General features: G+C 34.5%; 2 protein-coding genes across 5 annotated transcripts; both read right to left on the bottom strand.

The window, feature by feature from the left end:
* Positions 1-5,798: 5,798 nt before the first annotated feature.
* On the bottom strand, positions 5,799-28,827 carry LOC104898460 (ABC transporter G family member 39). Of its 3 annotated transcripts, XM_010685546.4 has the most exons (19): positions 28,341-28,827; positions 26,018-26,138; positions 23,385-23,473; positions 20,802-20,886; positions 19,065-19,355; positions 18,863-18,953; positions 16,302-17,199; positions 14,694-14,854; positions 14,473-14,576; positions 13,817-13,982; positions 13,485-13,708; positions 11,898-12,230; positions 10,246-10,536; positions 10,071-10,154; positions 9,059-9,192; positions 8,711-8,938; positions 8,448-8,619; positions 7,223-7,477; positions 5,799-6,303 (listed from the first exon to the last, which is right to left on the bottom strand). In XM_010685546.4, the coding sequence occupies exons 1-19, from the start codon at positions 28,535-28,537 to the stop codon at positions 6,034-6,036; spliced, it is 4,194 nt and encodes a 1,397-aa protein (XP_010683848.2). In that variant the 5' UTR covers positions 28,538-28,827; the 3' UTR covers positions 5,799-6,033. The 3 variants fall into 3 exon arrangements, with proteins under 3 accessions (XP_010683848.2, XP_048504533.1, XP_010683849.2); XM_048648576.2 differs by lacking the exon at positions 26,018-26,138 and having other exon boundaries at positions 28,341-28,426; XM_010685547.4 differs by lacking the exons at positions 13,485-13,708; positions 13,817-13,982.
* Positions 28,828-40,529: 11,702 nt separating this feature from the next.
* Positions 40,530-56,921, bottom strand: LOC104898459 (ABC transporter G family member 39). Of its 2 annotated transcripts, XM_010685545.4 has the most exons (19): positions 56,371-56,921; positions 55,404-55,524; positions 54,145-54,233; positions 53,107-53,191; positions 52,178-52,468; positions 51,999-52,089; positions 50,534-51,434; positions 50,237-50,397; positions 50,007-50,110; positions 49,714-49,879; positions 49,405-49,625; positions 48,918-49,250; positions 48,466-48,756; positions 48,281-48,364; positions 47,519-47,652; positions 47,204-47,431; positions 46,248-46,419; positions 45,873-46,127; positions 40,530-41,296 (listed from the first exon to the last, which is right to left on the bottom strand). In XM_010685545.4, exons 1-19 carry the CDS (start codon positions 56,745-56,747, stop codon positions 41,027-41,029), a joined length of 4,374 nt encoding a protein of 1,457 aa, XP_010683847.2. In that variant the 5' UTR covers positions 56,748-56,921; the 3' UTR covers positions 40,530-41,026. The 2 variants fall into 2 exon arrangements, with proteins under 2 accessions (XP_010683847.2, XP_048504308.1); XM_048648351.2 differs by lacking the exon at positions 56,371-56,921 and having other exon boundaries at positions 53,107-53,165; positions 55,404-55,507.
* Between the last annotated feature and the right edge of the window lie 6,727 nt (positions 56,922-63,648).

Here is a 63,648-nt window from a genome sequence, read left to right as displayed (position 1 = left end):
CTAATGAAGTCTAATCAATGTATGCCGGAAAGAGTCTGGTTGGGAGCCTCGTGTCAGGAACTCGTCTTCTCGGAATATCCATAGGTGTGTACGGTTTGTAAAAAAATTGGTCATGGCACGAAGGTTTGTAAGCCAGTCCAGGCGGAGTTGAAAGAAAGGCAAGCCGGTGTGGAGATCGGAGAAGAACCAAGGTAGTGAAGCAACATGAAACATGGAGGTACGTTGGAGGGAGGAAAAAGGTCAAAAAAGTTGATTCGGTTGACTTTCGTATGACTCATGGTGGTGGGGACCTCCAAAAAACCAGATGGACTCCCAGAAAAAGGGGATAATCTATCTGAGGAGAGAGAAAATTGTGGCTTGGATTTGACTTCTGACCACACGCAAAGTCCCAAGAAAATCCAAGATCTCCAAAATCTACATGGAAATACTTTTGCGGCACTGCAAATGTTGCAGAAGGATGTGCAGTTCCCTTCCCCTAAAAGCTCGACACGTTGAGGGAAGGCAGGAGCTCAGGAACTGTTGCCTCAAATTTCTGTCACTCCCATCATTTCGAAGGTATGCTCCCCAAATTCAAACAGCTATATTCAAACCCCCCTTATAGTATTTAAAACCACCCCCCTTGCTCCTTCTTCCACGAAAAAACCAGAAAGCTCGAAAATCACCTAAGTCCCAATTTCCCCAAATCCTACACCCTTTCTATCCCCCACCCTGAAAGATGTGGAGGCCTTACGACCCGGTTGTTCTAGACCTGTCTGAATCATTCTCCCCTCCACCTCCTTTGTCTCCTCCTAACTCTCCTCCAGAGCCGCGGGTAATGTATGTCTCCCCTCTCAGCACAGTCCTGTTCGGTCGGCCAGTCCGCCCTCTCAAGGCCGAACTCAATTTGGAGGAGGTCGAATATTACTTACCAGATTGCTTAGAAGATCCGAACGATTTCTATACCGAACTAACGTTCAAAGAGGTAAACGCGCTCATTCTCAACCCCGCTTTAAACCCTGAACAAGCAGATCACTTGATGATGTATTCCAACTCGGCTTTCTGCCCGGCTCATGTCCCTCAGTTCCGAGATGCCGCTCATCTTCCCCAACTTATGGGGATTTTCGTGAAATGGTTCCTAGAGAAAGAGGTAGAAGTAGAGAGTGAAGAAAGAGCCATGTTAGCAAGTTTGGGTCCATGGATAGACCCCACTCCACTCCTGCCGATGGTACGACTGCTAAGAGTCAAGCAGAGAGATGTACGCATGATAGCAAAGAGCAACTCCAATGCACCGCTCCTTGCACGCCTTCATCTCCCAATGAAGCAGTTGGGGATCACAACTACTTGGGCCGAGGGAAAAGAGCTAAGAAGCCTGCGAGAAGCCGAAGTGATTCTCTGGCCACACAGGAGGGCATGGACTTGCCCACAAACCTGAGCCGAAGTAGACCCGTGGGTGGCAGGAAACGAGGGGCAATTAAAGATGCTCCTAGAGAAAAGGCCATTATCTAAGGGAATGACGGTGCTTTTTTGGAATGTTTGAGGGCTGGCTCGCCCTTCATTTAAGTCGAATTTCAGGCGTCTCATGCAGCAGCATTATCCTTCTCTTGTTGTGCTGGCGGAGAGCTGGGTTGGCTGCGAGAAAACGGACGCAATTATCTCTGATCTAGGCTTCGATTCGTGGCATTTGCTGGAACCTAATGGGTTTGTAGGTGGCGTCCTCCTGATGTGGAAATCGCATATCCTGGATTTTCATGTCATTGGAGAAGGTGCTCAGGGAGTCTATGGCGGCATCTTCCAAGAATCACATCTGATCATTGTCCTGTCCTTCTTAAACTTCAAAATGACCCCTTTGTCCAAGGCGAAAAACCTTTTCGGTTTGAGCCTATCTGGCTCCTTGACTCGCGGTTAGAGAGAGCGCCCTTCCCAAATGGCTTTCCCCTTGTAGCTCGATCCAGGAGAACTTAAGCAACTTTAGGGAGACTCTTATTGAGTGGAACCAATCCACGTTTGGAAATGTTTGCCGTAGGAAGCGTCGTCTGTTATCTAGGCTGAAAGGAACTCAAGCATATCTCCAGGACTACCCTAATTCTCACTTCCACCAGATTCTTAAGTCTAACCTCCAAGACGAGCTTATGGATACCCTAGATCAGGAGGAAACCCTTTGGAAAACCAAAAGCCATATGGAAAGGATTGGGGAGGGGGAGCGAAACACGAGATTCTTTCATCGTTCTGTCCTCATCAAGCGTAATGCTTCTAGATACAATAGCCTGAGAGATAATGTCGGGAACGAGGTTACTGATCAAGGTGGGATCCATGACCTAAACTTGGCCTTCTATAAGGACCTGTACTCCATGAAAAAAACCCTTTGCCCTTGGAGGCCAAGCCCTGATTTGATGCTAGGTCATAATGTAGGTTTTGAACCTTCTCCCCAGGGGATTAGACGGGCCATGTTCAGCATGAGGCCTCTCAAGGCTCCAGGGCCGGACGACTTTCATCCAATATTCTTCCAAAAAACGTGGGATGTTATAGGTGAGGATGTGTGTAGGGATGTTTAGAGGTGGTTTAGTCAAAGATCAGTCCCGGAGGACCTGTGTCAATCCCTGATTTGCCTTATTCCTAAGCAAAACTCCCTGGAAACAGTTAAGCAATTTAGACATATAAGTCTTTGTAATGCGCTCTATAAGCTTGTCACAAATATTCTAGTTACCCGCCTCAAACCTCTGATCCCTGATTGGATTTCTCATAAACAAAATAGCTTCATCAAAGGGAGGGGGCGGACATTAACCTTGTAGTTGCCTCTGAAGTTCTGCACTCCATGCAGAAAAAGAGGGGAAAATGGGGGTGGTTTGCTCTTAAGATTGACTTAGAAAAGGCTTATGATCGCCTCGTGTGGGCGTTTGTGAGATAGTGTCTCCAAAACCTTCATCTTGACCTCCCAGCCATCGACCTAATTATGAGCTGCATCTCGGGGGCTTCGTTTCGAGTATTAATTAATGATCGTAAGTCAGGGGAGTTCAAGCACTCTAGGGGTCTTAGGCAGGGAGACCCCATGTCCCCCTATCTATTTAACATATGTCTAGAAGCTCTGACCGGTAGGATTAATGAAGCTTGTCACAGGGAGGAGTGGACTCCCTTCGGGGTTGGGAGGGATCGCGTGCCTATATCTCATCTACTCTTTGCAGATGACCTCCTCCTTTTTGGCCGAGTTGATGAGAATACGGCTTTCGCGGTTTGAAATGTCCTCGAAAGGTTCTGTATGGACTCCGGGGAAAAAACAAACGAGGCCAAAAGCAAACTCATATTCTCTCCTAACACATCGCAGGAACACAAAGCGCTCTTTACCGAAACACTCAATATAGAAGAAAACCAAAACCTAGGAGTATACATGGGGCTCCCAATTTCTCATAAAAGACCCACGTGTAGTCAGGTCCAGTTCATTGTAGACAAGGTTAGAGCCCGTCTAGCTACCTGGAAGACAAAATTCCTCTCTCGTGCAGGGAGGTTATGTCTCATATCATCCATCCTATCAACTATTCCGGCCTACTACATGCAAGCTTTTGCTCTTCCTGTAAGCACCCTAAAGGACCTTGATTCCATCTGTAACAACTTCTTATAGGGGGAGGAAGGGGGAAAGAAAAAGTTGCATCTTGTCAATAAACAAACGACTCTTTTGCCTAAGAGTAGGGGGGCCTGGGTATTAGAAGTCAAAGACTTATGAATAGAGCGTACATGGCTAAGCTTGGATGGAAGTTAGCGCAAGACCAACCTAATCTAGCCCAACAATGTATCCGTTCTAAGTATATGCACAATAATCGGGTCACCAAATTTCAGAACGGGTCAGTCATTTGGAAAAAACATAGGCCAGGGTTGGGATCTACTTCAGGAAAATAGCTCTTGGAACCTTGGGGATGGGAAAAGTATTAGATTCTGGCACGATGACTGGCTTGCCATAGGTCCGCTTCGAGGATGGGTTCAGGGGCCCCTGAGTGTTGATGAGAGTGCTAGAAAGGTCCATAGCCTGGTCCAGCATGGGAGGTGGGATCTATCTTCATTAACTCTTTCTATTCCAAAGGACCTTGAGAATCATATCTTTAGTACTGTCGCTCCTACTCCTGCCTCGCAGGCTGACCTCCTAATTCCAAACTTTGTCGACCACAAAGGATTCGTGTTGCAAAGAGCCTACTTGGCCCAACTCCCTCAATCCCCAAACCAGGAGGATATCTCGTGGATTTGGAAGGGTAAGTGTGAACCCAAAATAAAATTCTTTATCTGGCTCATTTGGCATGATAGACTTCCTCATAGACACCTGCTTGCGAGTAGAGGTATGACCATTTATGCATCCTGCCCTAGGTGTCATGACCACACGGAACATAGTGCCCACGTTGTCCGAGACTGTCACATAAGTAGAGATGTATGGGAGTATGTTGGGCTGTCTCCAGGCCCGCATGATGACTTTTCAGACTTTGGATTAGGGAGAACCTGCACTCCAGGGGACACTTTAGGGATGTACCTTGGTCTTGTGTCTTCCCTTATATTTGCCATGAGATTTGGAAGGATAGAAATCAGTGTGTTTTTAAAAACCAGAAAGCCTCCACTCCTCGGGTTATCTGTCTTTGGGCTCTTGGAAGAGTAAGGGAGCTTACCCTTGCCATGGGTGAGATTACCGGGAACTCTATCCCTCCAGTATTTGTCCACTCTCACGAGTTTTTAATGTCGTTTCATGTTGATGCTTCCTTTATAGATATTCTCCAGGGTGCTGGGATTGGGGGTGTGATTCGTAATGCTTCTGGGCATTGGATCGGGGGGTTTGGGAAGAAGATTTATACTAACAATTCCCTTGTAGCTGAGCTTATAGCAATCTCGGAAGCCCTTCGACTTGCAGTGATGTATAGCCTCCCTAAGGCTATTATTTACTCTGACTGTAAAGATGCAACGAACCTCCTCACAGGAGGTCACTCTGACCTTTATTCAAATCTGATTAACATGTGCAGGTAGTGGCTCACCCAGAGACCGGATCTTCAGATTAAACATTGTAGCAGGCAGTTCAACCTAGTGGCTGATCGGATGGCAAAATCGTGTAGAATCATGGATGGAGATAGCGTTATTGTAACTAGGTTTTTCCCCACTCCCCCTGGTTATTGTTCGGAACAACTTCTCTCGGATTGTAATATGTTTAACATTATTAGTTAATGAATGAATGGCCTTGTTTACCAAAAAAAAAAGAAGTATGCAAATAAGAAAAAGAAACTAAGGAGAAAATAAAGGACCAAGAAATTAAAGCTAACCTATTATGCAAAAGCTGCTAAAATATATACGTGAGTGAGACCAAATTCTCACTCATCAAGGTGAAACCTTACATCACTTAAATTATTGTTAGCTTGTTTGTGATTAGTTGCTTGAATCTTCTCAATTTGATCCTTCTCCCGTCTTAAATTCCAAGTTGGTCTTTGCTTGTTTGTTTAGAGTTGGATCCGTCTCCCTAGCATTTTAGGATACTTGTTAGTCTTTTATTTGTCTTGCTTTGGCTATAAGTTAGTTTTTAAGTAAATTTCACCATTAAAACTTGATATTTGCCAGACTTATTGTTTGATTAATCCCAATTAATGTTACCTTCCTTTTTGTGGATTTCAACCCTTACTAATCATTCTACTTAATTTAGTGATACATAGTTCGGTTTTTTATTATTTAGGTATTTCTTTAATGGCCAAAACATCATTTGTTAAAGAGCTTCAATGAAATCTCATATCACAAAATGAAGACATGACACAATTAACTGTATGCATTTTGAAAATGAGAAGGCGACACATCACGATTTATGTATATATTGCAAATAGAAATTATAATGTTTTATTATTATTTAAAACACTAATACATGTATATACCAATAGGAACAATGGAGTATTATTGTCAACAATCTTGTAATTTCACTATAATGTTGTACACTAATTCGTATCATGCTAACAAAAGAATAATATGTGCTTGTTTCTTTCATTATCTTACTTACATTCTCTGTTAAATAAAATCTACATAATTTACTTGTTTTGGAAACTGGCTAGATCATCTTTTTTGGAAGTTGAGAAACTTGATGCTGTAGGCAAAAACGATGAAGAAGAGGACCACCCAGGCAAGATGGGCTACAGCAACAAAAGGCAGGAAATCATAGTCATAACCCAAGAGTTCTTTGAGGTAAATCTTCAAGGGCACACTACCAGCTCCAGGCACCTCAACTAGAGAGTCTTTGTCACCTACTTGTGAAGTCACTAAACCGTACATTGTCCAGGCAACTGGAGAAGCCCAGTAGTACCACCTCCACCATATAGGAATTTGCTGTAAAGTAAAACAAAATTGTAAGATTTACAAAACTCAAAGAAATTCTCGCTCATTTGTATTTAATATGCCTTACTTTATCCTTTCTTTTAGTTGCAACAGTTTGGCTTTTGTACTTGTCAAACACAACATTTTAACCATTATTATCTTTAATTATCTATAATTAAAAATTATCAAATTCCATATATGAAAATATATATGGAGACAAATTTAAACATGCCTTTATTTTTTTGTATATATAACAAAGTGGATTATGTGAAAACTGGAAAAAGTCAAACTATTGCAATTAAATAAGAGCAAGTATATACTTCCTCCGTTTCTAAATAAGTGCAACATTTGCATAGTGTTTACTATTCACGGTTTAAACTTTAATTAGCTTTGATGATTTACATTTTAGGAAAAACATAGTCATGTGGGATCTTGTTAGATTCGTCTGAATGTGAATTTTTTTAATATCAACTTTTTATAATTTTTACTTAGTGATAATTGAAGATATTAATGGTTAAAATAATACATTGGCAAACGTGCAAACAAGAAATGTTGCACTTATTTAGAAACGGAGGAAGTATATGTTATAGTACCACTTCAAATTTTGTAAGGTAAACTTAAAATCTTTTCCCTTTACATATTGAATGGTAGAGATCTAAAAAACTTGAACAGTTAATTAAAACGAGGTATGGAATTTTACTAGATTTCTCAAAAATCAATGGATAATTATATGTGACCATTATCTATATACGAAGTGAGCGGGTTGAAAATTTTATGAATAAAATTGTCATATACTAACCTCCGTTTTTTTAATAAGTGACACATTTCTCCTTTTTATGTGAGAGCTTTTTGGAAGAAATTTGTCACTTATTAAAAAACGGAGGAAGTATTTACTCAACTTTATGTAAAAACAAACAAGAAGGTTACATACCGGTCTAGGAAGAAGGAAACCAGCAAACAGATTCCACAAGGTAACGAAGAATGTCATCAAAATGGCAGAAATTTCATGGCGCGGTGTTAATGAAACAAGCATCATCCCATAGACGGTGTAATAGGCAAAGCACATAAATATGAAGTAGTAAAAATAGAAGAACTTCACGACCGTCCACTCGAAGCCGATCATAGAGTATAGAAGAAGGGCATATGCAGAATTTATAGTTGCGGTGTATATTGCCTCTATCGATAGCTGTAAAATATCCATGCATGTACATATCAGTTACAAAGAGAAGTATAAGATTAAGATTAGATGGTTATCTAGCTAATTAGTCAAGGTAATATATATAGGACATAACATAATAAGGATTAAGGAAAACTATGTAGTAGAAGTGGATTACTCATCTTGAAGTGACAACGCTATGTTTTTAGGAGATAAAAATGCTCGTATATTCTCCCTCCACTCCAAGAAAAATGCAACACTTGTATTTTTGGAGTCAAATTTTATAATTTTTAATTTGAGCACGAATTTCCAGCATTATATAAATAATAGAGATTGCTATATCTACCCACTGGACGGACTATCCATTATAAATAAACAATTAAAAAATAAATAATTAGGTTGAGTTGGACTCCACTTATTATTAATGTCTATCTCTAGTGGGTAGATTACCCAATGGGTAGATATAGTTTTTCCTATAAATAATAGCATAGTCATGTGAGATCTTGTAAAATTTCTGTAAATGTGTAGTTTCAAAATATGGTCAAAGTAGTGCATTGAAGATTATATGAAAAGTGTTGCATTATTCAATTATTGTCGGAAAATCTAATTACCAATAAAACTCTAAATTATAATATAATATTATATTGGTTCAAAAAGTTACTCTAAAATTAATACGAAAATTGAGTGGTTTGGTTGATATGAGAAAACATGGAAAATAGATATTTCTAGGAATTAAATGAGTTGTTTGGTAGACAACAAAATAGCAAAAGAAATTCCTAGGAATTAATAAGATTTGAACCTTTGACATCTTATTATTATACAAGTACAATTACCATTTCAACCAACTTTTAATCATGCTTTAAATGTCCACATTATTATATTTCTACATTTTAAATATTGAGTTTTCTTTGTGAATGGAATAAAAAAATGCATACCAGGTTCGGAAAAAAATACCACTTGAAACAATGCCGAGGCCGAAATACTAGTTTAAATTTATTACCTGAGCCAACGCAAAAGGTAGAGCTGAATACATCCCTGCTGCTCTTTCACGATAATAAACTGTTCTCTCACTCGCCACAACTACTTGGACATTTAAAGCATTACTCCCTCCAAGAAAAAGTATCGCAGAAAACAAGATTCCTAACAAGTTCATCAGGTCTTGTTGTTTACCTCTGTTGATAACAATATCAAATGAATAAATGAGCACATATATAATTCAAAAAACCACGCAAGTCTAGAAAAAGAATAGAAAGAAATACTTACAGTTTACCTCCCTTGTCCCAAAACATAACGCCAAGCAAGACACCCATGATTATCGTCATGAAGAATCGAACAACATTATACGATGAATTCTGCCAATATGATCTATATTGTTTCCAAAAACAAGCTTTAAATTGAATGATGAATGGTTGAGAGTATTTAGTTGGGAAGTAAAGATCCTCTGAATCATGTGATGGCGTACTAAGCTCTCTAATGATTTCTTGATTCGTCCTGAAAATGTGTTAAAAAAAACATCTCTTAGCTTGGTGAAGCTATTGTGCCGCTTTTGGATCCCATATCTAAGACTACAAAATGATCATAGATTTTACAAGTTTGAGTAGTTTGACATACTGGTAAAGTTTGGAATTAGCATAAATTTGTGCAAAATCCACATTTACTTCAGATTCTACTTGAGGAGTAGTAATATCAAGCATCCATGTTGCAGGATTATAACCATCTTTGATTTTTGGTACTCCCGGAATTCCCTGCAATAGACCAAAATCCCAAAGCACGATTAATCCTCACTCATCACTCTAGCTTAAATTTTTATTACAGAAGTGTAAATTTGGGGAAGTCCCAAACAAAATACGGATAGCTACAGCTACGCATTAGGCACTGGATAGCTTAACCACATCTAATAGCGCAAAGGCTACACATAGACGAGGTGTATGTGGGCCACACTGTATGTGTTACTATTAAAATGTATATTGATACTACAAAAATTACAAACTTAGAATGTTTCGACAGATAATTTTATTTTTAATATTGTGTTCTTTATCTTTGTTTAAAAAATATGTTTTATGAAAATTCCTTTGTTTAGATTTGTATGAATTCTATGTTTAAATTAAAACTAAAAACAAAGAATTGTAATTTTTTCTTCAGATTATTCATATATTAGCTTCATCTTATTCATCTTCACCATTTTTCTACTATTGATTTCTACTAAATTTTCATGTCGTTTTCAATTATTTAAATTGTTTGTAGAAAAATAATGTTATATTTTCATCCCTACCACGTAAAAAAATTCAATTCGAAATATAATATTTCAATCGTCAATGTATTATGTAAATTCAAATATCGTTGAATAAAACAAAACAGGTTCAAATGATTGAACAGTATAAATTTTGGTAGTAACATATATAAAAGGTATATATTTTAGTAGTAACGACACATACATTCAGTATATGTGAAGCCCACATACACCGAGCGTATGTGTATCATCTCTCATCTAATAGATCATTAAAACTGTTTATTGTTAATTGTTATCGTCTTATCGATAGGGATGATAATAACAAGTCGAACTTTTTGGAACTAAAAATTTCGAGTTCTAATATGAGTTCAAATCTCGAGTTAGGTCACTTACTTCAAAGTATTCAATGAGCTTTTGGGAATGGTCTCCAAGTGGTCCGGCATACATGATTTGCCCTCCTCTCTTCATTAATAGCAACTGCAATGAACAAAAAGGTTAACCACATTTTTTCCTGAGACGCACATGTAACATATTGACGGTAAAACATGACTCCGAGACATTCATATACCTCATCAAAAGCCTCGAATATATCTATACTCGGTTGATGAATTGTGCATACAACAGTTCTTCCAGTGTTTACAGTATTTCGTACGGTACGCATAACAATGGCAGCAGCTCTAGCATCAAGCCCTGATGTAGGTTCATCCATGAATATAATTGCAGGATTAGCAACTAATTCTACGGCTATGGTTAATCTCTTCCTCTGTTCAGTTGAAAGGCCATTTATCCCAGGTAACCCAACGAGAGCATCCTTTAATTGCTCAAGCTCGATCAATCTCATTACTTCTTCAACAAACATCTACGTATCCATCAAAGTAAGATTAATAATTCGTGGACATGAAACTATGTAAGTAACTTATGTTAGGATGCAAGTGCTATACTTTTTCAATTATATATGCAAAATCGTAAAAAAATTGACTCTCAAGCTTGCTAGCTTCTTTGTTTTTTTTTTACTATTCTGTGAAAAGTGGCATATATTAACTTAAACTTAAGTAGAGTTTTGGCCTAAAAGCCTACGACAATCCGACAATAATAGGTTCATACAATCATTAGTGGTTTGGGGATCAAGCTCGCTAGCTTTCACTATCTTAATATGGCTCTGTGTTTTGGGAAGCATTTTAGCTACCTTAAATGATAAGGTTTTAACATATTTAAGGTGCTAAAATGATTAGTAGTGTTTGGGGAGTACCTAAAATAAGATTTTAGGTAGTTAAACTGAGTCAAACGATAAGTTAAAATTTTTGACCTTTTTAAGATCACGTGACTGAAATTTTGAAAATTCTTTTTAAATTTTTTATAACAATTAATTTTCCCAAAATAACTTATTAGCTTATGCAATTAATTTTGCCAGACATTTAAGCTAATCGGATACTTTATCAGTTCCAACACCTTAGGGCTTGTTCGTTATCATTTTTTGTTTTCAATTTTCAATTTTTTTTTTTTTGAAAACTAATAACCAAAAACAGCAAATCAGAAAAAGTGGTTTTCACTTTTTAGTTGTCATTTTCAAAATCATCATGTTCCCAATAAATTTGACTAATTTTTTATTCATTAAATCAAAAAACCAAAAAACAGAAAACCACGGTAATATCAAACAGACCCTTAAGTTTCAGCTTTATGTTATGAGTTCCAGCTAACATATCAATTTTTGTTTATTTTCCGCTAGTATGGCCAAGTAGAGCCAATTTACGACGATTTAAAATAATAATAAAAAAAAGTTTATTATTTTGGAAATATTTGTTCAGAAAGATTGTATAATAGTAATATAACATTGTAAAAATATTACGTAGAAATATGATTAAAGTGACATATATAGATGGTGTAATTGTGAAAGTATTGCAGATTTTCGAGAATGGAAGAAGTATATACTTCCTCCGTTTCTTTTTAATTGCAACTGTTTGACTTTTATACTATTCACCAAATCTACTTAGTTTATATTTGGTGATTTATAAGCAAGGAAAAACATATTTATGTGGGATCTTGTTAGATTCGTCTGAATGTATATTTTTTGAATATATACTTTTTATAATTTTTATTTATCAGTAATTAAACTTTATTTATGGTTGAAATTATGCATTGGCAAGCGTGAAAGTCAAACTGTTGCAAGTAAAAAGAAACAGATGAAGTATATGTTTGTAATAATAAAGGAACAAACAGCACCTTTCGGGTTTCTGAATTGATGCCTGAAGAAAGACGAAGCCAAGCCGAATATACAAGGGATTCATAGACAGTAACGTACGGTGAATGAATGTCAATCTGTTCACAATAGCCACTAATTCGTGCAAATGTTGCTTGGTTCTTTGGATAACCAGATACACTGATGCTACCTTCAATATAACCACTAGTCTTCCTTCCTGCTAAAACATCCATCAATGTGGTCTTTCCAGCACCGGTTACACCCACTAGTGCTGTCAATATCCCAGGCCTAAAAGCACCGCTCACATCTTGTAACAGTTGTAAGCGATCCTCTTCATAACCTAGACTTTTCATTTCCTGTGCCAAGTTGTACAAGTTTATTTACCACTATGTTGTTTGTAACTAAAATGCATCACATAGTAGAGCAATGCTACATGTAGCTAGGTTGTTCAGTATTCTCCCCATGTAAGGATTAGATGTTTAAAAGTTACCTTATATGTTTGTTCCGTATTGACCTTAACGATTATTGATTTCGACTACATCAGTTTCAGAATACATGCACCATTTTCCTCTTTTAGATGTTTCACAATACATGCACCATTTCTTTTTTAGACTTTTTACAATATATTCCCTCCTTTAAAACATAGTCTCATTGGTATAATATGTAATCAATCACAACACTCTCTCCGCAACCTTGGTTTGTGTTTCATCATATATAAATGATGCATGCATGTATTGTAAAACGAATGTTGTATAATTTAACCATTTCGGAAAGCTACAACAATTTTAAAGCCACTTAACATTAAATGTCGTCGCTCAATGTCAATTGGACATTATACACGCGGTTTATAATATCACTACAATATAATTGGTCTCTTAACATGATTAATACTCCTTCCGTTTCACAATATAAGGCACGCACGATGTTCGAGGTCGAACTTTGACCGTTAATTACTCTGAATTTATGTTGATATAAAATTTTAAAAAATAATATTATTATAGTATTTTTCAAGATGAATCCACGGTATAATTTTTATAATTTTTACTTATCGTATTTGAGAGATATTTGTGGTCAAAGCAAATTTTCGTAAAGCGTAAATGACTTATATTTTGAAACAGAGGGAGTACATTATTACACTATGTGCTCGTTTGGTTGAATGCAGTGAGTGCAAATTTTTTGGAAATTTATATCTCTATGTAATTATATTTTCTAAGAATTGCTTAATGTTGTTTGGTGATTCATGAGAAATGAAAGTTTCCATGAGAATTTCTGCTTTCCTGGGTTCCCCTAGGTAAGTAATTAATTTCCTCCATTTTGTGGGAAGTGGAACTTCGTAGGAAATTATACTTCCCATAAATTTGTCGACCAAACAACACCAAGAAATTCCAATTCCTAGGAATTTCAGCTTCCTATGCTAAACAATGTCAACCAAACAACACCTATGGGTGAATAATTTTTCTAAAATTCTTTACAATTTAAAGAGAGCGCAAGGAAATCTTTGTAAGGTAATTAGTAACAAAAAAATAGGAAAGCAAGCATATAGTTGAAAAACATTTCTATCATTACTTTTTGTGATGAACTAGATAATTGTGGTAAAAAGGGGGACTTACAGATGGTGTATCCACATAGTAATTTATGTGATTGAATGCTAATGAAAGAGGTTGGAAAGGCAGAACCATTCCTTCTTTAAGTGTAACATTAGCTGAATTAGTACTCTTTGAAGTACTTAGTGCATCCATCTCAATGCCATTTTTAAGTTTCTCCCCAGAGAATTTCTTTTTCTGTTTTTTGGTGTTATCAAGATCTTGAACCACAGCTTTTGAATCATTCGCAGCTGGAAAATTTATAATAAACACGAAGCATTATATAGATGTCATTCAATAAATTAATTGTGAAAATTTTAGTTTAGAAGGATATATGAAATATGATTAGAATGGCTTACGACTTAAGTATGTTAAGGCTATGAGATATAAGAGATTGAAAAGAAGAGAAAACCCCAAGAGAGCTCCTATGCTTATCCAAAACCAATATTTATGTTTAAAGAAGCCTCTTGATGCAAGGATCACTCTACCAATAGTTGGTTCTTGTATTCTACGATCTGTATTAGGCTGCACCAGATTTAAAAAGAGAGCTCGTATAGGTTAATAATCAACATTATTATTGGAGATTACAAGTATTTCATATACTATGATCTTTTTCATCCTACATGTTAATTGAGGGTTCCACATTTTCCACATAATATTACAAGTATTTCATATACTATTACATATAGGTGTTATTTTGTCTTTCTATGAACTGTTACTATTAACTATTAGTCATTATTAGCAACGTTGATGTACTCTTAGGCCCTGTTCATTCCAACTTAGAAAAGATAATATTCGCACAAAAACAGTTGCAATTAACAACATTACAATCAATGAATAACATACATCCGTTTTAGTCAAATTTGGCAAATTGTGAGATTTTACTTAAAAGCTTTTGCCTGTATAATATAGTATATATATATATATATCGTCAAAGTGAGAAATATACACAAAGTCGATATTAAACAATAATTGAAAAAGGAGCAAAATCATGAAGAGGGTTACGAGGGTTCACCTCGGTCCATCTTTTGTCAAGAAATTCATTAATGACCAGAGCATGTTGTCCATACATCATAGGAGAAAGGTAGTAGCCCCATATCATCCAAGGACCAATATCATCTATAAGGAACACAATAGTTTGTAAGAACAAAGAAAACTTCTTACAAAGCTAAGGACTTGATCTATAAAGAATTTTGCTCTTATAAAAAGCAATAATTAGCATAGTTAGAAGCATACCTTTTGCAATGATGAAACCACCAAGGACAAAAACAACCAGCATTATAACCATGTTAGTAGCATTAGCAATGACAATTGTTCTCCCTACGGCACCAACAAGTCGGAAGAATGACAAAGCCATCTGATGTATACAAAAGTAAGCTAGCCACTGGCAAAAGAACCTGAGATAAAGACATATGCAAGTTTGTAGGTTAGATTATTTACAGAACAATCTTCTAGTTTGATGAAAATTAATCTATAATGTTGTTTGTTTGACAAATTAAAAAACATTGGAGATTAATGTTTTTGTCTGGCATTTACTGAAAGAAAGTTGAATACTTAATCCCTTAGATAGGTGGAAGTCCCTAGTAGAACCTATTGCTAGTTCAAGTGATGATACACTAAGTATATTATGCAAGTTTAATAACAAAGAAATGATGCAACTTATGCAAGTATATATACATATAGTGAGTTAATATGGGGATGCATACTTACTAGAGATGGCCAACAGTGCGGGTCAATTCAGCCCACCTTGTGGGTCGTGTGGGTCGGGCTCGCAAAAAGCTCGGTCCAGCCAACTCGAACCGTGAAATTGGTGGGTGGGCAGTGGGCCAAATTTCTTAAGCCCAGCCCACTAAAGCCCGCTACTAAAACCGCCCAGCCCGGACCACGAAACCGGTCCAGCCCAACCCATGAACCAGCCCAGCCCAGTCCAAGTTATTATTGAACCAAATTGTGTATATTTTAATCAAATTGTATATATTTTAATCAAATTGCATATATTATAATTCAATCAAATTTTAAAATAATGAAATTATTCATTAATTTTAACAATTGTATATATTTTTATTCATTTTAAAGATTTTATATAACAATAATGAATAATTTCAAAGATTAAATAATTTTGAAAAAAAAATCTCATGCCAGCGCGCCAGCCCTGTGCAGCCCACTAGACCCACGAACCGTCAAAACCGCTTCTCGAACCGTCAGAACCGCTTCTCGAACCGTGAAAACCGGTAACAGACCGGTGTGGGCCAATACTTTTCAGCCCGCGGACCAGCCCACCCTACCCATGAATTTCACGGTCTAGTCCTGGGCCGTGAAATCTCAGCCCAACCCGCTACGGCCCACGGTCCGGCCCGCCCATCCCGCACAAGTGGCCATCACTAATACTTACATGAGAAATGAGAATGAATTTTACGTGCTATAACTCTTATGAATAAGTGATGTAACTCTAAAAAATTAATATTAGAAGGAAAAAAAAATTGGGCTCAAAATTTTTTAGGGGGGTATAACTCTAATTAACAAGTGTTGTAACTCTAATCCAATCGTGTGGTTGAGATTCATTCTCATTTCTCATGTAATGAGCATTCTCATGTGATCTTACACCTATATATATATATATAATATATATATATTAATAATATATATATATATATATATATATATATTAAAAAAAATGATGAAATATTCATTACTTAAATAAATCAAACAACCTAAGATCGTACATGATGATAATTTTCCTTATATATAGTTTTTAAAAAATCCTGTTTACGAACTTTTGACCATAAACAAGCAAAAGTTGCGATTAATTTGAAACAGAGGGAATAAAAATTAAAATGGTCTTACCTACTAGGAGCCGGAGCGAAGCCAATGGTATAATAAGTAAGAATAGTCCATAACGCTGATTCCATAAATGAGATAGGAACTCGAAGTATCCAAACTGGTAATCCATAAGCCCAAGCAGGGTAAAACAAGAAATCCCTTTGTTTATAGAATATTGGGAGCCCCATAACTGTTAAGGTAGTTTCAGCCATTCCATTAAACACAAAATTTGTAAGTCCAAAAAATATAGCACCCAAGTACTTCTCACCATCTGATACAGTCTTATTATGCATTGTTGTCCTAAAAAATGCTGTCATAGTAGCAATTGACATCACTGTTATTTGTACACTCTTGAAAATGTAAAGGAAAGCATTTCGCTTCATTAACAACCATTCCCTTGAAAAACATGCCTTAAGTAGTTCCCAATTAGATAGACCATATTTTTTCTTCACTAAGGCAAGAGGATGAATTTTAGCTTTATCACACGACAACTTAAGATCGAATACTAGTTTTTGTGCATCTTGAAAAGACCAGAATGTCTCAACGAACTCAGAAACTGAAACATATTTGTAAGGTTCGTTTTTGGACCAGTATTGTTGTTGATCTTTTTTAGAAGTTACTTCTTGTAGAAAATCGGCTACACCTTTCCTTTCGGGGCACTCGAATCCAACGTATTTGAAGAAGTTAAGGACTTGGTCACGCGGACCTTGGTACACAATTTGGCCTTCTGAAAGGAGGATGATATCGTCGAAGAGTTCATATGTTTCAGGAGTTGGTTGTAATAGAGAGATGATTGTTGTCATATCCATTACGTGAACCATTTCTCTTATGTACTTGCATACTTGAAAAGCTGTTGCACTATCTAATCCCGTTGATATCTCATCCATTAGTAGAACATTTGCAGGTCCGACCAACATTTCACCTGTAAGATAAAAAGTTCAATTGTCTACCAAAACCAACAAGCGAGTTATCTAAAAAGATCTTGTTCTTTCCAACTAAACTGAACTGAAAAACTTGATTTAACGTGCATGGCCCACAACCTAATCTCCTTAAAATAGGGGGGCTCAACTTTTTTTTATCAATCACGCCGTGTCTCATTTTTGTGGTACCAATTATCGATATTACCTCAAGTTCAACATATATATTATAGAGTGTTGAGACGGACACACATCCTCAAAATTAGTGATGGCCACTGGTAGAGATGGCAGTGGGTAATGGACCCTACCCGGATCCGTGGATCCAGATCCATTTTTGATGGATCTGGATCCTCAAATTTTGGACCCTATTGATCCGGGTAGGATCTGGATCTTCCTTGAAATAAAACGGATCTGGACCGGGTCCTAAATTATTACCCACATCCAGATCCGTTTACCCATTTTTATAATATTATTATAATTTAATAATATGTTTTTGATAATATTATAATATTAGTTATTACATTGAAAACGGATTTTCTCTTGAATTTCATATTATTATTCTAATTATAGTGTGATTTTTGTGCCAATTTACAGGATAAGTAAATTCAAAAATTGGGTTGATAACTAATCTACAGTTTGATAATTGAATAGTTGTAAGTAGTTGCAATAGTTATTTTTCAAAATTTAAATGTATTTTTTGGTTGATATTAGATGACTTTATTATTTAAAATCTTTAAATATTGTGAAAATTAGGTTAGTTTGAAGACAATAGGCAAGGATCCGTTTTGGATCCGTTTAGGACCCGGATCCATAGGATCCATACGGATCTGGATCTGGATCCTCATTCTTATTACCCAGTGGATCCGGGTAGGATATGGATCCTTGCCTAAAAAACGGATCTGGATCTGGATCCTAAAGGACCCTGTCCAGATCCTATCCATTGCCATCTCTAGCCACTGGTGCGGGCTGGACGGGTCGGACCGTGGGTCGTAGCGGGCTGCGCTAAGATTTCACGGCCCAGGACCGGACCGTGAAATTCATGTGTTGAGTGGGCTGGTCCGCGGGCTGAAAAATCTTGGCCCAGATCGATCTGTTACCGGTTTTCACGGTTCGGGAAGCGGTTTTGGCGGTTCGTGGGTCTAGTGGGCTAGACCGGGCTAGCGGGCCGACATTAGATTTTTTTTCATAATTAATTAATAATTGAAATTATTCATTATTGTTATATAAAATCTTTAAAATGAATAAATATATATACAATTATTAAAATTAATGAATAATTTCATTATTTTAAAATTTGATTGAATTATAATATATGCAATTTGATTAAAATATATATACAATTTGATTAAAATATACACAATTTGGTTCAATAATAACTTGGAGTGGGCTGGTCCAGTTCTTGGGTTGGGCTGGACCGTTTTCGTGGTCCGAGTTGGAAGGGTATAGTAGCGGGCTTTAGTGGGCTGGGTTCGAGAAATTTGACCCACGACCCACCCACCAATTTCACGGTTCGAGCTAGGCTGGACCGGGCTTTTTGCGAGCCCGGCCCACAAGGCCCACGAGGTGGGCTGGGTTGGATGGGCTGGATTGGCCTGCACTGTTGGCCATCTCTACTCAAAATCAATGATTGAATGGCAAAAACGAAAGCATAACTAAGAAAATAATTACCAATAGTAAGACGCTTCTTTTCACCACCAGAGATACCCCTTCTCATATCATCACCCACAATGGTATCACCACATATACCCAAGGCAAGTATCTGTCAAAGCTAACAATGCAATATCAGCTATCCTTATTTATTAATCTCATTTAAAGAGTTACTTTTTATTTATGATTAACCATGTTTAAGATCATTATATAGAGTACAAACCTTGAGCACATATTCAGTGATTATGTTTGATTCTAGACCTTCAATTGCTGCTGCTTTCATGAATGCATCAAGTTCAAACTCCGACTTAATTCCTGCTTGCTTTTCTTGTTGCAAGAGTTCATTCAGCAACACAGCCCTACTCCCAACCCCTAAACATCTCCCTGCAAAGTCTAGTGTCTCTCTTACTGTTATCTCTCCTAGGTGAATGTCATTTTGACGAATATATGCACACGTTCTTCTAGGAATAAATTCATTTAGCTCATGTCCGCTATATGTTATCTTCCCAGTTGCCTATATTTAAGGACAATGAACAAATTTGTTAATCAAGAAAAATAGGAAAGACAAAACGGACATTTTGACGCTATTATATACTACCTTTGTTTTTTTTAGTTGCAACGATTAGACATTTTCCCTCTCTATTTTATGTCAAATTGTTGCACCTAAAAAAAAGAGATAGTAAATTCCATGATTTAGCGAATAAATAGAGAGTATGTTTTGATGTCAGTTCTGATTTATCATCATCATAGTTACAAGAAAGAATAATTTAATTTGATCTTATTCATAGTTCTTTGATACATATCGTACGACTTTCAATCTATATATAAGTTATTTCCACTAAAAAAGCATAGACTAAAATAAGTAAACATAAAATTCATCCGAAAGAAAAAAAAAGTAAAGGAATAAGTGTTATGCATATGGGTACGTTTGGCCTATTTCAACTACTTTAAATGATAACGAATGAAAATATTTAAAGTGATGAAATAATTTAAGTTGTTTGGCATGTAGTTGTAATAAAAATAGGTGTGCAATAACATATAGCCTATAGGTGCTCAAAAGAACTTGAATTGAGACCTTACTTCTTTATTCCTTTATACCTAAAAAATATCTAAATAATTTCAACTACCTAATCTATTTGTTATATCAATCAGTTTATGCAATTAGAATAAATTTTTTGAGTCATAATATAACCTTTATGTTAGTTATCAAATTATATTTTATTTAAACGTGTTACCAAACATAACATTTGGTAAAATAAAATCACTTGTTTCAAATATCAATTTGATATTGCCTATTGAATATATGAAGTCATTATTGAGATCCTATTGACGATGATGAAAAACTTGTGGAAAAAAAAGCAAATTCTTTTAAACAGAAATCTATCATCATAAATATAAACATGAATTACTTTCTTTACAAAATTACTTTATTTTGAGGTACTTTACAAAATTTCCTATAAATCCGTCATTATTACCATCTATATTACCATCATTTGTTATCACATAATTCAATAAGGCTATGTTTAGTTCACCTGAAATTTTCTGATCTGAACTTATCTGATCTGATTTGAACTTATTTTTTCTGATCTGATCTGATCTAATTACAAGATCTTATCTTTTAGATATTTCTCAATATATAAGAAAAAATATCATGTGGGGTCTTGTTTGATTCGTCTCAATGAGTACTTTATTAATATTCAATTATTATAATTTTTACTAATATATAATTAAAGATATAATGATTTTTAAATATAAGCATGATCTGATCTGAACTTATTTTTTCTGATCTGATCTGATTAGATCTGAAATAAGCAAAATTAAGGTGAACTGAACATAGCTTAAGTCATGAAGATCGCACCAACACAAAAGAAAAAAAAAAGTCTTCAAGACCAATAGCAATTGACTGCCACAAGACCATAACTCGCCACAAGGTCTAGAAATAAGAGAAAGAAAACCGCACCTTTAGATCATTATCAAGCTTCCCCGCAAGAGCAAGTAGCAGTGTTGTTTTCCCAGAACTTGGAGGTCCCAGAAGTAATGTCATTCTGACAATCAGCACTTTATATGGTTACATAATATTAAAACCTTCACATAATATCAAAACCTTCACAGCCCTCTTCAGAGATCCACGTGGTTAGCTAATGAAAGAGCATTTCTTAATTTTTATTTTTTTTAGGGAAAATGAGGCAGCATTTCAAATAAGTCGCACTTCCTTTCTTTCAAAATTTAAGGAATATTCGCTTTGTTTTATATTCGGTTGTATTAGAATTAAGATGTATTTTCAATTTTAATTAATGTAAATTTTCTTGTTGTCAAAATTTTAGGAATATTTATAACTTCTACACAAATTAAAAGACTTTCAGTTTTAATATTTGATGGATACTATGGGTTGAAAATAAAAGGAAAAGATAAGAAGAGGAGAAAGTAAAGTACTGCTGTGAAAGAAATATAAAGTACCAATATCCACTTTTCTCTCTAAAAGCGCCAAAACCCTAAATCTAAAACTCAACCCCACCGCCCACTGTTCTAGGCTCGTCGGTGGCTAGATTCCAGCCTCGTCGCCGACGAGCTTAGCTCTGTCGTTGCTTCGTATGTTTAAAGTCAGTTTCAGGGTCGTTTTCCCCTTCTCCCGTTGTTTTCCCCCACCCATTCCTAAGTCGCCCCTTCCCCAGTCCCCCACCGCGCCCCTACTTCTGTTGTTCCCACACTCCCCTTCTCTGTGGTTCAGCTTCCCCTTCCAATCTTCCTTTTCTTCGTCCCTTGTCATTCCCCTCCCCATCGTCCCTTTTGAGTCAATTCTATTCAACTCGCGCTCTTCCCCGTCATCTCCTTCCCCCTCCCTTGTCTAGTGTTCGTACTCGCGTTCAAGTGTTTAGGATAGTTTTCCCTTCCCCTGTTCAAGTGTTTAGGATAGTCTCCCCTTCCCCGTCCCCTATTCTTGTTGTCGAGGTGGTTAGGTTCGGTTCCCCTTCCCCCTTTGATTTCTATTGTGGCTCCGGTGTGGTCGGTTCATCGGAGAAGCGTCGGCGTGGTGGGTCGTTTTGGAGTACAAACAAGGTAGCAAGTATTTCTCGCCTAAATATCATTGGAGTTTTTCAGATCTGGAGGGTATTAAAGTTATACTTCACTTCCATGTTTACAGTTTCTTAGTAGGCGTTACGTTGTTTTCGTTATGAGTGGGTTGTTTTCCTTCTTAATATGTGTGGTAATTCTGCAAATCTAGAGGAAGTTATTCATTTCGCGTTGTTCAAGATGTCATTTGTGGTTAATTATGGCAACTGAAGGTTGTTTGTCCCTTAGGTGAGAGATGATGTGGTTCAATTATGAAAGATAAGTTCTATCCAAAGACAAACTTTTTCTACTGAGTATAGTAGATTTCCCGCCTCAAACTCTAGGAATAGATCTTTTAAAGATTCTACTGTAGGCTACCTTGATTTTGAGTTTCATAAATTCTCAAAATTGATCGAGGGTAAATCGGAGAAAGGGTTCTAATATGAGAGATAAAAAAAGATCCTAATCTAGGACTCGGGAAAAGGGAAGTAGTAAGTGAAGATCCAAAGGTTAGAGATCCGCCGGTCGCTTTATCCAAAGAATCTGAGTGTGTCCGCGGAAGGAAAAGGTTTTCATGGTTTGGACGTTTATTCTCTGATTTCTTAAATCGGAGGTGTGTTTGAGAACCAGTACTACTTAGTTCTCTTGTTAGATTGGCATTGATACGGAAGACCTCTGTCTTTGAAAAATCAAATATGGAGACGGTTGATCCTAGTGGTTTTCAACACGTCCACTCAAATGTGGTTCTCATATCAGCATGAGAACCCTGAAATACTCTCTGTGGAAAGTAGAGTCATCAAGAAACGTGACTCTTCGAAGATTCATGAGTCATGAATTCCAAGTGACAGAAGGTCGTTGGGATTGCTCATGTGGCGAGATTCAAATCTCACCCTTGGTTGGTTGATATCCAAATCGTAATCAAAATTCGCTCCTACCACTACGTCCAGCAGGTAAGATATACCCCTTTATTACAGATTGCCTTTAGTTTATACATGAAGCTACAATGACTCATCAGTTCTCGTTGTTCGGGTTCAGCTATTATCAACCACTTCCATTAGAGTTATAATTCAAGTACCAAACAACGCAAGCCTCTATATCAAGCACAACCTCCATAGTTTGGTTTGTAAGAGCAAGTAACGCTCGGTTTAGTGTTCTTATGTTTTTATTGTTTAGCGTAGTTTGTATGTCGTGTTTTTGATTAATGCAAATTTTTTTGATGTCAAAAAAAATATTTAAAGAAAACAAGTCAATCCTATTACTTCAAATCATTTAAATAATCAAAGCTAATAACAAAAAGGAAGTAGCTTTTGGCCCCTAATTTCTTAGCACTAACTTATTTTTGTTTAGCTCTCTAATTAACTACAGTAGATAATAACTAGATTGTACCAGTGCTAATACACTAAATATATATACGATATTAGAAAATTGATCCACTAACTCCATTGGAAGAGTAGAAGTATGAAAAGAGTTGACAAACTAAAAAGAGTAATACCTGGATGGTCTAATAATACCGCTGACTTCATGCAATATGTTGATGGTTCTCTTCTTTGATGGTGCCAATCGTGCCACCCCCAAAATTGCCTGTCACCGTCAGATGGCACATTAATTTCAGAAAACAGATGCAGTTAATTTGACAACCGATTTATTTCATTTTATTACTCCTCGCAAGATTTAACGCTCAAACTAAATTTAACGATAAATTGAAATACAACTAGAAGATTTAACGTTAGGTAGGAGCATGCATATCATATCGTAGCGTACTCTTGCACCAAAAAAATTACATCATAATCACACAATAATATTTCCTCCGTATTAAAATAAATAAAACACTTTATTTCGTGATAATTTTTTGAGAGAAATTTTTTATTTATTTCGAGTCGGAGAAGTCAAATATTTTTTATTATGAAATACTCTTTCTGTTTTTTTTTTATCATTCTCACGAATCTGTATGGATCTCCAAATGCACATCTTTGAACTTAAATATCTTTCCTTATATATCAATAAAAAATATAATGATTGAATATTAATAATATATTAATTGAGTCAAATCAAACAAAACCCCACATGACTATATTTTTTTCTTATAAATTGAAAAAAAAAATTGAGAAGATTCTCTCTAAATATGAATAGTGCCAAAATTTCAAGTAAGAAAGATTAAAAAAACAGAGGAATTGAAGTAAGTAGGAAGAAAAAGTTAATAATGAAGATATATGTTGATCGTTGAGTCATATCTAACAAAATCTCATTGACGCACACATTAAAAATTCACATGTTAAATATTTAGTTATTTGCTTTAGTACTGTTTTTTTGTCTGGAAATATATTGTCCACTTGCATTGCCTTTCAAACTCATTTTCATGAATTTTGATTATATCATTTGTTGCGAGTTTACCCAAAAAAATATCATGTGAGATGTTTTAGATTCATTTCAATGCATATGTATCTTCAAATTATCGATTTTATAATTCTTATTCATATGTAATTAAATATATTAATGGTCAAATTAGATATGTGTCTTATGGACAAGAAAAGTCATAATATTTTAAGAATGAAGAAGAATATTTTGATAATATTCGAGTAAAAATTATCCATATATGCAATTGGATATACCCCCTCTGTATTTTTGAAGATCTACCCGCTTTCCTTTCCCATTGGTTTTTTGAAGATCTACTCACTATATTTTATTCTTCATTTGGCAAAAGACATACAATAATTTGATCATCCTTATGACCTACACTCTCCCTTCCATGCTCTCAAACTCCCTCAAAATGTAAGAAACTCACATGAAAGAGAGACTGTGGGCATGGATGACTAACAAAGATAATAGATTAGTATATTGGGAAGATATAATGTTCCAAAACTTCACAATCTTTTGATTAATTACTTAATAATTATGAGATTTGTTTACATGTCTGGAAAATAAATAAATAAATGGTCACACTTAATGGTCTGACAGTATCCACTTAAGAAATATTTTGAATATAACAATATTTTGTGATTGAATGCATGTGCATGATTCTCAATGCATGAAAATACAACAATCCTAGCAGCATAACTATTACTTCATATTATTTAACTGTTACGAATAAATTAATAACTAATACTCCCTCCGTTTTTTGTAACATTGGACTTTTCACATTTGCCGAGGCACAACTTTGACCGATAATATCTCCAATTGTATAAAAGTAAAAATTATAAAAAATATATATTTGGAAAGTATATACCGTGACGAATCAAACAAGATCCCACATGACTATATTTTTTCTTATGTATAAATAACAATTAGTGGTCAAAGTGTATTGGATGAATAGTGCATGCCCAAAGTCAATATGTTACATCTAAAAAAACGGAGAGAGTAACATTTAGGTATTAGTTATGTTTTTCAAATAAAAAGTTAAACTTTCAAATGTAAAAGTTAAGTTTTCAGTACCAAAAGTGATCTGATTTGTTTCTTTAAAATTTTTGCAAGTGCAAGTTATCATCTAACAATGGGCAGTATATATTACCCTTTGTGATGAATATGTGTCAAACTCTTCTTTCACTTCAAACATGATAGAAGTCTTATCTGGTGAAAAAACAAAGTAAGTATTTGTGGACATGTCATTACAAACTCGTGCTCAAATATTTTTACTTACATCCAAATTAAACTTCCAATGCAATTTGTATGCAGAGAATGGAGGAGGAAAACAATACAGGTTTTAGGACGTCTCGATAGATTAGAGAAGAAAGAGAGAATGTTTATGTGTGATACTGAAGTTAGCGTTAATAAAAAGCATTATAATATGGAATATATGATATAACTAATGTACTCCAACACTTAACTAATAATATACTTCAGCGCTTAACTAATTCATCCAGAAACAATAAGGCTAACATAACAAATAGGTGCAAACGCTTAAAATTCTACTGTTGGTTTTATGCACGTGCTGATGTCAGTATAACATCATCGGTCTCACGTTAACCCTAACATGAGACCATTTCTCAAAAAAAATTCCTCATAAAATACGTGGTAAATAAATTGCTTTGTTGAACTCAACGTATATATCACATTTTTTTCGAAATTTTACTGATGTCAAATGTAATTTTTATCTGCTTTGAAAGAAAATTTCCAAGTGACAAGGTTTACCTCTACAAAGTTTATGGTAGTGTTAAATAGGGTGGGCAGAGCTCTGCTCCCAACATGGACATAACCTTTGACTGATAAATTCTCATATCTCACTTCAACTTTTGGTATCTCCACTCCAACCCTACATGGACAGGTTTCCAATCAGTGTAAACAACTTCCTTTGTTCCTAGTTGTGTTAGGATTGTGCAGTGTTTTATAATTGATAAAATAAAAAGTGGTCTAGCTAGCTGTAACCAATTATTAAACCTTCTTGATATGAAGTATATAGGGGAAGGAATAAGTTTGCATTACATTAACATGAAGATGTACAGCCTATATATAATACAAGTTGTTGTAAGTTGTAACTACTTTAAGAGAATAAAGGAATGAAGATATAGCTAGTCAAGCTAGATACAACAGAAGATAATGTAATACAAAAGATAATAATCTTCTAAGATAATAGAGTTGAAACTAACTAATTAATTCTTATCATATAGTAGTAGCGCCAAATATCTTAAGGTAGAATAATACAAACTCCATAGCAATTGAATACTCCATATTTATATGAAGGTTAACTATTAGTTTCTACATTAATGACATAACATCCAAAAAATTAATCATGGTATATTAAGTACTTCATTTATTCTTCTAATTACATTCTTGGGCGGTACTTTTCCAAGTTGTCCATACACTTTATGAACATTAATTATTTATTGGGTCCCAACTATTTCCATTTTGATTTGATATGACAAAGATGATGTACGGTTTGGGGTCAACATTTTATCTTAAGCATAAGTCATAACTTGTGATTGGATATTCACTTATAAAGTGATAGGCCAAGGATTTACTTGAGACTTTTTACAAATATTTTTCTTCATTTTATGAGAAACAAAAGACAATTAAAGTATAAGATGTGAGTAGTAAAAAATTATTACTCCATAAAAAATTTTGAGGGGTAGTATTTACGTTAGTGGTAATATTTATGTTATTCATGGTCAATGTTTTTGTCAAATAAGGTCAAATAAGTTTCAATCAGGTCCAATAAGGTCTAATAAGTTTCAATCAGGTCCAATAAGGTCTAATAAGTTTCAATCAGGGCCAATAAGGTCTAATAAGTTTCAATAAGGTCAATACGTTCCAATAAAGTCCAATAAGTTCCAATCAGGTTCAATCAGGTTCAATAAGTTGAATCAGGTCCAATCATGTCTAATAAGTTCCAATAAGTTCAGTTCAGGTTCAATAAGTTCAGTTCAGATAAGGTCCAATAAGTTCTGGGTCAATAAGTTGAATAGAACGCACCTTAAAGCTAATATGTATAGCTCATAGACTCGTATAGTTTTTTTTTTTTTTAGGTGGGAGATACATTATATATTTCCTTAATATAAAATTCTTGTAAAGTTATGTATCCAAATAATTATAGATGAATAATGTGCTTACGTTGAGTATACTAAGTTTATTAACATATACCATTTTTCAATGGGTTGTTAGCATTGGTTTAAGAAAACGTCACGCATATACTATATATGAAGCTAGTTTAGTTGGTTTAATTTGTATAGCTAGACAGCCAGTAACATTAAGATATTCATGTGCGAGGAAGAGGTACCAAGTATCTCTTGATCTGGTCGTAATTCGTAAATATTTATTTCAGATAATTACGAGGATGTGAGATTAAACTCACTAGAAGCATATTATTTATAGCGTTCAGCATTTTTCTAATCCATTCTCCCACTCATGCAGGATTTCAATTTCCTAATCACTTTTGCTTAATTAGCGACTTCAACAAAAAGGAAAAGAACGAAAGTGGAAATTAAAGAATGAAGGTTTCACGTGGTAGAGCTTCCCACCCTATATTGACTTTTAAGCTTAATTAACATAGATGGTTTGGGGATTGAATTACATATTGTAGGTGTTTTATGTGAGAAACTTCTCAATGTACTTCACATAACAAAAACAAAAAAACGTACCATCAAGCTATGATGTATAGTATTCTATTTTTTAGATTTTTCTATATTGTTGATAAGGAAAAGTGATTAGCGAATTAGAATTTTAACAAGGCGCTTTGGTAGCTAATCAATTTATAAGAGGAATTTCAAAGTGTCCTAGTATGTAGGATCATCTGATCGATCCCACAAATTCAAAAATCAAAATTAATAGATGCAAATCGTATCGCGTTAAACATATCAGCTTTACTTTTTACTTAAATTATGATACACATATGAGAAAACAACATACATAGTTGTACTTTATATATAAGCAACCACATATAAATCATTAAACATACGCACGTACATGCATTATGATTTATGCATATAGTTAGGATTTAGGAGGTTATGCAAAAACTCACTTATCAAATCGTTGTCTGATTCTTCTTAGGAAGTTGAGATGATCATCACTAGCAAGCAAATTATCAACCAACATCTTCTTTTGTTGCCTCCCCATCTTCTCAACATCAATTTTCTTGCCATGTAAATGTAATTCTAGCTTCTCATCTTCCTCCTTCATTTTCCTTCTTTCTTGAGAGTCACTCATATTTGTCTCCATTGAAGGATCGATATATACAAATCTAATATGTACATATACAGAACGAACGACTAATTTTGCTTATATTTATTGTTCGTTCATTATTATTTAATGGATAGGTGGCATTAATTATACGTATCTACCGGAGATCAGAGTTACACACTAGCAATAAAATATTTTGCTTACAAAGTCAATGATAAATGCCAGTTTTTGTTAAATAAATCAATCTTGTGAATGATATTAATTCGCGTTGCGTGAAGCCTGATATTAGAAAATAGTCATAGTAACTTGTATGCAATGTTATATAAAAATAAAAACTTGTATGCAAAGGTAGAGGAAAGTATAATTGACGAAAAAAGATACAGTATCGTATTGGAACTTCGAAGTCTTATTTTTCTCACTTTTTATATGACATGCATATACTATTTTATTAATGATATGGATACATTTTTTTATATATTTTGGGAGGAAATTACGAAGGGTATACAGTATACTTATCAAATTCATTATTTTCTCTGGCCAAATCATATACGTGCTTACAATTGAGCCAATGAGGTGTATTGTTAAACTACATTTTAAGATCTAAACTTTAACTACGATTCATGAATATTTATACTTAATAATTGTAAGATATTAACATGTAAGATATTGTTCGATTTGTTTGAATATATATTATTATAATATCAATTTTTATGTAACAATGATCTATGTAAGTTATCAAGATTGAATATTCATGAAAGATCAAGAACTTGAAGATATGGAAGAGTAGGTCCAGTTATGTTGTTCTTAGTCATGTATAATTAACGTATTGGAACTTTGTGCTAAATTAGAATTATGAAATTTGGATGGTTAACTATTTTCTTCGAGTTAAGAAAATAGGTGATTATATTAATTTCATGTGTCTATATTTAAAGAATATAAAAGGAGAGTTTTAAATTAGTTTTGAAGGGAATATATGTTTATAAAGATTTATAAAGAGTTTTGTAAAAACTGATTTTAAAGAAAACGTTTCTTTAAAAAATTTTCGGAGAAAAAAGAGTTTTAAAATGTCTGATTTTTAAGAAAAAAGATTTTGGTAAAGATTTTTGAAAAAAGAAAAATAAGAGTTTTAAGAAAAACTGATTTTTAAAGAAAAAGATTTTGAAGATTATTGGATAAAAATTGATTTAAAATCTAATTAATAGTTGACATAAGATATGGAGGAATCCTTATCTTATAAGGAAAGAAAAAAATCAGATTTTATAAAAGATAATATTTGATTTTGGAGAGGAAAATATTTTATTCCTTAATTTTAGGAATAAAAATCATTCAAGAAGATAATCATATCTTGGAGAATAATTTTTATTTTTTATTCAGTTGATAAGTTATATAAGGGATAGAAATCAGAAGAACAACTTGTGTTTTCATATTTGGTTTTTGATAAATTTTGAGAGCTGAAAATGGATTCCCATAGCACAGTGTACGACACAGAGTTCTAGTAAGTTAAGGTTTCTAAACAACGATTGTAACGATCCTCTATTTGCTTGAATAAGAAGCACGCTTTTGAAGAATCTATCTTTATTTCTGTAATTCTCACATTATAGAGAGTAGCAACACATAGGGTTAAGTGTTGGGGAGCACTACTAGAGTTAGTAGTGGGGGAATCATATTGTATCAAGAGTTTGGTATTCTAAGATTCAAATAATAAAAGAGTAGTTTGTGTGGACGTAGATCTCAGAGGTGAGATTAAACCACGTTAAATTCCTGTGTCTTATTATTTGATTTCATTGTTATCGTATTTTGATATAATTTAGTTCGAGCAAAAATATCAATCGGAGAGTTTACAAGTGAATAACACAGTGTAAGGCATTGTGTCATAGGAGTGTTTTTGCGAAAATCAATAAGATTTTGTCACTTAATTCAACCCCCACTTTCTTGAGTGTCACCTTATACTCCAACAAAGAAGATACTCCATAAGGTGATAAAACAATGAATAAGATATATCCCACTTCTTTCCTCCTCAAACTAACAAAAAAACAACCATTGAGTAATTTGGATCAAAAAAGAAACCATTGAGTAATCAAGTGACACCTACTATGAGAGATTTAGTTTTTTCTTATGGTTTAGAATTTGCCAAATTAACAAAATGTTCAGTTATTTTAGTGCAACTGTGCAAACTCTTATGATCCCTAGGGCAAGGTATTCGCTCTTCACAAAGTCTTAAAAAGACGGTCTCACGTTAGTCTTAACGTGAGACCTGACCAGCTTAAGAGATATATATTTTTAGAAAACGGATCGTGTCTCACAAATTCTCACGATAATATTTTGACGAATTAGTTAATATTTTTGGCGAATTATTTAAGTATTTTAGCTCAATAGTTTAGAGCTGGTAATTTTTATGTAGACTTCCATTGTTTTTTAGTTAACATATTCAATATACTAGTTAGTGTTGTTCTATAATTACTTAAGATTAATTGAGCATTATTTTGGTTTCTAATATAAACGAAGAAACAACTTTTTTACAAATCTAACATGTCAAATACAAAAGACAACCTAAAAAATAACTTTAAACAATCTAGTATTTGTAGTAATTATTGTACCAATTATATATAGTTTGGTTCTGGGAATTTATTTTTTTAGTCTTCTCAAATTGACTTTTCTTTCTTGCACTTCCTCTCTTTGTTTTTGAACCATACGGGTATGAAAAAACCAATATAGTTGTACTTGATGAGCATCGTTCTTCTACGATTGGGCTTTTAGTTACGACTTTGTTTATAATTGCAGTAGTATTTTCGTAGACTTCTTGGAGTGTCTTTCTTTCATCTTCATGATCTTGACTTTTGAGAATGAGATTGTAGAACTAATTTTCTCGCGATTACATATTGCCATGGGTTACATTGGTTTATCTATTCATTTCTCTTCCCCACACTTTCCTGTTTACATATCTAATCCACCTTTTGCGCATATACTTATATAGTATTTTTGTAATTGAACGCATGTGCATGATTCTCAAGGCATGAAAATACAACAATCCTAGCAGCATAACTCTTACTTCATATTATTTAACTATTACCAATAAATTAATAACTAATAACATTTAGGTATTAGTTATGTTTTTCAAATTAAAAAATTAAACTTTCAAATGCAAAAGTTAAGTTTTGGTACCAAAAGTGATCTAATCTGTTTCTTCAAAGTTTTTGCAAGTGCAAGTTATCATTTAACAATGGGCAATATATATTAGAAAAAATTGTCAAGAATAAGTCAACCTTTGCGTTGACCGCTTTTAACAAGTCAACCTTCATTTATTCCAGTAGCATGTAAAACTTGTACATGAATTAGCTTTTAACAAGTTTTTTTACTTATGACCTGAACAACCCCTACAATTTTGTTCAGTTTTAACAGGTGTGTATTCTAGAACTCATTAAATTGTTCTCTAGAACATATTTGCACTGCTTGAATTTTATAAAAGTTCCGTGACAAACTTAAAACTGAACAAAATTGTAGGGGTTGTTCAGGTCATAAGTAAAAAAACTCGTTAAAAGCTAATTCATGTACAAGTTTTACTTGCTACTGGAATAAATGAAGGTTGACTTGTCAAAAGCGGTCAACGCAAAGGTTGACTTATTCTTGACAATTTTTCCTATATATTATCCTTTGTGATAAATATGTGTCAAACTCTTCTTTCACTTTAAACATGATAACCATCTTAAATTAAGTGTTTGTGAACATTGTTATTGCAAACTCGTGCTCAAATATTTTACTTACATCCAAATTAAACATCCAGTGCAGGTTGTATGCAGAGAATGGAGGTGGAAAACAATACAGGTTTTAGGGCATCTCGATGGATTAGGGAAGAAAGAGATAATGTTTATGTGTAATATTGAAGTTAGGGTCAATAAAATGCATTATAATCTGGAATATATGATATAACTAATATACTCCAGCATTTAACTAATATACTCCAACGCTTAATTAATATACTCCAGCGCTTAATTAATTCATCCAGAATCAATTTAAGGGTAACATAACTAATAGGTGCAAGCGTTTAACTAATTCTACTGCGGGTTTGATGCACGCGCGTGATGTCAGCATGACATCAGCAGTCTCACGTTGACACTAACGTGAGACCGTCTTTCCAAAAACAGACTCTTCGCTCTTTTATGTGCGGCACAAATTAAAGCGGTTACTAGATTTACTCCATTTTGCTCTAATTTTTGCATTTTTTATAAGGATAATCTAATTTCCGCTACTTTAGAGGATTTTTTTCACACTTTTTAACCATTTTTCCAACCATCTCATACATATATAATAAACTATTTTCTTACTATTTTTTTTGGACTTCTTGATAATATCCATCTTATAAAAATCGTTTGTTTTCAAATAGCCACCTAATATAAATATATTCAATAACATTTCAGTCAATTTCACCTTAAAAACATCATTTATGAAAATAATTTAGTTTTTAATCAAATTAATTAAAAAAAAAAGTTTTGTCGATACTAAAAAACTGGCTGAATTTTTTCCTTATTGCATAAATCCTACTTTTTAAATCCTTCACTTTGCACTAGGGGAAAAAAAAGGAAGGGCTGTGCTTTTTCTATATGCGCAGCCCTACTAGGGCTGCGCTTTTTTCCAAAAGCGCTGCCCTACATAACAGAAGGGCTGCGCTTTTGAAGAAAAGCACAACCCTTCACTTAGTAGGGCAGCGCTTTTGGAGAAAGCGCAGCCCTTCTTACATTCAGAAGTGCAACCCTTTTAAGCTTGAAGGGTTGTGCTTGAAAAGCGCTGCCCTACTTAAAAAGTGAAGGGCTACTATTGAAAGGGCTGCTGTCAAAAAGCGCAGCCCTAAGGGCCTTTTTTAGTGCAACCCTTCCTTATTTTTCCACTAGTGTTGGCTTCTCACGCTGCTCCTATATCCTGTAGCATGATGTTTTTTATTTGACTAAAAACCTATTATTAAATTCCCTAACTTAGTTTCAGAATTCAAACGAGTTGATGTAGATGAGGAGGATTTTAAAATTCCTTTTCATTTTCTCTTTATTGTATGTTATACAGTGTAGGAGTAAGGTTCTTGTAGTATTTGAGCAAAATTTGGGAAAGAGAAAAAAAGTGGGCCCACTAATGAATTTTTAGACGAAAACTGTCATCTGGTAGTGTTTTTTAAGAAAGATCTTATAAGAGCACCCTTAACCATGAGTGGAATTTAAGATTGTGGAGGTGAGTGAAAAAAAATGGCTCTTAACCATGAGTGAAATAAAGATTGAGGAGTGATTGAAGGTGAGTGGGGGAAAAAAATGGCATGGGGTGATTGAATTGATGATCAGCCGTGGGGTTGGGACCCACAGCCAGGTCATCAATTGTTAAATTTTTTTTGGCTGAGAACCACGCAAAACGCTGCGTTTTGCGTTGGGCTGTGAAACAGCTTAACGCAAAACGCTGCGTTTTGCGTGGTTCTCAGCCAAAAAAAATTTAACTTGCTGACGCTGCAGCTGGCAGCTGACACGCGTGTCAGCGCCAGTTGCAGCGTGACATTTGTCATGCACGCTGCCAAGTGTCGTGTTGTTATTGGTTTGTAAAATATAACCGTTGTAAATTTTACAACGGTTATATTTTAAAAAATATAAATCAAAAAAAAAAAAAAAAATACCAACAGCTCTATTTTTTCGAGATCTATAAATAGAGACCCATTTTGCTATATTTTGGACACACTTAATTTTCTCCCTCTTCACTAATTATATTAAAAATGCTAATTGTGTCTCATATCATTAAAAACGCTAACTAATTACGTATTTAATTACTTAATGAAAACGCTAATTACATATGCTATGTATTAATAAAAGATAGATAACTTAATTATTAAAACGATAATTAAAATTTTAATTTTATTTTTTTAATTAATTGATAATAAAATATCAAATAGTAATTAATATTTCATATCACTAAAAAGTAAATAATAAAAATATTGTATGATGGTAGTTGGGTGATGAGAGGGAAAGTAGTTGGGTGGGGTCAAAAAGTAAGAGAGTGAGGAAAAAGTAGTTGGGATGATTGAAAAATGGTTCATGGTTAAGGAGATGAGTGGGAAAAGATTGTGGGATGTTATTTTTTAGAGAGAGAAAGTTAGAAAGAGAGTGGGATGATCTTTGTTTTCAATCATGAATAATGGTGCTCTAAGATGGTTATTTGAAAAAGATCGACTTTACAAAGTGGTTAAAGTTGACAAATCTTTTTTTTGTCCATCTTTTCTACTCCCTCCGTCGCAAAATATATTTTTCATTTCCATTTTGGGTGTCTCAAAATATAGTTCCCATTTCCATATTTAATTTCACATTTTTCCGAAATTTACCTAGAAAAACCGTGTCCCATCATTTATTTGCTTCTTTAATTTTGTTTTTTCCTTTGTTTATTCAACCAAAATGTTATAATTAATGCTCTCCCATCAATCATTCTCCATTCTCTCTCCTAAAATCATATTTTCCCATACAACACTTATTTAAATAAACAAAAAAGCTTTGCTATCCCTCTTAGATTCTACTTGCATAAATTACTGTAAAAAAAAGGAAAATGGGAACTATATTTTGGAACGGAAGGAGTATATCAAAATCTACCCAAGTTTAGTACTTTTCACATAATTTCAATTACAACTCAATTCACTACCATATTTTGAAGGCTTGTTTCATATTTGATCGAAGATTTGTTCAAACAAAAACCTATAATTAGGTGGAAGGTAATATTCTAAGTGTCTCTTCTAGCTTATTCAATTATTTAACTTGTTTTTAAAATTTTTTTAGCATGATGTGCATTTAAAAACATGACCGTGATGTGTATATATATTTGGGTCATGGATTATTTCTGTCTATATCTACTTATTACTTTGATTATTTTGATTTGTTTATGGATTTCCATGTATTTTGTGTTGCTTTTATTATTCTTAATTGCAATATTGGCTACCACCCAATTGTTAAAGCGGACCTATGATTGTTAACCACGACTAAATCAAATAAGTTGGACAATTTATTAGATTACATACTATAATGTGAAAGATTAATTGTAAGATGAATTTAGATATATTAATTCACTAATGTAAAAAAACTAACAAAGTTGTGAGTGATTTTTACATTAATTTTTTGTGAATGAATTTTGAACAAAAAGAATCGACATAATCATTTGGTTTGACTAAATTAAAGAACATCAAAGATAGTGAGTGTTTCATACTTTTCAAGTGGACATCATGTATTTCTCTTATTAAAAAAAAGTCAAGATATTTTATCCATTTAATTTTTTAATTGAAATATTTGATGTATATACCATTTTTAACTTGTTTTGAATGGAATAAATTTTTACTTTGAATAATACTTCTAAGTTTTGCTTAATAATACTTTCATTATATATTAGTAGAAATTAAAACGATTGAATATTAATAATATGCTAATTGAGACAAATCAAACAAGATCCCACATGACTATATTTCTTCTTATAAATTAAAAAAATTGATAAGAATCTCTCTAAGTATGAATAGTGTCAAGATTCTAATTGAGAACGATAAAAAAACAGAGGTAGTATTAGCTAGTAATTTATCGCTGCTAGTGAGGGAGACAATTTGACTTTTACGGTTCATGTGAACTTCAACTTGTTTAGCTTCAGAATTAATTTTCATGAAAGAAGGTAATTTAGATCAAATAATCAATTACAAGTCAATGCTTTGCTAGGAACAAATATACTCCCTCTGGTATTTTTTTGTTCTTTCCACTTGAAATTTTCACACTATTCATAATTAGAGAAAATCTTCTTAATTCTTGTCAATATATAAGAAAAAAATATAAACATGTGAGATCTTGTTTGATTCGTCTCAATGAGTACTTTATTGATATTTAATTATTATAATTGACTAATATGTAATGAAAGATACTACGGTTAAAAAAGTACATTGACAAACGCTTATAGTTAAAGTAGGAAGAAAAAAATGCACATAGAGTACATAAGCTACTATTTTCTCCTTAATTTTATTTCTGATACAAGTTATTCCGTGATCATTTCTTCTTTATATATTACTTTCCTTTCTGCTTAGTTGTTTTTATAAAGTCCAAATTTGTGAATTTTATAAGCCTAATTTTCTATATATTCAAAATGTTAATCTTTTATAATTAATATTTATACGTTAATAAATTATTAATCGTCAAAGATATATTTTAAAGAGAGTACGACAAGTTATATGACGGAAGAAAGGAAAGTCAGTAAGTTATGTTTGCACAATGCAAAATCGAGAGATTATACTATAATTCAGTGATGATGGCTAATTAATCTACAGTCTCAAGCTCACTAGTAATTCAATGATTAGGAATTTAAGTCATATTATTGCAGCCAAACGCAACCGTTGCGTGATATAGAATTCACCATTTATCGTGGTATGACATAATTTGCATTTTCTGCAGGTTTCGTGCCGACAACATATCATCATGGAATTATTGGAAGACTTTGTATATTTAGAAGTATATATAGTTATTGCAAATCGCCAAATTGGGGTTCATAGAAGATCTTATTGATGGATATCTAGCCTTGACACGATTGAGGCAACAGAAGGATCCCGTTTTGGGTGGTTGCATGCATCATTGCATTGGTCAAAAACTCAAAATGGCCTAAACAATTCTAGAACGTGGGAACACTAAATATGACAAGATTTCTTGATTGATTATTTGATTATTTGATTATTTGATTATTTGATTTGAGGTTTGACCCTTGAGATCAGACAAGCTGTTAGGTGATCCTAATTCCCACGAAACTACAATCATCTTCTTCTTTTTTTTTTAACACAAATTAGACGAAACTACAATTATTAGCTTTTAGTTACTATATACTACCTCCGTTTCTTTTTAATTGTTACACTTACACTTTTCACGCATGCCGATGCACTACTTTGAGCCTTTATATCTCTAATTTTGTATTTGTAAAAAATATAAAAACTACATATTAATAAAATACATACTAATACGAATCTAACAAGATCCCACATGACTATGTTTTTATTCACGTATAAATCACAAACGAGGGTCAAAGTGCAATGTGTGAATAGTGTAAAATGTCAAAGTGTAACAATTAAAAAGAAACGGAGGTAGTATATACAAATAATCTCAAATTCTATTCCGTTTGTTTGTCTCATTAAATTTTGAATATTTTGAAAATAAATTTCCTCTATTTTTTTTAATACTTGCAATCTTGAAATATACACAAGGATTAAGGAAAAGGAAAAAATAGAGAGAGAAAATACTCCAATAATAATAATAATAATAATAATAATAATAATAATAATAATAATAATAATAATAATAATGACTATCAATATGAAAAATGGATAATTCTGTAAATATGATTATTATTTTAATTATAATAATAAAATATAATTATCATTTTAATTATAATAATAAAATTATGATAATTATAATTTACATATTCAACTTTGAAAGAAAAAAAGTTTCTTTTAGTAGTACTTTGAAATTTCATATAATATAACTTATACCTTTATAACTTTAAGTCAACATCTAAATAATAAGTTACAGTGTTATAAATTTGAAGACAAAGTATAGAAATAGAGAAATTAGAAAACCGAATCGGATATGATATCCGAATTTAGAAATGTGGTTTGACTTCGATTATGCTAATTTATCCACAAAAAATTGGATTAAATATCCGATCCGATTCTTTAGATCAGGTATCCGAATATTCGGATAGTGAAAATGGATATCAGATCGAAATTTCGGATGATCAAATTTGGATATATTTGCTATCAGATTATACATATATGATATCGATCAGTTTTCTTCTAAAATAAGTGATATCAGTTTAACCTCTTTTTGTTAGCTGAATTATGCAGGCTTCTAATAAGTGTCTATCATTCTGACATATTTTTAGACTCTCTATTGCACTATATAGATAGCAACATGAATTCCAATACTAATTGCAAATTTGTATAGCAAATCATCAATTAACTACATCATTGGAAGAATGCATAAACACCAAACTCTGAACTCTCATAAGGAGAGACTAACAAATCAAACTTTATTCATTGTTGGAGACAAAGAACTCAATAATTGAGTAAAATAAACTCTACAAAAGAGAGAGAAAAAGGAGGATTTTTTTTTTTTTTTTTTTTGAAAGAGAGAAAGGAGGATTGTTGTTAATGAAAACTTAGAAAAACAAATACTCTCTCTGTATTTTTTTATCTTTCCTACTTTTATGGCAATCCAAATTAACTACTGAAAAACTAAGGTTTTTAAATAAGAAAGAGGGGCTCCTTTAATAAATTTAACAGTTAGACATTTTAACTTTTAGATACCCAATTAATAATTTAGCCAACTCATTATTTGGTAGCTAGATATATAACATTATTTTTTAAAAGCAATGTAAAAAAGTTATGTACCTTTGGGCTATATTAATAGATATTATAACGATTGAGTATTCATAAAGTACTAATTGAGATGAATCAAATAAAACACCACATGACTATTTTTCTTATATATTGAGAAGAATTTAGAAGATTCTGAATTCTGTCAAGATTTCAAACGAAAAAGATAAAAAGATCATAAGAGGTATAAAAAGGAGTTCAAGGAAAAAAAATTCATGCTCATGGTACACCAAATGCTATTTTTTTCTCATTATTCATTTAAAACCTCAAAATGAGCATAATCATACAATAAATAGAGTTCCAAATGAACGAACTCGAAGTTTAACACCACAGAAAAGAACAGTAACATCTCCAAACTACCTTAGGAAAAACTAGGGTTTTTTTTTTTTAATAAGAGAGAGGGGCTCTTCTTAGGACAAATTTAACAATTGAATATTGTATTTTTTAGATAACCAATCAATAATTTAGCCAACTCATTGTTAGGTAACTAGATATTAAACATCATTTTAGAAGAAAAGTTCGAAATTACGTACCTGTAGGCTTTGGGTTTATATTAATTACCCAACATTAGTTGCGAGTTGTGACTCTCTAGTGCGTGGAACCTACCTTATTAATTGATCCTCATTATTACTCTACGGTGGCCCAGCCCAATTATTCTAAAATCCCCACTGTCATTATATAAATACGACAATAGTTCGTAAAAGTAATACGAGAAGGACTGTTAGGGTATGTTTAGTTCACCTGAAATTTTCTGATCTGAACTTATATGATCTGAACTTATTTTTTCGAATCTGAACTTATATGATCTGAACTTATTTTTTCTGATCTGAACTGATCTGATTATAAGATCTTGGTCTTGTTTGATTCGTCTCAATGAGTACTTTATTAATATTCAATTAATATAATTTTTACTAATATGTAATGAAAGATATTTAATAGTATAATGATTTTTAAATATAAGCATGATCTGATCTGAACTTATTTTTTCTAATCTGATCTGATCTGTTTAGATATGAAATAAGCAAAAATAAGGTGAACTGAACATAGCCTAAGAGTAGGGATGGCAATCCAATCCGAATCCGACCCTAGTCCGCTCCGATCCGAAGGAAAAAATCCGAGTTGACTCCGACAAAAAAGTAATCCGACTCCGACTCCGTTTAAAAAATCCAACTCCGAGTCGGAGGAGAGTCGGATCTCATAAAATAATCCGACATCCGAATCCGACTCCGACTCCGACTTTGAGTCAATCAATCCTTTTTTCTCATTTATGTAATGTATTATTTATGTATAATCTGACTTCGACTTTCAGCCAGTTGTATTATATAGGCTTTTCCCACAGAAAAAATGATTAAACAATTGGAAGAAAAATAAGTCGGATCAGGTTCGGAGTCGGATGTTCGGATTTTAAGTCGGATGTCCGGATTTTAAGTCGGTCCGGATCTCGGAGTCGGATGTTCGGATTTTAGGTCGGGTCGGATTCGGATTTTCAAAGTCGGAGTCGGAGTCAGACTCGGATTTAAAATCCGACTTTCTGTAGGGTCGGAGTCGGATTATGCATAATCCGGTCCAAGTCCGACCCGTTGCCATTCCTACCTAAGAGTAACCAACCAAATAAAAAACACGTATTTTTGGAGATAATGACAAACAGCTTTTTAATATACAAATATGTATCATTTTCATTTAATGTGTACAGAAACAGGCTGCCAACATGTGCACCTTGTTTCATCTATGTGAACACATAAATGAAACTATTTTTTTGCACCCAAAAAAATAAATGAAGCTAATACTAATATTCCAAAGCAAAATAAATAGATAAAAATAAGACCTTGCATCTGTATTAATCACACAATTTACTTTCTATTCTATATTTGTCACAGCAATGTCATCTAATCCTTGCTCTTTAATTTGTATTATCTGTCACTCACTTTTCAAGAACCAATTTTGACTAATGATTTCTCTCATTACATATCAATAGATAAGATTTGTGTTAAAATCAACTGTTATAAACTTATAATGTTAATTTTGTATAGTTTTTTTTTATAAATATATAATGAGAGAAATTAACGGTCAAAGTTTGATTCTGGCGAGTGACTAGCTATCACGGAATGGAGATAGTATCAAGTTCTTCCATATTATCTCTTCTGAAAGTTAAGGTACTTGATGCCATAGGCAAAGATAAGAAAGAAGAAGAGGACCCAACCAAGATGTCCAACAGCAATAACAGGCAGAAAGTCATAGTCATAACCCAAAAATTCTTTCAGATAAACCTTCACAGACTGATTGCTAGAACCAGGTATATGAAGAAGTGAACTCGTATCGCCCACTTGTGAAGTAACTAGGCCGTATAATGTCCACGAAACCGGGGAAGCCCAATAGTACCATCTCCACCATATTGGTATTTGCTGCAATCAAACACATAAATACTGAAATTGGTAAAGAAGGTATGACAAGTCAAATATAGGATGTGGAAAGCGAAGGAGAGGCAGTAATTTTTTGTGCATACAATATAAGCTAAGACTGTTACAGGTGAAACCAAATTTTCAGAAAACAAGAAGATACTCATGTTACAAATCACAACATCCATAAGTTTTATAAAATTGAGTTCGCAAAAATTGATTCAACCCAGAAAAATCCGGAGAAAACTAGGTTTCCAGCATGCGTGGCTCTATGAATATAAACCGAACAAACCTACCCTTACATAAGAAACTGACCAGCTTATTAGAACTCTATTTGACTGGAAAAGTGGCCAAAAGTTTAGGGGTATAATCTAACTAAAGTTGTCCAACTTAAAAACAATCTAAGATACCCAGTTTGAATATTACAAGCTCACTAAACCTAGAAAATATGAACATGCTTTTCTAAAACAATTTGTTATTAATATTACAAATCCCATAATTATGTTGCTAAGGCGCAACTGATCTTGGTATGTTTATAATCTGAACTGATTATTAAGAGTGCAAAAAGGATGGAAATATTAAGTTATAATATGATATAGGCAAAACCATGTCTTTAAACACAGAAATTTCACAATATCCTGTGAGGTATTGTAGCAAATGACGATCACGTGCTAAGGTTTCCAAATAGTGAATTTCGTGACTGTATGATGATGGTCGGAAAATAGCCTCATCATGCTATCTTAAGACCTTTTTTCCCCCTTCAATTTTTTTTTTTTCGAACTCACAACAAGCTTAATAATTGAAACTACTTCCTTATGTGATATATGCTCATTGACGCATCTTATTGTTTGGGTCTTCTATAAGGAGGGAGGCTGATCTTTTATTTTTTGGAGACCAGAGTGTGTTAATTCATTCGTAAATCATAAATGTCATCGCATATAGGTGATAAGGACCACTTTCTTCTTCAGGAGCACTTTCTAAACACACATTAAACTAAAGTATGAGGATAGTGGATTATATTAAGTGTTTGCCTCTCACCTCCCACAGCCCAAGTTTGGAGTTCAAATCCTTGTATGCTTCCCCCTCCCCCACTTGAGATATGGTATGTTGTAGGTTATCCTTACCAAAGAAAAAAAAACAGATACCGTGCTTAAAATCTACATATAATGTTATTGGTATCTTAGTCCTTTTAGAGGCCTTTTGGATTGATAGAAAGTAAAAGGAAGGAACTGAGGGGGGTTTTGGTTCAGCTACCTGGAATGGAATAGAATGGAGTTGATTGCATTTTAGTGTTTGGTTAGCCTTTTTTATACTGGAACAGTGGAATTTAACATACGAGCGAGGGTTTCAAACTCCTCCCCAATCCCTTGGAACCTCATACTCACCTCAACCTCAAATATTCTAACTCCATTCCCCTCAAAAAATCAAACCCTAAATTTTACACAAGAGAGAAAAAAAGGAGGGCTGCAATCAACTCATCTTCTTTGATGTTCCCAGCCTTTCACAGCAAGTGCTGAGATAAAATCTTTTTCTTCTTTTGCTTAAAAAAAAGGCTTTAGTTTGGTCATTCAGTGCATGTTTGGTTCAAGTCATGGAACGGAAATGCTGACATAAATTTTTTATGTTCCCAGCCTTTCACAGCAAGTGCTGAGATAATTTTTTTTTCTTTTGCTTAAAAAGAAGGCTTTAGTTTGGTCATTGAGTGCGTGTTTGGTTCAAGTGATGGAACGGAAAGGGAATGGAATCAAATAGAGGAGGGGAATGGTAACAAATAACAAGAACTGTTACCTTTATTCAGTGTTTGGTTCAAGCCATTGTATAGAAAGGTAAAGATATCGATTACCACTAATAGATCGATTTTGTTACTTAAAAGGGAAAGGGAAGGTAACAAACTAGGGAGTCCACTACCACCAAGCAATGGTAATGGATTGAGGGGTTGATTCCAATCAAGAAAAAAGGGAGTAGGTAATTGATTCTATTTCCAGAAACCCCAAAACATTGAGCCAAACATTCTCCAAATGTGTGAAAATAATCTGACTTTATACTTGTTTTATTCTGGTTCACTTGTATAAAAAAAAAACCTGATTGGATAATTGCTGCTCATCTGCAATTAGATTAGTATTGTTCAATATAAACTTAGAGTTTTGTAATGAAAAATGCATTATAATATATAATATTTTGTTTACCAAAGCGCTTATAGTCTTAATTACCTTTTAACTCTTAGTTTTATACTATCTACAGGAACACTAACAGTCTCCTGCTAAGAATTATAATTTTAATAGTAAAATTTAATAACATGGAATTTATTTGAGGATGAAAGGAGTACTAGCTAGACAACAAAATACCTAATTTAAATCATGTGGCAGTACACTAGGTTTGAAGTTCGAACTTAATATGGATAAAAAGCATGAAGGGTGCACCATGTATTAATTCTTAATTTCTGATCTTTATTTTTCTTTTATGGTTTTGGAGGTAGGTATACGTGGATGAAGTATTTGAGATGGGTGGTGGGAAAATATTGGTGGGTAATAAAGTTCCAAACAAGTGATAAGGTGTGGGTGGTTTGAGAATTCTACCCATCAATGAAAAAGTGAGTTTCATGGTCTCTACCTACTATGGTTAGTGGGTATGGGTATGGGTATGGGTAGAAGAAAGAGAGAGGAAGACATTAGATATATATTTTCTACTTACCATATGCTAAGAACTACACTGAGTTTCTTTTTCTTTCTCCTTTAAGAGACACACCTACCAGTAATCCAAATATACATGTGCCTACATGTACGATCAACAATATTCCTTCTACCTTGTTCTAGCTTCATATATTTATTAGGGATGGCAATGGAACCCAGACACTTCCCAAATCCACTAAAACTTGCTCTATTTTAAGGCAATCAGTCTTATAAAAGCTTATGGGTCAGGGTAGGGTATAATGTTCTTCAAACCCAGACCCAACCAAACAACCCGCGTGAACATATTCTGTGAACTAAACTACGCAACACTTCAATGTTTGCGTCTCTAAAATTTTGAAATATAATGGAACTAGGATGTCTTTTGCACTAGCCTTTCTATTTGTGTTGGCATTTCAATATTCATCTGCTAGTGTGATATTTTTGTTGCGCATTGTTTCCAGATAGAAAAAATTGGAGATAAAAGATTTAAAACATAAGTTTTCGACCTACTTCTGACCGAAGCCTTAGACCTGCTAAATCCTTTCGGTATTGGTGAGGGTCTAACTTCTATAAAACCCTACGCACCTGGGTAGGGTATGGTTCAATAGTGTATACTGCATAGGTCCGAGTATGGAGACCTTACCCATTGCTATCTCTATTCATGATGGCCAGAAAGATGAGACAGTCATCTTCATGTCATCGGAAAGTAAAGGGGATTTTTTCTGTTACATGCAAATGTTATGTCATAGCTTATAGTCTTATCACTTTCTCATCGAAGTCATTCTACAAACACAAAAAATAAATGGGACGGAGTTCTCGACTAAGCTATGATAATATTAGATTATGGTAAAGTGTTAGGTTATGTGTCTGTGTGTGTAGTTTAGATTACCCTTGGTGGTGGATTTATCTAGTGACTATGTGGTTTTGGGTTTCAAGCAAAAGAGCTAAAGGACTTCACATCTAAGGTTAACGTAAACCAAAAATTATGGGCGTCAAGGAGGGGTTTCGTTTTTTTTTTTTTTTGGGGGGGGGGGGGTATTGTGGTTCTAGGTGCTAGTGACATGGACTGTAAAGAGGAAGCTGTGGTTCTCGTTTGAAAAACTAAGATACTCTCATTCCGGGTGACAAATTCAGGTTGCAAACTCATGGTTAGGGGGTGAAGGAGTGACAAATTTAAGGGGGGGTGTCTAGGTGCTAATGACATAGGATTGGTAAACTAGGGTAGTAATGTCTTGGGATCAATGACGATGAGGGATGGTGTTCAATTGTAGCAAGCATCTTGGTTAAAAAAATGTAAATTACCGGGAGGAGCGTCGAAAATTAGGTAGCTGGAGTACATCCCTTTCCCTCTCCTTAAATACCTTAAAGCAAATGGTGTTTACTGATCTTAAGCATTAACAACTAGTTTATCACCAATACATCTCAGTGTAAATAGTACATGTGAATTAAGTGAAGATACTTCATGTAATCTAGGGATTGCTCACAATTTTTTTTTAATTTTTGAAATAGATATTCCCTTTAGTCCTATCTCACTTGCTAGCATTGAACTTGGTCAGAATATAGTCCATCAGAAATTCTAGCTAGAAACTACCAAAAGAAATGGAAGGCACAAAATATGATTTCAGATCAGAAACTTCAATCACATGAAACTTAACTTCCCTGCGATGTACTAGCTACTCTAACTTCTAAGCTTAATAAGCTTTACATCAACATCATATACTTGATATTTCCAATCATATGGCAGTAAGTTAATTATAAGTGCACCTAAGACATGATAGAACACTCACATTCTATGTATTGTATTAAAGGTTGATCATAAATCTAAAATTTTAAAGTTAATTAAGTGATGGGAAAAAAAAGAATGCACGAGTTGGGTATAACTTCAAGCACAAATTTTAGTGTAGGTATCATACCGGTCGAGGAATCAGAAATCCAGCAAACAGATTCCAGAGACTGAGGAAGAAACCCATCAAAATTCCAGCAACTTGATGACCAGGTGTGAGAGAGACAAGCATCATTCCGTACATTGCGAAGTAGATGAAGCATGTCGTTATGAAGTACCAGAAATAAACAAATTTTCCAATTTTCCACTCAAATCCAATCATAGAGTAGAGGAGAAGGGTGTATAGTAATGTCTGAATCACAGTGTAGATTGCTTCTATTGCCACCTGTAGGATAGTGGACAAGTGTGTGTAGTGCAAAAGAATAAAAGCAGATTAGGTTAAAGTATCTTAGATAAGTAAATGAAAAGTGAAAACATTGTTCATTCAACTTCCTGGTTCAATTACCTGAGCCAATGCATAGGGAAATGCTGAGTACATCCCTGCAGCTTTTTCACGGTAGAATACTGTTCTCTCAATGGCAACAACAGCTTGCACAGCTGAAGCATTAGTGGCTCCAAGGAAAAGTACAGCAGAATACATAGCTCCTAACAAATTCATTAGGTCTTGTTCTTTGGATCTGTTGACAAATCAGAAGAGGAACCACCCAAAAATATGTTAATTCTGAAATAAGATATAAAAGGATTAAAATATGGTCTTCAGGTAGAGTGGCAACAATATCCAGAAGACACTCCTCAAAATTGGTAAAATTATTTGTTAATCTTGCTAGCTAGCCCAGCTCCAGTCGTAGCTGCCTTCTCCGGTATTAGGTTTTCTTAGATACTTAAGAACATTTACATAATTTGCTTTCATTTCACTATCATAAAACCTACCAAATTTCTGCATTATGCTAAACTAGACTCTTAACTCTCCTCACTGACGAGATGGAAGTCCTCAAGCGGCAGATCTACATAGTACAAATATAAGAATTTTACCAAAGCATCAGCGGAATCTATTACCTATCTTGGAGCATCAAGTGAACTGCTCAAGCAGGCCTTATCTCTCAAGTCTCAACTCATTAAAATTTCAAGATATATCCAAGTAAATGAACTGCAATATTAATCACAACATTTCCTTCTATGGAAGTTTACTATTAATCACCAAATACCCATTTTCAGTAACTTTCCCCACATATATACTTATTCACATGATATTGCGGACCACTTGTTCTCTTACATGTCTCTATCTTTTTCATTGCCTTAATATTTGTGCCCAAGCCATATGTTGTGATTAACGCAGAACGGAGAAGGTATATATCAATTAAGCAATGGCGGAATGCTTTACTATCACAGTTATAATTATTAATATTTTTTAAGACATTAGTAAAGGAGAATATTTAAATTGGTAGTGCAACAAAAACGTACATTTTACGTCCCTTGTTCCAGAATATAACACCAAAGATAACACCGATCGCTATGGTCAAAACGAATCGAACAACATTGTATTGTGGATTCCGCCAATAAGACCAATATTGCTTCCAAAAACAAGCCTTAAACTGAACAAAGAATGGTTGAGAGTATCTAGTTGGGAAGTGGAGATCGCTAGAGCCCGGTGTTGCAGTACTTAGTTCTTTTATGAGATCTTGATTCCTCCTAGAAGATGTACAATACAAACATCTTTTAGCAAAATCATAGGTGTATATGTGAATGAAGAAAGTTTTAGGATAAAGCTACACATACTGGTAAAGTGATGAATTAGCATAATATCCTGCAAAATCTATATCCAGTTGAGACTCTGCTTGAGAAGTACTAATATCTAGCATCCATGTAGCAGGGTTATAACCATCCTTGATCTTAGGCACTCCTGGAACAGCCTGCAAAAGCCCACAGCTTAAAGCCATCAGAAAAACAGAACTTAATACTCTAAGTAGACGAAACAAGCAGAATGTTGGTATTAACAGGGAAGAAACTGCATTTTGTTTGATTTTACAAACCAAATTTCATAAGTGAGCTACAGAGAAATCAAATTTTAGCAAATATTAGGAAATAACACCAAAATACTCCCCATTTTTGAAAAATATTGGTCTCAAAAGTCAACACTAGCGAAGGGCTATTTTGATAACATATCATGCTCCATTGATCTCTTTTTCTCACTTAGGCGTCTTCCTAAAAATACTTATCCTTCCTGAAATTGGGTTTCCCATGCAATCATACATAGAATGCCTTCTCTTTCTTATTCAAAACAGTAGTATGTGCATAAGTTATACATTGTGGAAAGAGTAAATGAGCATCAAAGGTTAGGCCTTTAATAACACGCAGCCTTTTCAAGACCAGTATATTTAATTATCCATTAGTTATTCATATGTCATTCTCCAGGGCTTGTGTTTCTCATGATGTTTAGAGGTGGAGACCTGAGGAGATCTTTTGCTTATACATGTAACTATTTTGATTTCAAATTAATACTGAACATATAGGATAATTGAATCACAATGAGCCACTCACTCCAAAGTATTCAATGAGCTCTTGAGAACGGTGGCCAAGGGGGCCTGCATAAAGAACTTGTCCTCCTCTCTTCATCAACAGGAGCTGCAATAATACATGACATACATAAGTCATATGAACAGGAAAGATGATATATTTATGACAGTGATTAGTGATTATAAACATATCATATCTTTGAGCTGCACCTCGTCGAAAGCCTCAAAGATATCAATGCTTGGCTGATGAATGGTGCAGACAACAGTTCTACCAGTATCCACCGTGTTTCTCACAGTGCGCATGACAATAGCGGCAGCTCTTGCATCAAGCCCAGATGTCGGTTCATCCATAAAGATAATCGAAGGATTAGCAACTAACTCTACTGCAATCGTCAATCTCTTCCTTTGTTCTGTTGAAAGGCCATGAATGCCAGGAAGGCCAACTAGAGCATCTCTTAATGGTTTAAGCTCAATCAACTCCATTACTTCTTCAATGAACATCTGAATGTCGATGAAAAAAAATCAGTCTATTGAAAATTACTTGGAGGCAGCATAAGCATATATTAATGGTTTGTTACAAATTAGATTTAAGTACAAATCTTATTTGTAATTCATGAGTAGGACAGCATCAGCATGTAGCTTGCCAGGAAAATGTAACAAACCTTTCGTGTCTTTGTGTCCACATCAGAGGAAAGCCGAAGCCAGGCCGAGTACATGAGAGACTCACAGACAGTGACATGTGGTGAATGAATGTCAGTTTGTTCACAATAACCACTTATTCGAGCAAAGGTTGACTGGTTCTTTGGGTAGCCAGATATGCTTATGCTACCTTCAATATAGCCACCAGTTTTCCTTCCAGCCAGCACATCCATCAGCGTGGTCTTTCCAGCCCCACTAACACCCACTAATGCTGTCAGTATCCCAGGCCTAAAAGCACCACTAACATCTCGTAAGAGTTGGAGGCGATCTTCATCATAACCTCGGATTTTCATTTCCTGGGGAAGAAAAATCCAAGATTCATTTTATTCTTGTTGTACGAAAAATATGTTTGTCATTAACATTTTTCAATCATCACAAATCACAACATATTTACGTTGTTGCCTATTGTTATTTCAATTTGAAGCTGCTTCTGAAAGAGCGAGAACTTACTGCAGGCATATCCACATAGTAACTGACATGCTGGAACGTGAGTGAAAGAGGTTTGAAAGGCAAAATCATTCCCCTTATGGGAACATCACCGTTTGAATTAGTACTGCCTAGATGCAGATTCATATCCTCTGTATCCAAACCATTAAGTCTGTCCTTGTACGTCCTATTGCTCTTTTTGTCATCATCATCATTCAATAATACGGTTTTCGAATCACTAAAAGCTGTAAATAATAGCAAACAATAAATATGCTATTAGCTTAAGTTTCGAAACTCCTGCAGCCAAAAGAAAAACAAAAGTGGATGCCTTACGACTTAAGAATGTCAGCGACAGGATATAGAACAGGTTGAAAAGGAGAGAGAACCCCAAAAGAGCTCCAATACAGATCCAATACCAATACTGTTGTTTAAAGAAGCCTCTTGAAGCAAGGAGGACTTTACCAATGGTAGGTTCACGTATACTGGAGTCTGCATTAGGCTGCATTAGTATATAGCATTATAAACAATTGAATGAAAAACATACTTCAATCAAAAACACGGATTTATTTAATCCATATGGGCAGGAAAGAAAGTAGAAAGGAGACAGGAAGAGAAAGTGGAATTACAGTGCTCCATCGTTCGTCAAGAAACTCATTAATAACTAAAGCATTCTGACCATACATCATAGGCGAAAGGTAGTAGCCCCATATCATCCAGGGACCAATGTCACCTACAAAAGCAGTACGATAAAAGGACAATCTTAGAAAAGCATCTAGTACAAAGATGATGCCACATGAAGTACAGAGATATTAGAATTAGTTAAAGTCAATATGCATACAGGAGGTAAAAAGCATACCTTTTGCGATGATAAAACCACCCAGGACAAAAATTAGTAGCAATGCAAAAATACCAACATTATTAGCAACCACGACGGTTCTTCCCGCAGCACCAAGGAATCGGAAAAGGGACAAAGCCATCTGATGGATACAGAAGTACGCTAGCAACTGGCAGAAAAACCTAATTGAATCACACAGATTTATGAGAGAAGAAGAACATATGGAGTAATAGTTAGAACAAATTGTTTATATTTTCAAGGATGCATATGCATTCACAACGAGTATCTTAACAATTCAAAGTTTAAAATAAGTCTCACCTGCTAGCAGCTGGAGCAAAGCCAATAGTGTAGTAGGTGAGAATGGTCCATATTGCTGATTCCACGAACGATAGTGGAATTCTAAGGACCCAAACTGGTAGCGCATAAGCCCATGCAGGGTAGAACAAGAAGTCTCTCTGCTTGTAGAAAATCGGGAGGCGAAGAACAGTCAAGGAGAGTTCCGCAAAACCATTAAACATAATATTTATGAGGCTAAAAAACAAGGCCCCCATGTATTTTCCACCATCTGTGACTGATTTATGATCCATTGTCGTTCTAAGGAATACAGTCATTGTAATTAATGACATTATTGTTATTTGTGTAGTCTTGAAGATGTATATAAATGAGTTTCGTTTCATTAACAACCATTCTCTCCAAAAACAGGCCTTAAATAACTCCCAATTGGAGATACCATACTTTTCTTTGACTAAAGCGGCTGGGTGGACATTTGATTTATCAAAAGGAATCACTAGATCAGACGCTAGCTTTTCCCCAGTTTTGAAAGATTGGAAGCCCTGCGTGAAATCAAAAACTGAAATGTAATGATAAGGTTGGTCATTTCTAGACCAAAACTGTTCTTGATCTTTCTTGGAAGTCACTTCTTGCAGAAAATCAGCTATTCCTTTCCTCTCCGGGCATTTGAAGCCCATGTATTCAAAGAACTCGACAACCTCTTCACGTGGGCCCTGATAGACAATCTGGCCTTCAGAAAGAAGGATAACGTCATCAAAGAGTTCATACGTTTCAGGAGCCGGTTGTAGGAGAGAAATGATCATTGTTACATCCATTATATGAACCATTTGCCTCATATACTTGCATATCTGAAAAGTGGTGGAACTATCCAGCCCTGTTGAAATTTCATCCATAAGTAGAACTTTTGCTGGACCAACCAACATTTCGCCTGCATTACGAGAAAATCAACCATGTACTGTTAGAACTAATGAATAGCTAAATCATTTAAATTTTTCTGATTTTCCATATATATATATATATGTATATATATATATATATATATGTATATATATATATATGTATATATATATATATATATATTTATATATAATATATATATTATAATATATTAATATAATATATATATATATATATATATATAGGCAAGATCACATGAGAATGCTCATTACATGAGAAATGAGAATGAATCTCAACCACACGATTGGTTTAGAATTACAACACTTATTCATTAGAGTTATACCCTCTAAAAAAATTTGAATTCAAACTTTTTTTTTTTTTTTTGAATTTTGAAAATTCAAATATTTTGTTTTTGGAGTTACATCACTTTTTCATTCGAGTTACATCACTTATTCATAAGAGTTATAGCGTGTAAAATTCATTCTCATTTCTCACATAAGTATGCATTCTCATATGAACTCACTTCTATATATATATATATATATATATATATATATGTAAATATATACCAGAAGCAGTTACCCAAGTACTATACCAGTAGTTACACGCTTCTTTTGGCCACCAGAGATACCCCTTTGCATTTCATTGCCTACTATGATATCCGCACATATATCCAGTCCAAGTATCTATTAAATAATAAGCAAATGCAATATTAGTGCTTTCTACCTTTGCTACCTAAGCAAACAAAAATTAGCCCAATTGCCTATGACATACCTTTAGAATATAATCAGTAACTAGACTAGTTTCTTGGCCTGGCATTGCTATGGCCTTCATGAAGGCATCAATCTCAGGGTCTGGCATAATTCCTGCTTGCTTCTCTCTTCTGGAGAGATCTGCCAACAGCTCATACCTCGTCCCAACCCCTAAGCATCGCCCTGAAAAATCTAATGTCTCTCTTACGGTCAACTCTCCATTATGAAGATCATTTTGACTAATATATGCACAGGTCCTCTGGGGAACAAATTCTCTTAACTCATGACCACAATACGTTATTTTCCCATCAACCTGTTCATAGACAAGAATGATAATAATATCAAAAATAATAACCTGAGTCCAGCAAGTACGCATTTTTTCTCAAAATACAGTTTTTTCTTAAGAAATTCCAATTGTGTGTTCCAAAAAGGAAGGGAAGAAACATTGGAAAGCTAAGCCACTGAGGTTACAAAATTACTTAACAGAAAAATCTAGATTTAGGATATTTCATATAAGACAGCAAAGTTTGTATGTTCTATGTAACGCAGTCCTTTTTGAAATACTATGCCTGTACAGAAAACTATTGAAATAACCTCAATACCTGCTGATTCAAATGCCGTTATCTCAAACAAGCTTCAGAAGACATTTCATTGTTCTTCTAAGTATAACTTGATTAACAAGCAATTTTGCCCAATTCTTCAAAAAGATATGTCGTATAAAACTTTAAACATAAAAAATTATGGCACATCTTTAGTTTTGCAGTTCTCAACCCACAAAAGAAATTATTCCAATGCAAATCATTTTGTAGGGTATCTGTCACAATGCATTCAGGGGCTTAATATCAGGAACTAAACGAAAAAGAGTTTGAAATACCTTGCATAACTAAGAGATAAATTTCTAAGAATATAGAACTAGATATCAGTTAAATAAACTGTTCGAAAAAAAATCACCTTGAGATCTTTATCCAGCTTTCCTGCAAGTGCCAGTAAAAATGTAGTTTTTCCTGCACCTGGAGGCCCCAAAAGTAATGTCATCCTGACAATTAACATATCAATGCACAATAAAGGGACAATCGTTCAGCACCAATATATTGCACATTGAAGGACGGAAACCAGAAAATGTGCAACATCATTCTTTGTTAGTTTTTTTCTTTTTGACCCTACAACCCCATGTACCACCTTGCATCACAGCAACAACAAAAACGACAAGAACCCAATTCGGAACCCTCTACTAGGAGCAAAATCATGTAATGAATATATTACAAACATGAATAGCTTACAGTAATCAAAGACAATCTCCAATTTCCTAAATTTACCCCAAACACCCCCTAATCCCCCCCCCCCCCAATCCTCCTCAGGACACCCCCTATTAGATTCCTGTGTCGCGTTATATGAAACTATTTTTACTCCTCACAATTGGGAACAGGGCACACACAACTCACAAATGGAAGTGTCCTATCCCCCAAACTCATATAGGCTATTCTATGTACACATCCAATCAATTCAAGACAATCTTTATGTAAGATTATGACTACAATGAAGTCCTAAAGACGCTCCCTATGTTGATTTTACATTAATGTTCTGCAACAACACAATCATAATTCATGTTAGGGAACATACATGAAAACAAACTACTGGGAATAATTCAATAATTCATTGCATAACATTGTAAAATTAGAACCTCCAATAAATTGATATACTCCATAACTATTCCCCGCCCTGTATTTTCTTAGTATCGCCCTAAATACGTATTCTTATACCCCTAAGGCCTAAGCAACCCCCATGCCACCCCCCTACATTCCCTCTCTCATTCATGCACCTTGATTATCTCTCTTTCTTTCATAGTTCATACCCTTTGATTTGAATTGATATATGGTATCAGTTTTTAGTTACAATGCAGCATTTCAAGATAACCCATTTAATAAATTTGCGAATAAAATAGAATGAAGCTCTACAAAACCAGAAAAATAATGGCAATTGATAGTATACCTGGAGGGTTTGACAATCCCAGAGACATGTTGAAGTATGTTGAGGGTTCTCTTCTTTGATGGGGTTAGTCCCACCAATCCTAATATCGCCTGCCATTTTCAAGGCGTATATGGAAAAAGTTAAGCATAAAGCATGTTCATTGTTATAGCTTCATTTCATAAGATGAGCAGATGGCAATCGTAGACGTAGAACGCTAAACACCCAGTTCAATAGCATTTGGATTTCTGTAATTTTGTATCGCTAGTTTCTAACATATTTAATTTTTGCCCCATCAATCAGAATAGGAATTGGGATGGACTTAAGTGGTTAACTTTCCCATCTTTTCAAGAAAAATCTAAGGTTCAATTTCTACCATTTGCTTAGAAGGTAAGGAAGGAGGAGGATTGGGAGGTGTTTGATTTGTAATGGGCTTGTGGGTAGAAGCCTTGTGCGATGGCATCCCAAAGGATTTATTCTTACTAATTTTTTTTTTTAAAAATGTACATCAATCAAAATACGGGTTAAATATAATAAAAATGCGCATATTAGTAAAGAGAGGCAAAATAAAATAACATCAAACAAATATTGTTTATTGAATTTTTGGGAAAGTTCTTTTCAGCTTCTTTTTATTTAATTTTTGGAAAATAAAAAGAAAATGAATAAGCTACGAAAAGTTTTTTTAAAAAAAATAAAGTTTAGAATTTTTTTTTGAATAAGCTACGAAAAATTGAATAAGCTATTTGTCTTTAATACGAGTCAACTATTATAAACCTCTCCTTTACCTCTAGGTTCCAATGTTTGAACAATGAACTAACCATTTTGAATTACAAAAGAGATACTTTCGTCACACTTGATTTTCTCAAAAACCCAGGTATATCATGTGCATGGTACACTCTGATGTATCATGTTCACAGTTCATTCATCATATACACCAGTGTATCATGTGCATGGTACACCCAAGATTAATTTCTACTCATTTGCATATTTGGAACTCTTTTTTTTAAGTATATTTTGTTTATTTGGATAATTTCAAATGAGTAATGAGCAAAAATATAGTCTTGTATGTATCATACTCACTGTACTTCTTTATAAAAGGAAAACAAATCTCATTAGATTATAATTTCACCTTACTATATATATACTTCATAAAAGAAAAGGCTCATATTTCTTAGATAAGTAGCATTTTCCCCTAAAAAAACAAGACACTATAATGTACATAAACTTGAAATCGAAGCAAATAAATGGAATAATATTGTGTAGATAGTAAAAATAACACATACCTCGAGTGAGTTCATTGTAGAATTAAGCAAGGTTGGCAAGGCTCTACTCCCCACATGTACATTTCCTTCTACGAACAGATGCTCGTATCTTACTTCAATTTTTGGTATCTCTATCCCCACTCTAAATTATTCAATCATATATTAAAATATATAAATCAAAATTATGATTGACATAGTATAAGTTTAATGCATAATTGTTATCAATAAAACATTGTTAGATTGTAACAACGAGCTAATAACCATAGCATACCGTAATAATCAACATATACACAACCATTACATATGACAAACTCATATATTTTGTCTCACAATTTATGTACCACTCGTGTATTTTTTCATTGTTTTACACTTTTACTAAAATAAGTTTCAAAATCTTAACTAAAATACGGTGTAGATAAGATACAATAACAATAACATAAAATAACATGGCACACTCACACACAAGTGATGTACAAGAGTGTGCTACATAAATATTGATTCAAACATAGCTAGTGCTAGTCCTCTAATTCCTTAAACTTTTGGAAAACATAGTTGAGACAGACTAAAGTTGAAAAGAATAAGTTATATGGGGATATACTTATTCTATACTAAGTTGAAGTAGAGAATAAGACTTTTAATTTTCAAATATATACTTATTAATCTAAGAATAAGTCTAACACTGCATATATACTGCACAAGATAACTAAAAGCATGTTATGTTCAACTTATAACAATAGTTTATTAGTTCTAACAAGTAAAATTAGCAAAAATCAGTTATAATCAATAGTTGCCTATGAGAAAACTCTAATGAATCAACCATAAAAATAATTTGATTATTAACAAACAATCGAGTTAAATTATGTAAGAACCAGTTGACGAGAACATAACATATCAAATAAAATTTGATTATTAACAATCCAGTTATGTAAGAATCAGTTGACGAGAACATAGCCTAATAAATAAAAATTTGAAAGAACTTAGTACTTACTTATCAATCCTGTCCCTGAGTCTTCTAAGGAACTTTTCATTATCTTGATCAACAACTCTAAGAATAGTATCAACCAATACCTTCCTATCTTGCCTCCCCATATTATGAAGATCAACCTCATTCTCCACCATTTTACCATCTTCAAGTACTCTTCTAAGCACCCCTTTCCTTAGCCTTTCAAAGGTAGGCAACCGCTCGATAGCGGCCCACCTGAGCTCCTCCTCCTCCTCCTGCTGCTCCTCCCATCTCCGGCTACCGAATACGTCGTCCGGAACACCGGCTAGAACATCTCGGAAGCTCGGTGCGGATAGCCCAGGCCAGCTTCCTCGGCTACTGCCAAAATCGTCTGGGGTCATTGACCCACCAAGTTTTGACATGGAATGATAATAATCACTAGGGAAATATATGAAACTCAGATATAAATAATAAAAGAAGTGGTTATAAAGAGTAGTTAGTTTGCAATATTTTTTGCAGTTTTTGCAAGTTACATGGGGGAGTGCCTACGTACAAAGTACCACTTAACAACCTTTTCTTCAAATCCTGGAAAAGGAAAACAATATAGAGAAAACAAGTATATATATAGTTGAGGTTTCTAGGAAAGATTGAATAATGAACTGGCTATTTTGCAAGGGATGGAATCTACAGCTTGATGTTGCATATGTTGATGCATTAATTAATGCGTTGAAGTAGTTATACGAAAGAGAGGAGAGAGTGCACATATCATAATTCATATTTCATTATGTGGTGTTGTTTCCCGAAACGGGGAGAACATTATCTAATTAAGGGAATAGGAGGATCATGTGCATATGATTGTGTAATTGTGTGTCATGACTAAATTTTATTAAACAAGGTCTTTTAGTACAATTTTCTCATGCTACATCTAGAAATGCGTTTCGATTTGCGTGTATAATGTCAAAGATTATTTTCTTGCTCATTTGTTTATTTGAAACTCTGAGTAATAAAGGAAGTAAAAAGTATAGCTACACTCATAAAGTCATAATAATTGTGGAAATTGTATGATATTTAATGTATAAGTTCTTTGAACATATTTTAATAAAGAGAAATTCTATATGATAGCCCCAACTTTTAGGTTTTCTACATGGTATTACTTTTTAAATTTTTTTATACTTGGTAGCCCCAAACTTTTAGGGTTTCTACATGCATGTTAGGACTTGTTAAGTGAATTCCGTTAAGTTGTCGTTAGTTTTGACATTTATTAATCTGGCACGGAAATCAAGACTTTTTCGACACCCAAAACAAGTATTTTTGATCATTTTTTGACAATGAAAGGGGGGCGGTTTTGTCCTAAAAGGCTCGATTAAAGGTCGGAATTGTCAAAATACTCGTTTTGGGTGCCGAAAAAGTCTCGGTATATATACGTGGTAGACTAACAAAATATCAAAAATAATGACGACTTAACGAATTTCACTCAATAAGTGCTACCATGTAGAAAATATAAAAATTCGGGACCACCAAGTATAAAAAAGTTTTAAGAAGTGCTACCATATACGAAACCTAAAAGTTGGGGCTACCATGTAAAATTTTCCTTTAAACAAATCGGAAGTGATAAGGAGAACACGGTGTTTACTAGTGTCAAGATCATACGATAATTATTTTTCAAAATCATCAAAGGGATAACTAATTAATGTGTCACAATTGTAACTAGTGTGAAGGAGTATAATTTAATTTTTTTTTGCTAAGTAAAGAAATATAATAAGCCCAAAGAACATTACATCCTAATCCATCTTATCTAGAGATGAGCAAACCAACTAGGTTGGACTCCTCCCTCTAGAAAGAGAAACAAAACATCTATACAAACCTGTTATACAGACCCTTTTGTAATTATCTACCTTCTATACACAATTTACTCTGATTTCATTAAACCAAACTCTATCTGTATCAGTAATTTTGTTAGGCAAAACACAAGAAATTCTATCAACAACCATTTTCTTAACTCTTTTCACTAAATATTCAGGCCTCCAAACTAATCCATTCCAGCAGGCTTCATTTCTTGCCCACCAAATCTGGTACATCAGCCCAATGAGCACAACAGCTATTACGTACAAATCTCTGGAATTGTGTTCTCCTGCTTCTTCTCATGAATATCATCTGTCTCTGGAACAGTTGTTGAGTAGTTTTGTATCCAATCCAACTTAAGATATCTTGTAAACATGCCTATGAGTAGTTACACCTAAAAAACAGGTGCTCATGTGTCTCCACACCTACAGCACATGACATTCATCCTCATGTACTATACCTGCCTGCTTCAGTCTACTCTTGGTCCAGAGTCTCTCCTGCATAACCATCCAGGCTATCATTCTATGCTTTGGAATAGTAAGTCTATTCCATATGAATCTATCCCACTTAACAGGTGCCATGGAACCTATTAACTTCTCATAAACCTTTTTAACTGAGTATCTAGGCATATTAGTTATCTCCCTTTGCATATATACCCTCTGAATCTCCTCCTTGACCTTGCATATCTGTTTCCAGTACCAGCTGTTGTTTTGTGGAGCTTGGTATGTCCACCAATCAGCCACTTTGATGTAAACATTATTGACCCATTTGATCCATAGTGAGTCCTGTTTACTAGCTATTGCCCACACATATTTTGTCATAGCTACTTTATTCCATTGCATGACCTGTCTTATACCCAGCCCCCTTGCTTGTTTAGGCTGGCAAACATTTTCTCATGCTACATTCCCTCCTCTTGCTGTGTAATAAGTGCCTGTCCATAAGTATGCTCTACATACTCTTTCAATATCCTGCAGGACACATCTTGGAATTATGAACACCTGAGCCAAGTACACATGAATACTCATCAACACATAGTTGACTAGTTGAAGTCTACCAGTGTAGGACAGATGCCTACTGTTCCAAATCTTAATTCTTGCACTCATCTTCTCCACCAAAACTCCACATTCAGCTGTAGAGATCCTCTTTGCACATATGGGAAACCCCAAATACTTAAAAGGGAGCTCACTATGTCTAAAACCAGATGCATTCTTATTTCTAAGGACCAGGCTTTCATCCATACCTGCTGTATAAAACTCGGACTTCTGGCTATTGATCTGGAGTCCGGATGAGTCAGAGAAAAGCTTAAAAGCTTGCAACATTACATAAACTGAAGGGAATTCACCACCACAACAAAGAATTACATCATCAGCAAATACTAAATAAATGTGATAATTTTATCCCTTTACATCTTGGGTGATATCTCAATGCAGGCATAGTGTCTAAAGACTTCATAATCCTAGACATATACTCCATACATATCACAAACAGCAGAGGGGAGATGGGATTTCCTTGTCTCAGACCCCTTTTTGATTCAAAGAATCCATGAAGAGAACCATTAAGCATCAAAGAAAATCTAGGGGTCCTAACACATGTCATTACAAGGTGAATAAAGTGAGCTGGAAATTGAAGAGCCACCATCATCTCATTTAGGAACTGCCAATCAATTGTATCAAAGGCCTTCTGCATGTCCAATTTCATAATACAGTTAGGCTTCACATTCTTTCTCCCATTATCCCATAGTGTCTCACTAGATCTTGGCACACCATGATGTTATGAACAATAAATCTCTCATGAACAAAAGCCCCTTAATTCTCAGAAATTTGCTCAGGCAACACCACTCTAAGCCTATTACATAACATTTTAGTAATGCACTTATAAATCACATTACAACATGCTATGGGCCTAAACTCTTTTACAGAACTAGGGCAAGGAATCTTAGGTATAAGTGTGAGAGTTGTAGCATTTACCTCTTTTAGCAACTGACCTGTATGAAAGAAAGCCAGATTAGCTGCAGTTACATCCTCCCCTATAATACTCCAAGCATCCCTGAAGAAGTAGCCCCCAAAGCCATCAGGTCCTGGGGCTTTGTCCCCTGGTATTGAGAAAAGAGCACTTTTAACCTCCTCAGCTGTGTATGGTCTATTTAGAAACACCCTGTAATCTTCACTCAGCACTGGTCCATTATTAATGACAATCTCCTTTACAGGAACTCTATTAGGTAACTCTGACCCTATGAGCTTTTTATAGTAATTCAAGAACGCTGTATTGACCTCCTCCAAGTTCTCCTTCCAATTGCCTTGATCATCATGTATAGCACAAACAGTGTTCTGCAACCTCCTTGCTCTGATAGATTAATGGAATAGCTTTGTGTTCTCATCACCTTCCTTGCACCATCTCATCTTAGATTTTTGTGCCAAGAATGACAAATACTGCTTGTGAACTAAGTTATACTGGATCCCAACCTCACTTTCATCCCTTATGTACTCCATATTCATGGGTTGAGCTTGAAGTCTCTCCTGACACTGAAGTAATGATTTTAGGGCCCTGATATCTAGAGCTTGTAAGTCTGAGAAGCCTTATGCATTCAGTTTTTTTCAATCTACTAATCACCTGGTACATTTTACTTCCAATCACCTGTGTTGCCCAGCATTCAGCTACAATTCTTTCAAACTTTTCATCTCCACTCCACATAGTGAAGTATCTAAATGATTGTTTACTTGGTTCAATACTAGGGTATACATTTATCACAATGGGAGTGTGATCAAATATCCCCTCAGGCATGAAGTGTGCCATAGCAATAGGGTAAACATCCAACCAGGAATCATTCACCGTGGCTCTGTCTAGCTTGCAAAACACCCTAGACTCTTCTTGCTGCTTATTGTTCCATGTATACATACATCGAGAGCTCATTAAGTCTCTCATACCACAGACACTCATGCATCTCTGAAGGTCTGCTATCTCATGTTGTCTAACAACAGCTCCAATTCTCTCCTTTGGTTTAAGCACACAATTAAAGTCCCCACCTATCAGCTAGGGACCCTTAATCTTCTGTGAGATCTCTTCAAGATCCTTCCACACTATCTTCCTATTTGTTGCATCATTAAAGGCATATATCAAGCTTAAAAAGAAAGACCCAGCCCCTCCTGTTGGGCTCACACAACAGTGAATTAGTTGACTACTCATGAATAGAATATTGACTAGGAAATTCTACCACTCCTATGCTCAGTTAAGTTTGTAGTAAAACACCAGCCACTAAACAACCTTTGCTAAAGACTTCCCATATTTGAAGCCTTAACCTTCGTTTCAAGGAGGTCAACAATCCCCACAACCTTCTTAGTCAGATTCTTCTTAACCTCCAGCTGCTTATTAGGATTATTAACCCCCCTGATATTCCATATTATTATCTTATCCATCCCCCTGTGGGGCCTGTCTACCCCCACCATGCCTACTTCCTCCACTTGTACACTGGGCCATGCCCACCATAACCTCTGGTATCTCCTCTCCTAAAACCGCAAAATCATTCTGGACTGTTGGGGGTTCAGGACTAACCAGCCTTCTCCTAGCCGGTGCTATAACACTCTGGAAAATTACCCCATCAGCCTTCTGTTGTCCCTGATCAGGCCCTTTAGGCTTCTTTTTCCATACCTGCTGCACATTCTTGTGTTTACACTCCACTTCCTTGTGTCTCATTCCTTTACAGTGGTCACAACACACTGGTTTCCATTCATACTCCACTGGCACATTCATCAACACATCATTTTCAATAAGAAAATCTATACTATCAGGGAACTGTTGATCTACTTTCACTTCAATCATCATCCTTGCATACTGCAATCGCTCACGCTTGATAGTAGCTTGGTCCAATTAATCGGTTTCCCCAATTGTCCAGCAATTTTAAAAATACAGTTTTCCCCCCAATACTTGAAATCCAACTTCATCTGGATCCGGGTAGGAATAGTCCTGATATCCTCCCTTGACACATCTAGATTTGCAGAGTTCTAGAAGTCTATTTCAGTTTGAATGTCACTCAAATCAATTTTAACAGGTGATTTGTTGCCATTTACATCTTGCTCAACATTACTCTAAGGTGAAAATAAAATAGGAACTGGATCAATACCTTCTTGACGAGGTCTTTCCAATCCTTGTGAGTTTTTCCTACCATTAGTTCTCTGAATCGATTCCAACCAATCTGAGAAATTTACTCTAACCTCATTCTGCTGCTGTAACTCTCTGAGAGATGCTCTAGGATACAACACTTCCTCCTGGATTGTTGGAATACCATCCACATCCAGCGCCGTGATTCCCAACACCTCATCCATATACTTCTTTTGCTTCCCTTCAGATTTCGTAGGACCTTTCTTATCATACCCTGAGCTGAGTTCTCCTGTTGCGAGCTTGCCTGCTGAGCTTTCTTTCCTTTCGATTTCCTTGCCATGGCAGTCTGTGTAAGTTTTACGTAGAGAGGATTTCTAGAGAGAGAAACTCCACATGCTCCCAAGTCTTTTTGAGTATAATTTAATTAAGACATGATTTAGTTAATAATCAAATTAAAATCCTCTCAAATTCTTTTTTTCCATCTCCAATCTGTCAATTACATGAATGTAAAAAAGGGAATGTTGATGTAATCCCCCACATTTTTAAAGGATTTTCGTAAATATATTAAGTTATTTATGTAATTATATTAAATCCAAATGAGTTTGGAAAATGATTTGACTTTTAAAAAGGGTTGACTATTTTAAAAGTCAACTAAAAATATTTTTTCTAAGCTTAATAAAGTTTGTGAAATTTTAATTAAGCGTTTAATTATTAAAAGTATATTTGAAAAGAAACTTAATGGAATCGAAAGCCCAAAAGAAATAAAAAGGGAAAGGATAATTTGATGACTAAAGTCCTAACAAGCCCATCTTGTTAGTCATCAAAGTTTTAATTATTGAATTCCTTTTCCTAAGCCCAATAGGATTAGCCTATTGTTTTAATTATTGAATTCCTTTTCCTAAGCCCAATAGGATTAGCCTATTTAAATATCCTAAAACCCGAAGTTTGCCCTACACTTATTTTCTCTCTCCTCCCTTGCACGTGAGTTCCGAAATCCTTCCCCCTCACTCGACATTTTCTCTCTCTTCTTCCTCTTGAGCGTGACTTCCATCTTTTCTCTCAAAAATCGTTTCTTCTTCGCTAAGTAACGTTTCTTGTCGAACAAGAAACGTCACAAACCTTTTCTTGAAGCCGAAAAAGTGATTTCCGCCGGTTCCTTGCTGCTGTCCTAGTCCGGCGCCCTCTTTCCTCCTCTTATTTTGGTTGTTTTTTTACTTCTCCTTTAAGATTCCATTAAAGTTCTAATTTTTATTGTTTTTTATTATTATTTGCATGATTTCGATTTGAGTTTATTTTTTATTATGAAATATGTATTTTTCGGATCATATGTATAAAAGAAAATTTCAGATTTATTATTTTTAGTTTTAATCATGAAAGATGTGATTT

Source organism: Beta vulgaris, chromosome 7 (genome assembly GCF_026745355.1).
Source record: "Beta vulgaris subsp. vulgaris cultivar EL10 chromosome 7, EL10.2, whole genome shotgun sequence".
NCBI lineage: Eukaryota > Viridiplantae > Streptophyta > Magnoliopsida > Caryophyllales > Amaranthaceae > Beta > Beta vulgaris.
This window is presented reverse-complemented; position numbering and strand designations above follow the sequence as displayed.

Coding starts and splice junctions, on each gene's coding strand:
- LOC104898460 (XM_010685546.4), bottom strand. CDS start 28,537: ATGGAGACAAATATGAGTGACTCTCAAGAAAGAAGGAAAATGAAGGAG. Junction 14,855..16,301: donor TTCGCTCCGGCTCCTAGTAG/GTAAGACCATTT, acceptor TCTTTATCTCAG/GTTCTTTTGCCAGTGGCTAG. Junction 7,478..8,447: donor TACCTTTTGCGTTGGCTCAG/GTAATAAATTTA, acceptor GATATTTTACAG/CTATCGATAGAGGCAATATA.
- LOC104898459 (XM_010685545.4), bottom strand. CDS start 56,747: ATGTCAAAACTTGGTGGGTCAATGACCCCAGACGATTTTGGCAGTAGC. Junction 55,525..56,370: donor CTCAGGGACAGGATTGATAA/GTAAGTACTAAG, acceptor TGAATAATTTAG/AGTGGGGATAGAGATACCAA. Junction 50,398..50,533: donor TTTGCTCCAGCTGCTAGCAG/GTGAGACTTATT, acceptor TGATTCAATTAG/GTTTTTCTGCCAGTTGCTAG.